The sequence below is a fragment of the Meleagris gallopavo genome, chromosome 4 (assembly GCF_000146605.3).
Source record: "Meleagris gallopavo isolate NT-WF06-2002-E0010 breed Aviagen turkey brand Nicholas breeding stock chromosome 4, Turkey_5.1, whole genome shotgun sequence".
NCBI classification, from domain to species: Eukaryota; Metazoa; Chordata; class Aves; order Galliformes; family Phasianidae; genus Meleagris; species Meleagris gallopavo.
The window spans coordinates 20,960,349-21,024,305 of record NC_015014.2 but is presented as its reverse complement, the minus strand read 5'-3'; the positions used below and the strand labels follow the sequence as shown (position 1 = coordinate 21,024,305).

Below are 63,957 nucleotides of genomic sequence, written 5' to 3'. Positions count from 1 at the left end.
AAAAAAAAAAGAAAAGAAGAAAACCCCCACAATGTTTCGCAAAAATTGAAAGGAAAAAAAAAGGGGGGAGGGGAATTCTACACTGAGAAGTTCTTTTCAGTGTAAGAATACAGTGTTTTGCACAGCTAACTATCCTCTCCCTTTTACTTGAATTAAAGAAGAGCTATACAGAAACGTTTCTATTTTACATGTGTAAGGAAAGATACTTCTATGACTTCCTCTTTACATTCAGTGCTACTTCAGTCTTGACATCAGTCAATACCCAACAATGTATAGTGAATGCTTTCTGTCAGTGAGTACCCAGTTCTTGATTTAGTCAGTAATCAAAACATGCTGCTATAATTAATCTTCTGCTGATACTCCAGTTTAATAAGAAGTGTTCATAGAATCATAGAATGATCAAGGTTGGAAAAGACAGCTAAGATCATCTAGTCCAGTTGTCATAGCCACAAACAGTACTTAATGTAATATTACTGTTTTTGTTAAAAAATATCTGATGAAATCAACAGTATTTTGGATGAATTCTTATAACTGGTGTTGGGAATATCCAAATAATTTTGTCAGGACGGTATCTCTGATAAAGCAAATATTATTTGTGATTGCAATGGCGACATCTCACAAGCAGAAACGCACCTATGGACGTAGTAGTACAGCTTTTGTGCCTTGCGTCCCCCATGCGTACCCCCTCCCCTGTTTTCCCATTGGCTGGATACTCAAGATTCACAATCTTACCAAAGACTTACATTTGTTAATTGCATTCTAATACTTGTTGATTCATGTGTTATCTTGTGCCAGTCAGTCACCACCCTGTTGTTTCCAAGATGTCTCAGTACTCTCGTTATCACATTGATATGGTGGTCCTCTCCAAGGCCTCTTTCATTCTGTCCAAAGGCCACTTCCTTTGTTAAACAAAGAGCACCAAGGGGGGGTGATGCCAGGTCTTCCCAGTGCCTCTTCAAGTGCTTCCTTGGGCATGTCATGACTTGTTCTCTGGTTTGATCAATCTTGTGCAGGATATTCTTGCAATGTGTATGATGAAATATTACATATATATTCATGCTGACTAGACATGAATTGTTGCTAGCTATACAAGTTTATTGCTAATTATTTATCTTCTCTTTCTTAAATTCTTGATTACTCAGGTCCTGCCTGCCCAGTACCAAGTATTAGTAAGGCTCAGAGGTATTTCAGAAGGCTGGACAGACAGGAGCTGTAGTCTTTGTGTCCATAACCTACTACCTAATGTCTGTGATTATAAATTACTTCACGTATATACTGAACATGCATTCCTGGGGGAGGTTCATCTAGAGGATAGGGGATGCAGACTATCAGAGACCTCGCCCCAAGTAAAGTAAAAAGACTCCCAAAAAGAACTATGGTGGTGGAGACCATGAAATAAGAAATCTTATTCTAATGCAGAAATAACATTTGATTCCCACACTGGGTGAAGCAGGTCCAAGTTAAATACCCATGGCAGTATCCGAAGAGGAGTCATTCAAGAGTGCAAGAGATACTACTCTGTCATTACAGGAAACAGGATTTTGTCCTTCCAGCACTTGCTGCACAAATCGCTCTTCATGATCCTCTTATCTTCAGATGTATACCCTGAGGATTAAAGCTAGTTTAGGCTGCTTCTTAATTTATTTTCTCAAAAAAGATAGGCCCTGATCCAAATAACACTCAACCACATACTCAGCTTTAAGTACAAGAGCAGTCCCTCAGAATTACATGTTTTATTGCATTAAAATCTCAGCTCTTGTGGATGCTGTTCATGTATACTGCAGAGGGCAGGATGTGGGGTATAGGTGCAACTTGGTAACATCTGGTTAATCATTTGGTATAATTTTAGAGAGCATTCAACAGTCTTCACATAGTAATAATATTTATTCCATATTTATTCACAGTGCTAATGGAGAAGTCAAATACTCTGATTTACTGTGGTCCAAATATAAAGAAGTTTCTTTGTACTTTTTGGAAAACTGTGTTGAATCTTAGGGCTCACCAGCAGCGAGATGTGGGCACTGACACTCAGTTCTTGTGGTGAGTGGGTGCCAGCCAGCACCCAGATTAGAGATCCCAAAAATGCTGTATTTGGTGAACTTAATTCAACTCACTAATTTTTTTTTTAACTGGTTTAACAGATGCCAAAATTTCTTCTGCAGTGTAACTATCCAGCAGGTACCAGCACAAATCAGTATTATACAGTTGGATGCTGACCTGCTGATCTGTCAAGATGAGAGCTTCTGGTGATCATATGCTGCAACATAAGATTTTTTCCACTGGAAAAATCTGATTATCACAGGTCTATGTCTAATATGTTGACCATGTGGAAGATGCATGAGTAGTCCTGCTTCTGTTGGAATGCGTGCATCACTGTGGACTTCCCACCAAATATTGAATTGTTCTTTTAGAAGTCACATATTGAAAAATACCCCAGTGATTGTTACCACTGAAGGCATATACTTCTTATACTTACTGTTGTGTGGGGACTTCTCTCTCATCTCCTAAAGAGCACAGCTTTATGTGCTGTGGCAGGAAAAGACATCCACCTATAGGCTGCTTCTTTTAGCATAGAGCATATGGCATTGGGTCTGCTGGTTTTATATGACACAGCGCTAGCTCAGCATGGTGAGAATATGAAGAATTTCCAACTTAAGAAAAGAGAAAAGCCCTTTTTGAGAAACAAAGCATGATTGGGGAAATAAGACTTCTGCTCATTTGTAATATAAAAATTAAGTCTATCATTAACTGCAATTTGGTAGGCTGATGTTTTTCTGGAAGAGCTGAGAAAAATGACACCTGCTTTTAAATAACAGAAAGATGGGACAAAGGTACTTAGACTTACATAACTTTATGGGTCGTTAGTAAGGCTGCTCTTGCCAACAGGCCACATCTTTAGGGTTCTGGACATTCTTACTGAAGCATAACATGACACGGACCCCTGGATTTTGAGTAGAATAAGATGTTCAAGTGCTGAATAATAACTAACAATGGTTGCTGCTAACCAACATGAAGGATTGTGCAGCCTGGCAAAATTTTCACATTTCCTAAACGTTAGCTGTATAGGATGCATTTATTTACACTTCATTTGCACACCCCCATACACATTTTTTGCAGGACTCAAGAGCAGTTCTGCAATCTGTGACTGTGCCTCTGGGTGGTCTCTGCCAGGGTTTGGGTAATTGCAGCATAACAAAATTCCATGATTTTTGACTTGAAGTAGTAGTCATAAATTATCTTGTCTTTGAAAAACACCTTTTTATTATTCAGTTTTGTGCCTCACAGCACTTCCATAATGCTGCAGTAATATATTTAATTTTCTTCCAAAAAGCAGGCAGTGGCATTTTGAGATAAGATATCTGGGACCCAGCCATGCATACTAAGAAAACACTTAATATGAATCACCACTGCAACGTAGCATGCTAATTCTTTGGTGTGGCACCATCATTAGTCCTTATTGGACAGTTTAAACAATTTGATGCCCCAGATGGAATATGTCAGTGTTTCTGCATAATGAAATCAGAATTGGTGCTTTACTGATGCCACTTAAAGAAACCTTCAGAGTGCATTTTCACTTCGCATGTTAGAGAGTATTTTGCAAACTTCTGCTCAGATTGAGCTTTAAATAAGTCCCAAATAAAAAGATACAAAAAAAATATATATTTTTTTTCTTTAGATGTTTTTTTCACCTATATTTTGACAACTTGATTTATTTTCCACCTGTCTTAAACAAAACACTTCCTCTGTGAAATACTCGCATCAATGAATGCTTAAAAATCAGATTATTTTAGAAAACTTTTCTTTTTTTACCAACAGAAAAGACCAACGTTATTCATTCACCAGGTTTGTTTCTGAATTATTTCCTAAATTTGATAAGCCACTTTAGTTAAAATTAATGCCTTAATCACATTGGGCAGAGTTACTGCTTTAACCATTAAATAAGCTGTGTTGATCAGGAAAAGTCCTATAATTATGGCTTCTACCCAATGGGAGATTGATTGATGTTCATAAACCATTCTGTCAGCAGTGTCCTTTACTGTAGATTTCTGGGACTGAAATGTTATTGTTTAAGATCAAGAACTAGCTATTTCTAGCAAGAGATGCAATTGAATTATTCAGCTCCTTTCAGCCTCTTTAAAAAAAAAAAAGGAAAGTCTTTTCATTAGCCACTTTCACAATGAATACTGTAATTATACAATTTTACCCAGAAATTTAGTTTTTGAAATAGTTATGCCTGTGCTGCTATGTGTTGCCTTTTCACCCTTCTTTTTAAATGATGCCATGATGTGCGCTGGGACATAGCATCTCACAGCTTCTTCCTTACTGCCTTACATTCTTAGCAGAAGAAAGCTTCTCAGCCAACACCTGATATCTCACTGTGGTCTCGGTTTAGTGAGAAACTCAATCTATTTGTAAAATATTGTACTATCAGTATGAGAACTTAATTCCATCTTAGTTCTCCTGTGCTCAAAGCACGCTGGACTTCAAGGCTCCTCTACTGCTTTGAAAAATCAGCCATCCTTTTCATTTCCCAGTGGTGCAATGCTTTGGCCAACTTTCAGTGGCCATTTCTCTCTCTTAATCTTAACTTTATCTTATTTCCTTCCATATTGTCTCTTCTTTTTCAAACCAAGTGACTCAGAATGAGCTAATGAGTACAAAGAGCAGTTTCCTCTCCTCCTTGCTCTTGCAGTTTGGTTGTGGCTGATGCTGTTGCTGCCCTCTGTTTCAGAGGCAGCTCCAACCCATGCCTTTCCCAACATCCCATCCCAGTCACTAAATATGTAAGAGTTCCCAAACATGGTTACCTCCACTTCCACATGCTCTCTTACGTCTCTTTCCTGTATTTTCCCTACATTATACTCAAGTCCCTGTCCGTAAAGAAGCTTCATTCCTAGGAATTGTTATTCTTGGCATTTCTGGATAAATCTTCTTCTCCTTACCCTCCTTGATGTGATGGCTGGGGCAAGAGTTTACCTATCTGTGTCTGTGTTGGATTCTTCAGACAATATGTGAATGAGGAATCATTCTGAAATTGTTCTTCTGCTGAGGAAATGCTCGCATACTGCTGATCTCTTACGAGTGTGCACCAGAATGAAGCAGATGCCTTTGGGCTATGATAACTGCTAAGCAACATGTGAGACCATAGTTAGAAATGAGTCACAACCATGTTGAGCTTGTACAAAAGGAGCAATTGAAAGCAGTGAAATTTCAATGAACACCACATGGGAGACAAGTGAAGAATATCCAAATGGAATTTTGCTTTGTAGAAACAAATGAACAAGAATGAGAAGGAGCCCTTCCTCAGTGCTCAGAACCAAGAAAAGCCAGTTCTGAAGTCATTGGAGTTTTGTCATCTCAGTTAGAAGAGGTTAAACAAAAAGAGTTTATTTTAAAAAAACAACAACAACAACAAAACAGACTTCAAAAGATAAGAATATTATACTTCTTACAATAATTTCTGTTTTAAAACAGAATATGCAAAGCAAATGCGATGAGACAATCAAAGAATGGTCTGTGAGAGCTGAGCAGTTTGCAGAACAAGTCACCTGGCTACTGAGATGCTGAGTTCTTAGGAGTGCAGCCTGTGTCTGGGATCTAGGAGAAAACTAGTGAAGAAGCACTAATAAAAGACAGAGAATTAACCCGTGACAGTAGAAAGCACTGTAACAAGGAATACTGTGTGATGAATGCAGTCCTTATAGGTTATGAATGAGATACGATATTGGGGGAGATGTGGTGCAGTGGGGCTGATAAAATAAGAATTAAGAATTTACAGTATTGTGTGTAAGTGCACACAGTTGGTATTCTGTGTGGGAGATTTAAACTCTACCCGTGCTATAGATCTTTCTATGCAAAGATACTGTCTATTTCTTAAATGTAGGCTTCTGTGACTCTCCAAATGGACACAGCAAAACCTGTGGCTATTAAATCCAAAGCAGAGGTTTGGTAAATGCCACAACTGTGGCACTTGGATCTTCTGAGTGAATTGCAGCCACTCAGTCGGGAGGATAGGAACTAAATTGGTCTGCCAGCTGTACAGACACACACTTTCAGAGCTGACAAGAACACCCTCAGGATTTTACAGTCTTTCAGAACTTGCATTTGTATAATCTCATCATCTGATCTTTTGGTCAAATGGTAGCTTGAAGATATTTGTATTTTGGACCCTGACAGAACACTGGCTGTCTGCTACCCACAATATGCTCTCCTCCTTTCCAGCCTCTTTGTCTGGGATGTGTTGGAGACAGTGGAGCCCTGGGGAGCCATTGTCACTGCTAGCACAGAACGATGGTTCTGTTGCATTCTGCACATCCTTGGGCATGATGCCAACTGCAAATGAGGAAACAGTTTTTCAGACTTTCATCTAATTCTCTTCCTCACTTGTTTCACGCATGCAGAGTCATTTTGCTTTTTTTCAATAGCCTTGAATCATGGCACACTTAAATGTTTATCTTTTCCTGTAGGCATTTCTGTGCACATGGATGCTGATATTTACGGAAAGCTCCTCCTCAGTTGATACTTGTTAACATGCTCTGAGACAGCTCTGATTGTCCTGGAGATGTAGATGAGAGCAATTGAGCTTAAACTGCCATTAGTGGATTTAATAGAAGCTAAAAGATGGATGTGAAGTGCTGAGCTGTAAGAAGTCCTTCTATTGTGAGTTTATCAATATCAGGGGGAATGGTGTTCAGAAACAGATGTCCACTAGTGAAAAGTAGTCAATTTTCTCCTTTCATGGGATAGAAGCAGGTAAATGAACAGGGATAATATCAGGAAACAATTCACCTCAAACTACAGAAAATAGTGTTGTTATTCTGTCGGCTTTCTTATCTCTCTTTATTGCTGTTTATGCTGTAAAACAGGAAAAAAGAAAAAAGAAAAAAAAGAAAAAGAATGCAGCTTGTGACTATGAGCAAGGCAATAAATGGAGTTTTGCTGAGGTTTTCAATAGCTGTTCTTTGAAAACAAATAACATGTTCCCAAGGCATATAGTAATGTTAGGACTAGCATTTCCCTTTATCTCCATCCCCTGAGGCTTGGCAGTTAATTTCCTTTCTTCCCAAGCCATTGGGATATTGGGCAAATAACTGTGCAGCTATGGCTGCCAACCCAGCTTGGATAGATGTATGTTCAGTTCCGAAAGCTTAACTTCTTCTTTTAATCTGAACTTTCCCAGTACAGAAGAAGGAGAATGACATTTGCTATGTGTTGTAAGTTTTGAATGTGTTATGGCCAATAAAAATTCCTGTACATGGAAGATTAAGTTCTAGTTAGTGTTGAAACTTTGATTCTGTTGTCCAAATATTTATAGAAGCCATCAAATAATAACACTCAAATGCATTGTTTGTGTTCCAGCAGTTATCTTTCACCTAGCACAAACATTTAGTGTGTAACTACATATTTTTGTTCTTGCAATGTTTACTGCTGTGTTGGAGTCCCAATAGCATAACTTGCCAGGTTCATTTGGAGCTCACTTGAAAATTTATGAACTGTAGTGAAATTCTAGAAGATCTTAGCAAGACCTATAGACCTTCAGTGCAACTTCCCAAGTCAACATAAGTGTGAGCACCATTCTTTTCTCCAGTTAATAGTGAATGAAGAGCTTCTAGTTTCTTCTTGATGAAGATTTCTGTGTTCTTGAGGTGGTGGTATCTACCAAATATGAAAGAAAGTTATCTTCTGGGTGTGTACATGCTCCATTGAGAGCATGTATTTCCTTGTTTAGGGTAAAGCCATTTTAGCTGAATTTTAAGAGATCGTTTCTTTGTCCTTGTTTCAGAAGTGACTGTTGAGTTGATTTGGAAATTGTTTGTGATTTGCTTATTTGTCACTTTGATATGGAGATCTGATCAAATGTGATTAATAACACTGTTAATTCATTGCTTTAGAGATTTGATTTAAATATTGATCAGGACAAGGAAAATTACATCATTTGTTCCATAGTTCTTATGAGAGTATTACTTTGGGCTTAAGCAGTAGGCCCATTGTGCTTTAATTTTGCTGATTTTCTGATGAAAACCAGCAGAGTATTTTTCTGCATTTTATTACCAGTGTAGCTTTAAAGAGAGGAGGCAGATAGGTAGCTGATCGGAAGCCTGGTTGGCTTGTCCCCAGCAGCCAAAGTACACGTCACTTGCAGGAGGCATTTTGCTTATAATCAACTTCTAGCTACATCAGCGTGCCTTATATTTGAGAGTAATTCTGTGTGTCTTTTCTATCAAAGCAGCTCAATGCTCACATGTTAAGTAGACTTCAAAAGAGTGTTACTTTTCATAAGCTTCCATAAATAATGAAGCTGTCTTTACCTTTTCTGGTAGCATGTGAACAATAGAAGGGTTGTTGTAGGAAAGTGAATATTGTGCTGATGGGTTGATGGTTAATCTAGGTAATCTTAGAGGTCTTTTCCAACCTTAATTGTTCTATGAATCTGTGAATTAGTAAACATTTCTTCTCAGAGTGGTGATGCAGTGGCAAAGGCTGCCCAGGGAGGTGGTGGAATCACCATCCCTGGAGGTGTTCAAGATGTGGAACTGTGGGACATGGGTTAGTGAACATGGGTTAGTAGTGGTGATGAGTTAATGCTCATACTAGATGGTCTTAGAGGTCTTTTCCAACTTCAATGGTTCTTTGATTCTATCATTCTAAAAGTCTTTGTTACTCAGGGGAAAGCTGCTTGTTGAGACCATTGTTTTCTGATCAGACCCTACAGGCTCCTGTTGGTTGACGTTTCTTCAGTTACTTTTGGAATGACTGAAGAACTGCAAACAATAATTGTTCAATTAATTAAGACTTTCTTGGATTACAAATACCTGCCTGCTGGAGCTGCAGCACTTCAGAAAACAATCTGTACCATTGTGAGGTTCCTAAGTCCAGTCATTCACAGGCTCTGCCTGATTTGAAAAGAAGTGATGTTGATGTATTTAGGATTCTGAACTCAAAGTGACAAAAATAACTTATCCCATTTACATCTGCACCACATACATTATGGGTGGGGAGGTCAGTACCAGTGATGCCGACAGGCAATGGTTCCTCAGGCCTGAGCAAGGTACTTTCCCTGACTCTTCCAGAGGAGCTGGCTGTGATTTGGGCTCTCTAAGCAGTGCAGTGATTATGCTGACACTTCCCTAACATTGGTTTTACAGTAACGGATGTTAATGCTGAATATAGTCTGTATTGTTCTGATAATGACATCAGGATAAAACATGATGCAAATGTGTTAGTGTAGCCAGAGGGAACTGGAATTATTTCCTGTCTATCAGGAGCACATTATTCAAATAAAGCTGCTTAGTTCCAGGTCTGGTAGGAGTAGCTGAGCAAGCTGGATTTATTCATCTGTCTGCTCATAGCAGTAGGAGCTTTGAGAATAAGGCTGCACAGTGCAAATCAGATGCTAATTTTCTTTCTTTAGATGGGAAAAATCCATACCTTTTTCAGAGTTATTCCACTATTTAACCTTGGATTTAGCACTTGTGTCAGTATGGGTATGTTTCTTTCTTTCATCATTTGGGGAGAGGGGGGATTCCCTGCCCTTTGTCTGATTCATGAATAAGTGCAGTGTTCCTAATTGTTCTTCTGAAATGAGATTTTCTGTTTGAATGCATGGCTGCAACTAGGACACTTCAAAGCCTCCGAATGAGGCAGCTGGGATTAACCACCCTGTCAGTGACCACGGGCACTCTGGCAGGATAACCGACAGAAAAAGGGCATTCATTCATCCCAAGGCAAACCAGAGAACCCCAGTTATTGGCAGGATCAGTTCTCTATTTTTAATGCCAGTTTTATGGAACATTGCAGTTGCGTATTTTTTAAATGAAAAAATCGTATCCTTCAAGGAAACTTTGTTTTCCCTTTCCCCATCAAAATTCGTCTTAGTATTATTGTTCAGTCACATAGCATTGTTGATTATTCGGATTTACTGAAAAAACAGTTTATATCAGAGAAATTAGGAAAATTCAAACGTTGCGTTTGTGAGCACTGGAAATGAATGCAGGGGAAGAGAGATGCAAGTGCGGCAGCAGATGTACATTTGGGCTCTATTTCTCCTCTTCAGAGTGCATCTGGGGAACGTTGATTCCCTGGGTGAATCATCCACTGCTCCAGGACAGCTCTGTGGCATGCTGAACTTCTGTGTCCCGTGCTCAGCGTGGCATAGGATGGAATCCTCAGTTACAGACATGAAGTCACAAGTTTTATCTCGTAGTCAGTATGTATTTTACTCTGTATTCTTTCGTGAACAAAGGATACCAGCAGACCTCAAATGGCCATAATGGAACTTTATGTCTGGTAATGCCTAGGTATATGGGCAAGGTTACAGCTCTGTAGTGCTATCTTCTATGCAAGCACAACAGGTTTGTAGTAACTTGTATTATTTTTTTTCATGAAAATAATTTGTTTTCTGGGGACTAACACTAGAATGCTAGAATCACAGAAACAGCACTTTTGGTTCCCAAAAATACAGAACTGGTAAACTCTCCTCAGCTATTGAACACTGTAGTCTAAAATGACAAGAATTCATATTTTGAAATGAAACTGACTGTGTTTCTTCAATATTCTGATGTTTTACAGCTTGGGTTTCTGTCTTCCTTCCCAACCCCCTTCCCTTCTGCACAACAGGGATTTGGGAAACAAGTGGATGTGTCATACATTGCCAAGCATTACAACATGAGCAAAAGCAAAGTTGACAACCAGTTCTACAGCGTGGAAGTGGGTGACTCGACCTTCACTGTTCTCAAGCGCTACCAGAACTTGAAACCAATTGGCTCTGGGGCTCAGGGAATAGTTTGGTGAGTATCAGCACTTTCTCATTGCTTTTCAGTAGGATTTGCCTTTTGCATTTCTTCACAGTTTGCTGGTCACAGACATTGTCTAGAATTGCAAAAATGAGCATTGGGCAACAAACATCCTGAGGCAAAAGAAGCCTGATAAATTCTGCTGCTGGTGAGGATGTTAGCATGGGGTTTGTTTCTCCACATAACAAAACGCAACTAGCAAGGGAGAAAGAGAAAGAACCTGACTGCACTTGACAACTGTGACGCTATTTCCAGAGGCAGTGCAAATTACATCCTGGCTAAACCCTGTAATTTCAGTATTCATGCAGTAAAAATCAGAGAACACTGTGTAAGAACTGGTCATGTCCAGAGCATTCTGTAGCATTTGCATTGGAAAACTTTTGCAGCAAGGTAGCTGCTAATAAGTTCTCAAACAGAAAAGGGCTAAATATAGCTTAAAATGAGTCAACTAAAAGCAGCAAAAATAAATAAAAATGAAGTCTTTTTACTTAAAAAAAAAAAAAGGCAGTTAAGCTAAGTAAGATCTGTAACATAATGTGAATTTGTCTTTTATACTGATAGTTGACAGGAGATGTTAGGAATGCCTAAGGACACAAAGTCAAATGAGAAAACAAGAAAGCTGATGTGGAAAGTACTGCCAATTTCCCTAAATGGGTGAGCAATACTTTGAGGCCACAAAAGTCCGTACAGTTTCATGGGACAGATGAAGAAGTGTTATGTGACTGATAGGGCAGATGATCATTGCTGTTTAGCATGTGCCATGTTGCAGTCTACCTGTTGTGAGTCATAATTTACCAGAAAGAGACGAACAAGCTGAGAGCTGCATATTAAGAACCAATGGTAAAGCAAGAATTTGGTGGGAACTGCCGGCTTGCTGGGGGCAATGAGAACTTATCCAGCTGTTAGAGACTGCTTTAGTGTATGTCAGGAGGTGTTTTTTATCAAGTGAAAAAGGTAGGTTATTACTGCTAAGTGCCAGCTCCACATTCAGGACAAAGCTGCTGCCGGCAGTGGCAGCAGGTGTCCAGCTTCTGGACTTGTCCAAATCTTCAAAGCTCATAAGAAGTTTTGCTAGCGCTGGGAGAGTTGATTGCTGAGAATGGTTTTCTGCCTTGTCTGGCACTTGATCACAGAATGGCAGAGCCCACATCCTCAGAAACAGGAACCTTTCTTGTAGTAGTTTGTCAATAATTTGGTATCAGACCCTTCAGTACCGATTAGGTACACAATACACATTCATCTTCTGTGTCAGGGACTGCCTCAGCACTCACTTCAGGACCAGATTCCGTCTGCTAGCAGCAGCATTGCTTTCACTAACCTGGAGGTGAGATCCCCAGTGCCTCCAGCTTGTCTTACATGATTCTATAGGTAGATTGCAGCAGGGGAGTTTGCAGGAACAGTAATGCCTCTCATGGAACAGAAGTAGGCATAGGAAGCAGGGAATGTGACTATAAAAGAAGCAGGGACTTGGTCTTAATTCATTATCCTGAAATTTACATCAAGGACAAAATCATTTTCCTGTAGTGGAAACATTACAGTAAAGGTATAGAGTTCTTCAGGAGCTGATAATTTACTAAAGATCGGTGAAAAAGAGCAAGCTGTGTGATGTGTTTGTTAAAAATGTCATTGTGCCCATGTGAAATAACTAAAAGCTTGGTGAGCAAGTGTGGCTTTGGACATACTGTGCTTGGTATCTTGTGAAATTGGTGTGGGAACTTTCACTGGGATTTGTGTTAGCCGTGTTCACAAAATGGTTTTTGCTAGAAGGAGAAAAGAAAACAGCCTAGATTCTGAGCAGAGATATTCCTAGTATTGATGAGAGTACAGACTGCTTACCGTAAATCTCCCAGATGTCTGTGAGGAAGAGTGGTGTGCTTTTGGAAAACTGTTGTGGTATTGTAGATGTGATGACAATCAGATCTTGAATGAAGCAAAGTTTATAGTTTATTGCACTAAGCACTGTCAACGTACTTTGACTTTTGGCCATGAGTTTTAGGTCTGCAGTAGAAACAAAAAACAAAAAAAAGATAAAATGAGTTGAGTATGTTTTCCTGGTTTTAATTATGTCTTGTCTTAGTGACTGAGAGAACAGGGAACTGATACCTCTCTGCAGTCTTGTAAGGAAGGAGAGGTGGCAACTGCCTTATTTTAAGGGAGAGCAAGAGACAGATCACTTTGTGCCTGTGGATATGGACATTTAGACAAAGGAGAAGTATTCTCATGTTGCATAAAATCATCAGAAATAGACTGACGTTGGAGTCAGTGTATTTTCATGTATATTTCATGTATTTTCATTTGAATGAATGCTGTTTGTCTGAATGCAAGTTACATGTAGAATATATGCAGTGGCTTTCAGTTAACCATTTTGATACTGTCTGTGATATTTTTCATACTGCCTCTGATTTGTAGAAAAGTTATGCTGTACTGGAATATTTCAAAAACAATTTGAAGGAACTACGAGGGTTCTTGAATTTATGGTGGAATCAAGGAGAATGCTCGGTTTTCCAACAGACACCACTTACACACTTGAGGATGCAAGCAATTAAGAACATAGTGGTTGCTTGTGAAGAAACTTGGTCTGGCTAGGACCACATGGGTGCTTATAGGTGTTTCTATTATCACAAGACAGTGTTATCTGGGCAAGGTGAACCAGATCATGTCTTTCAGTTGAGATTCAGAATGTTTTATTTTTGCATTTTAGTGAAGAGTGAAAATAGGCTTTTGTACTGTAGATTGTTGGAATACAGTGTAGTGCAGTATCATCTGGAACATGGTTTATGCTTCCTTGGTTGTGTGAAAAGTTTGTGTGTCTTGGAAAAATGCTTTTGAGCAGAAAGGATGTTTTGAGAATGTTTAAGAGATCTGGTAGCTCTTCAAATCACAAGCAGCCTAATAATATCCTAGAAGCAGTAAACCGAATCTCAGTATTATAGAATTGTTTGAGTTGGAGGGGACCCTTAGAGGCCATCTAGTCCAACTCCCCTGCAATAAACAGGGATGCCTATGGCTTGATCAGGTTGCTCAGAGCCCAGTTCACCCTGACCTTGAATGTTGTCAGGTATGAGGCTTCCACCACCGCTCTGGACAACTGTGCCAGTACTTCACCACACTTAACGTAAAAAACTTCTTCCTTACATCCAATGTAAAATTCTCCCTTTTAGTTTGAAACCACTATCCCTTATTCTTTCACAACAGACTCTGTTTTCTTATAGTCCCCATTTAGATATTGAAAGGCAACTATCAGGTCTACCCAGAGCTTTCTCCAGGCTGAACAGCCTCAGCTCTCTCAGACTGTCCTTGTAGGAGAGGTGTTCCATCCCTTGGATCATTTTTGTTGCCCTCCTCTAGACACTCTCTAACAGGCCCATGTCTCTCCCGTACTGAGGACACCAGATATGGACACAGTACTCCAGATGAGGCCTCACTACAACACAGATATGCGATTTTCCTAGAAGAAAGAATATGTGCTAGAGGAGAAATTAAGTGAACAATGTATCTAGATATGCCTAGAATCAACCTGGCCCTGAAGGGAGTGATGATGTAATATTGCCAGTTTGCAGTGTTTTGTGAGTCAGAACGCTCTTTTCATAGTAGGAAGAGATTTTCAGAAAAGTTTCAACAGCATGTCTCAGTACACGCTGGTAGTTCTCTCTTAACTGGCAGTTCATTCTGGGGGAGACTAAAATAGGAGTCATAAATATTAGTGATTAAAAGTGTTACTACTTCAGGGGAAGAACAATTTTGAAGTGTTGATAAGTATCTGTTCAAAAAGCATCTTGGACATTAACCTAGAGTATTATTTTCTTTTTAATGTATGTAGACAAGTGATTGCTTGCTCCTTCAAATGCCTGAACTCTCACACAAAATCACTGGTAAACAGTGATCCAAATTATTGTTATCTGTACAAATTCATGAGCCTAAAATGAGTTTGATTTGCTTTTTTTCTTTTTTTTATTTTCAATGGAACCAGCAAAGACTCATTAAGTAGCTGATATTAGTCTTGATAAATTTATTTCACATCTGGCTAAAATTTTTCTCTGCTAAATTGTTTTGTTTCACATTATTTAAAAGACAGTTTTAACACTCTCTTTTACTTTAAAAAAATTGTCATAAACAATTGTTGGGGAAGAGTTTATTTATTGTGTTTTCTTTCTGCATAGCTGCCAGAGATATGATGGTAAACTTGGAAAAAATTTTTTAGGCTTATTATGAAATAACATTTTATAGCAAGACCCAGGGTTGAATTATGGTCCAGCTCTATAAATTCACAAATAATTCTGTAGGTGAGCAGAGTGTTTTAATACAGTTCATAGAGATTTTGTGATGTGTGTCCTGCCCCTTATTGGAGATCTTGGCCTTGCTTTTCACAGTCATCTTTCTCAGAGTAGTTCTCAGGTACTCATTACTCTCTCTCTTACTCCTGCTCCCCTAAGCCACCTGTTCAGATAACCACACTTATGCCCATGATGGAAGATTTTCTTAGGAAGGCTGGTAGGTGATTGGTGCTAACCTTCGTATTTCAAAGGAAGGAGTTCCTCTACAAGCACCAGAGAGAAGACCCACATGTGGGACCTGTGATTTCATTGTGCTAAGATGCAGTACTAGCTGTTGGTGAACAAAAGCTTCTCTCCGGTGCACAGGAAAAGGCATCAGTGCTATTAATTGACTCAGTGCAACGAATTCCCGTATTTATGTCTTGAGGTAGTTGGACACTTTCCATTTGATGGAAGGCAAGGGGAGAACTGCAGTTGAGATCCCAGTATCTCAAAGTAAATACCACTGTACAAAGGATTATTGGGGTTGTTTTTTCTTCTTCCGTAGTTGAGGAAGAAGCTGTTGCATTACATGGTGGACTGGGAATTATTCCCGAGAGCTTACAAAGGTGTTGCAGATTTTAAATCAATGCTTTTGTATCTCCTGCCTTGACCGAGAGAGAGAAAAACTCAGAAAAAGTGAACAAACAGAACAGAAACTGCAGATTGGATGCAAGGAAGATGTTTTTTACACAAAGGATGGTGAAGCACTGGCACAGTTGATCAGAGAAATGACGGATGCCCTGTCCTTGGAGACACTCAAGGTCAGGCTGGATGGGGCTCTGAGCAACCCGATCTAACTGCAGATGTTCGTGTTTACTGCAGAGGAGTTGTGTTAGATGACCTTTAAGTGTCCCTTCCAACTCGAGTGATTCTCTGGTTCTGCGATCGTCTTTTTTAAAGATGCTGGGTGATTAAGCAGTGTGAATTAGCTCAGACATTTGTCCGCTGAGATATATTTTCAATAAATGTCCTTAAATGATGGATGTGGAACAGTTAGTTGTTGAAAGATATTGTTTTTAAACTCCTCTGACTTCTTGCTTCCATAAAATGTAATACTTTATGAATAGAATAAAGATATTTTTATGATATGCTTTTATGATGTCCCATTGTGATGAACCTAGAAGAGAATGAAAGCCACAAATCCACCATAATGTCTCACATTTCTCACTATCTCTGTTAATCAATTGTTCCTTTTTGGGTATATATTTGGTGTGTTCTGATGTAGGAGTACCACTGGGAATCACAGAGTGGAGAAGACATTTCAAGGTAGACATTGCCAACTCTTTGGTGCACTTGTAAATTTTTGTTGGCTTTGTAACTCAGCTTCTGATACTTCTGTGCTTTCTGCTTTGTACACAGTCAGTAGGATAATGTGAGTAAATACCTACAATACACAAGGATTAAGAGGAAAAAACGTGATTTTGAAGAGTTGCTCTGGTGCTTCAGGTTGTTGTTGTTTGAACAACAAGAAGTGATTTGTTGGAGTTACCTTGTGGTGAATACACTGCTGCTTTTCTTGCTGCAGCAAAAACATTTAGTAAACTTTTCCACATTCTTGGGAAAAGGAATAATCAGGAATGGGATCTGAGGACTGTTTTAGTCTGAGAATATTTCTAACTTGCATTTATAAAATGCAGAAGCTGGAATTTGTGATATTATATTTGGGCAACCAAAATAAGTAGTTCAAACTTACAAGAGGTAAAAATAATCAAAATACGTGAAAGTTGTGCAAAATATTTTAAAACTTAAAAGGAGAACTTGAAAAGCCCATTTTTAAGAGGCCACTTTGCAAACCCAAGCTGAATTTCTTCATGTACTCAATTTTTTTAATTAAGCATACATAACAATTTATTTTCTTTATGAAAGGGAAACGAGAAAGAAATTTTGAGAAATAGTTCTGTTTCCAGGCATGTAATTGGAACTGGATGATATGGTCTAAGGGAATGATTAAATAATATGATTCCATTAGAAAATGTGATAAGGAAAAGACTAAATGAATTCTAAATAAAAGTGGAGGATGGTTCATTGAGACACTTGGTGAAAATGTCCTTAATCACGATAGGAGTTGCAGAAGCCTTTCTGCTGTACCCACTATACTGAGCTGCTTTGCTGTCTCCTCCAGTTCTCGCTGTACTTTTACTTAGATTTAATTAATCTTTTATTTCTACCCCTTAAAAATAAAGGTTAGACTCCTAAGAAACTGGATGTCAGAAGTAGGGGTACATGATCTTCCCTGCTGATGTGGTTCCTTTCATTGGCTTCTTTCCTCTCACTAGACAATCTCTCCTTGTCCCGGCATTTTCTTCAAGTAAAGGAAAAATAGAAGACTTCAGGTTCAGGAATTTTCCATAGGAAATGAAAGATCTCCTTTAAGATGTATAACCCCTGTATTTGTCATGATTGCAGTGCTGCATATGATGCCATCCTTGATAGAAACGTGGCCATTAAGAAGCTCAGCAGACCATTCCAGAACCAAACCCACGCCAAGCGTGCTTACAGAGAGCTGGTCCTCATGAAGTGTGTGAATCACAAAAATGTAAGTTTTATGCAGGGACTCAGACTGGTGTTTTGGTTTGTTCAGAAGAAAACTCTTCTTTTGGGGGTGTTTTTTAATTTAAAATTAATTTTAATTTAAAATTTAAAAAGAGAGGAAGAGAGAAATGAAAAGTGAACTGATCAAGGGCTGCTTTTTCTCTGATGATGCGTGGCCACATAGGTAAGTGATTTTCTTTCGTGTACATCTGTGAAGACTGTACCAAATGGGAGCCCTGACAGGAGAGTAGGGATGATGGAAAGAGAGAGAACGCAGCACGTTTTTCTCTACTGTTTTTCTCTACTTTTCTTCTTCCTGTTTCTCTGGAAATGGGGAAATGTTGGTTGGCATTCTGGCTCGAACCACTTGTCACTGAGTATGAAACTCAAAGAGGTGTCTCTTGAGTTGGGGTACTCATGCTCAGGTATCAAACCTTGATCAGGACTTCACTTGTCACTTTAGCACTCGCTTCCCCATCTCTAGGCATTGACTTATCCCTCTGCTCTCAGTGTGTCCATATAGGGTGTCCTGCCTCTTCCTTGGCAACATGGGTTGAAGTTGCCCTCACTCAAACCAACCTAGAGGCCTTTGGAAAGACTTTGGTCCTTCCTGTAAGCAGGGTGATATTGCATTCTCACTTTGTGATTTCAATATCCTGGAGGAGAAAGAAGAGTTGCAAGGAAACAGTGTTCATGTGAAAGATATAATTGAAAAGAAATGCTGCATAAAGGCTGCTGACAACACAGCATTGGCTAGGTCAGAGTTCTAGCCCATCTGTTTTAAGAAGTGTGCATAAGGGGAAGATTGGAAAGACAGGGAAAGACAAACCCAGAGAGTAGAGCAGACAGGAAGTGAGAGGTAAAATACGGTCCTCTTGGTGGCTGTGTTTCTGTCTTCTGCCTTTGTTGCCCACACAAAAGGAAAAACACAGGGAATTTGGATTCCTCAGGTCACATTTTTTCAATTCCTCACATTTAAGAAATTTCAGGCTGCAGCATGAGGACAGTTATTGTGGATAGATCCTCAGTCAGTTTTTGAATTGAGCTCTCAACATTCAGAGGACTCCTTCACCCTGAGCATGTGGCTAGTCATCCGTCGTCACTAGTCCTTCTCTTAGAAACAAATGCAATTGCACCTTGAAGACAGCTTGGAGATCTGAGGCATTTTATTTTGAATACTACTGACTTCTTACTGATCCATAAAGTGAGAAGTGTTGGTATTAATCGAGCAGTGAAAAATAGAGTTTATCTTTTAATACGTGCTTCAAAATGAGTTTGACTGCTTTACCTTTATCACTTCTATTCCTCCTTTTGCTTTGCTCTGTCTTTCAGATTATCAGTTTATTAAATGTCTTCACGCCACAGAAATCTCTGGAGGAGTTCCAGGATGTGTAAGTAACATGGGAAATAATTAAACCAAAGCTTTTGAAATGCAGTGTTTTAGTGTACCATGAATGTAATAACTCAGCAGGTTATGAGCCTCTCTGAAAAATGTCCATGAGTAGTCTGCACTGTGATCAGACAGCTATCTGCATTCCTGTGTTCAAAGCATCTATGAGGTGCCAATACTGGGCTTCTGAAGTTCTCTAAGTGTGCAGCAATTTATTCCGAAATAATTGACTTTGAGAGTGATGGATGTTGAACATCCTTCATGTTTGCATTATAATAACCTCTGACTGCCTTTAATTGCTTGCCTGGGTAACTCATACTCAGTGCAGAGGACAACTGCATCTCTGCTGGGCATTGTCCAGTTGCAAAAGCACTGCTGTGCAGAGTATGAAGCTGCACCAAATGGAACTACAAACAGTACTGTGTAGCTCTATTTCTTCTAGCTTTCAGTCTTACCAGTATCTTGTATGCATGGTATGGAAATGTATTCCTATTCTGTACTCGGATATTCAGTAGTGATAAGAGACAAATAGTTGTCAGAGTTGGGCAAGGATGGTTTTAGTATTAGTATATGAATGTTCTACATCGTATTGTTCCTGCAGACATACGCAGAGCACAGGAGGTTACCAGTGCTGAGAGAAGATGAGGCGTGCATTTCACATAGAAACAGAAAGCTGATATTCTCCCCAAAGTTTGCTGTCATGTTGCAATGAGGATGTAATTAAGTGGTGCACAGAAGTTGAGCAATTTGTGATCACATAAGCTGTATTTCTGAGATGCCTGCTAAGAAATGTGCCAATGTGTTGAATCTATTAATTTCCTTCTGAAGGGGATTGGGTTCAGGTTTTGCTGAGGTTGTCAATAAAGTTTGTTTACTAGAAGCTCAGGACCAATTACTGAGTTAAGCCATGAAGTCGTAGGAGGAGTCTGGAGCCATTTCATGTGTGGATGCATGTTGGATCTGCTCAGACTGCACTTGGGTTTCTGCATGTGCTGTGGGAGCCATTACTGAAGGCCACGCGGCCATGGCATGGGACCCTTGTGACTTTTCTGACGTTGTTAGTTACTGGAGGCGATGCTGTGGTTCTTCTCAACACAGTTGATAACCTTCCTGGCTTTGCTGTTCCATTCAGTTACCTGGTGATGGAGCTGATGGATGCCAACCTGTGCCAGGTGATTCAGATGGAGCTAGACCATGAGCGAATGTCCTACCTGCTGTACCAAATGCTCTGCGGCATCAAGCACCTGCACTCTGCAGGAATTATTCACAGGGTAAGGAAACTCCAGTTTGGAACTCAGGATGGCAAATGCCATCCCTGTGGAGACTTTGGAAACCTGTTGAGTTTCTTGTGTGCTGTGGGTCTAAGCCCTAACCTCCAGTAAAATCACTGTGCATTTACCGATTACAGCCCATTCCATTCACAGTTGCTTCATGTCTGTTTTAGAACTGTCCTTAGGTAATGTGCTTGTTAAAAATAATGATAATAATCACCAATATGCACTGGAAATCACCGAAGTGGTTATGATCTCTGAAATGTCTACAGAAATGTTATTGCTCTTTAAAATATGGCTGTGAGTGTGGGAGGTAGCACTGTGATCCTTAACAACAGAAGATCAGTTTGTGTGACTGGGAGCATATGAGGCAGTGCTAAATGGATTAAAAACATCCCTATTCTTAATTACAATGGTCTTGTACTAATTTTGTATTTCCAGCTGAAAAAAAATAAGTGTGTCCCTTTCCTTATGAATGGAAGAGCATAGGGCTACTAAAATGGTTCACAAGAGGAATGTTGCCTTACAGTAAGCAAAGGTTTTATTTCTTGCTATGTTGTATGTACGTAGGAAGATGTGGATATGGTTTCAAGATAATTTCTGAGAAAGGATGAGTTGAATTCTTATTAAAACAAATGAAGCAAAACCATTTCCACGTAAGACAGATGGAATATCTCTGTGAGGCTGACAGCATTAAAAAAAACCCCACAAAATAATACTTTAATACTCATCTGAACTTCTCAAGCAGCCCAATGAAGTTATTTCACACCAGTAAGCTCCCACTAAGTGAGTACAGCCTCAGGGTACACCCAATGGACAACACTTTTTGCAAGATATTGCAGAGAAACAGTCACGAAGTTTTTGCCACATGCTTGCGAGTGATTTCTGATAGAAACCACGAATGAGTGCAGGAGTATTTTAAGGGTGGCCTAAAAAATCAGTGTCAATCCCTGCTGTGGCTATGGCTTTATGCACTCTTTTCACTCTTTCACAATCTTCTGCAGGATTTAAAACCAAGCAACATTGTGGTAAAATCTGACTGCACACTGAAGATTTTGGATTTTGGGCTGGCCAGGACCGCGGGCACCAGCTTCATGATGACTCCGTACGTGGTGACACGGTACTACAGAGCACCGGAGGTCATCCTGGGAATGGGCTACAAGGAGAACGGTAGGGCTGCATGTCGGAGCACACAGGTGTGAGGTGGATCTGTGGCTGTAGGGGCACCAGGAGGAGAAACAGAAAATGTATCAGGAAAAGACATCATGAATATAAAAGGCAGGTGATGGGGAGGAGGTTCTCGTTCTTGGGTGCTGCAGGAATCTACTGTTTTTGCGATGTAATAATGGATGGAGTTATCAGTGTGGGATTGCAGAATAATGGGAAACTGTTCCCATAGTTATTGTTGAGCTAATTAAACACAAAGAGGCCTTTCCAAGCACCAGGTGTTTTGCTTCTGTGACTATGAAGGTACAAACTTCTGGTACTAAGCAACAAGGGATTTGGGGCTGGGTCTCTGGATTGTTTGAGGAAGGAAGAAGCTGAAGTAGGCAATCCTGATCCCTCTGATTTCTCCAAACCTGGGAGTAGATCTGAATTTCAAAACCAATTTCTATCTTTATGATAGGTTTAACTGAAGTTGCAGGTTTTGTTGACTGAATTAATGTGGCTGAGATCTAGGTGTAAATTCTGTAGTTTGAGTCTCTTCTTAATGGAAAGTAGAGTTGGAGAGAAGAGAAAAAAAAATTGAAGCTTAAAAGAAAAATAAATCATTCATCTATACTTGCATCCAGATGTAGTTTCTATCCAGATGTGAATTGTGTTTTGCTCTGAAGAGTCCAAGAGGGAATTAGGGAACTCTTGGTCCCTGGAAACGTTGGGAAGAGCAAGGAGGGTGCACATGCTATGGAGGAACAAGCATGGACAATGCACATTTTGCAAGGAATGAATGGGAAACTTTAAACATTATTCTTATTTTACACCTAAACTCAGAGTGCCAGATAGACTGAGCAGGGAAGCAAGGAATAAAGCATGCAATGGAGAAAAGTGCTTGGTCTCAGGTTCTGTCCTCAGAAGCTGCCACTCCTCTGTTTGACAAAGAGACTTATCAGAGACAGAGGTCTTTGCATTAATTATTTGTGATGATTGTGAGTTCACAGTGCAGATTTTGATGTGAAAATCAAGAAAGAAGACAGTTACTGAGTAGATTCTAACAGTACAGAAAAATATTTATACTTTATATAAGAGCAATGTTTCTTGAAGGACTTTGATGAGTGTCACTATTGAACTTGACCTGGGCTCGGCATGCTTTACAGCTCCTTACGCCAAGTACCAACTTGTTTTTTCTTTCAAAATGTAGTAAATAAATCTTTGTTGTTGTAATCATCCCTGAGAGGACAGAGAATGCACTCAGTTCTCAAAATGACAATCAGAAAATCTTAGGGACGCTTTTGAGATGAAGTGTACAGCTGGGAAAGTTCCAAGGGTTGTTGCCATGTCTCCCAGGGAAGGAACAGAAGGGCTGCTCTCTGCTCCCTGCTCCTGTGCTGCCACATTACTGAAGCTCCCCTCCTATTTTCCCCTTTCTATGCCCATTGCCTGTATAAGGACTCTTCACTGCTTTCATTTTCTTTCTGCACTGGGTTGGCTAAAGATGTAGCATTAACACTGGTTTGCTGCGCTTCCCAGGGAAGCTCCCAAAGCCATCACTGTGAAGAAAACCGCTGCAGCCTCAGGCATGCTCCTGCTGTCCTGTGCCCCATACCCTGTACCCTCCTTGTCCCAGATGGAACATTTCACCTTTATTTTGTTTGACCAAGAGATGAGTTGTTTGTTTTCTTGGTTTGTTTTGGACTACTTTTGAAGGTTAAAAAGGGAGAAGAAAAATAAGAAAAAGTGGCTGTGGAGAAAAAAAAAAAGACTACAAAGTGAGAATGCAAAACAGTTTTTAAGGCAGCTTTTCCCCCTAATGCTGAATCTGGATCTTTTCTTTCTGAGCACACTGTGTCATTCTGTAGTTGACTTTTTTTTTCTTACAAGACCTGAAGGGGAGAAAAAAAACCGCTCAATTCAAGCATATAATGTGACTGCGCTCATTACACCTAAAGCCTGAATGTAGGATCAAGAGGATAAGAAACAGTCTTGTGGGTGCTTGTCCCACAGAACAATGATTTATGTTAGCATTTATTTTGAGTACCAATGGAGTAAAGGAAGGTTGCAGACCAGCCTTATGCTCTGTTTCTTTCCAGATGGTATGTAGACACTGACAGGCGCATTCTGATATGGATAGGATGTGGGTTCAGATCCTCGAGCAGCAGTTGTAGATAGCCCCTAAGTGTGGTACTTATCCACATGGCCTTTGCTTACAGGAGTAGTTCCGTTGGGAACCTCCTAACCTCCTGTGCACTGCCACAGGACGGAGTCCACAGACTATGCAGCTGCACATGGGCTTTGTTCGGACAATCACTGCCTGGGCTGTTGGCTTTGCTTTTTCATTTCAAAACAAATTGAGTTTTTTTCACCATAAACTCAGCATACGCCATGATTTGGTGCAGTTGTTACTGGCTAATAGTGAGCCTTTTTCCAACAGTATTGCTTTTGATTTTCTTGCACCATTGTTGCTCACTACCACTGAGCTAACTGACACAGCTTGTACTTACATGTTTATTTGAGCTTCTATGAGATGTGGGGAAAGAAAAAACTGAAGACAAAATGATTGGTATTGCTCTGCTCACCCTGCTCTTTGTCCCCTGCTTTAGGAGTGAAATGTCATAGTTAACTTTGCTTTTTTCCTTCTTCTCCACCTCCTGTCTCTGCTGTCCTAGTGGATATATGGTCTGTGGGATGCATTATGGGAGAAATGGTTCGCCACAAAATCCTCTTTCCAGGAAGGGATTGTATCCTTGTGCTATGTGCTGCAGCTTCACCCATCATTTGTTCCTCTCCTCCACCCACCCCCTTTGCCATGTAACAAATGTACCAGGATTACAAAGATAGCAGCAAGAAATTGAATCCCAGCGGAATGAGTGAATAGAAATAGCGCACTGCTGATATGGACTACATCAAAAATGAAAAACAAATGCACAGAATTATTTCAGCCAAATAAATTATTTTAATGGCTGTAATCATTCCACTTTATGCAATTCTTACGTGATACTTATAAGCAACATAGGAAATAAGCATTATGATTGCAAATTGGATAGCTTGTTATTCTTCAAAAGAAAAATATGGAAAAAAAAATCCTATTTTGTCCCTTCTGGTTCCTATAACTCTGTTTTTCTGCTTCAGTGATTTGGAAACAGTGACGTTGTAGCATTTGTGGTGACATCATGACCTTTTGCTTGCTAATGCATCATGGATTTGGGTTCATATCAATGCTGTATGGGCTCCCAGTTGGGTCAATACAACATTTTTTTACCTTAAAAAAAAGAAGAAAAGATTGAATCACACAGTTTAAAGTGTCTGTATCTCCAGTGTGGTTTCAAATGGAAATGAAATAAGGTGCTCAGTGTGAAAATGAATTTTCCCTTACTTGCATGATGTCTGTCTTGTAGATTAAACTGCATTTCCTTCTCATCTTGTTCTTCTCGTCTTGGGCGATATTATTTTTGCCACTTTCAGGGTGGTGAAAGCAATATTAGAAAAATGAACACAAAGACGAGGTGCGTACTGAGCCTTCAGTTTAGCACAAAGTCAGCCAGGCAACCCACCTGCATGGCTGGAAGGGCAGGGAATGCACAGCTGGCCCATCAGAATAACATCCACCAACATGACATGTTTTTTATACATTCAAAACCAAAGCAATTCCTTTCAGCAAACTGACAGAAAGACTTTCTAAAGATCTGTGCTCACAGAGACTAGCAGTTGGGATGAAGAAAAATCCTGCTTTGTACGCATGTTATCATGGAACTATGTATTTATTTATTTATTTATTGCTGGTTCTCCATTGATTTCTGTAGTGTTGGACAATTAGGTGCTTTTGGCCCTGAAAAAATTCAGATCTCTAAATGCCATGCTCTTTTCCTTTATTTTTTCTTTAACATTCAAAGAAAAACTGCATGTTGTAATAGATGTGAGTTTCAGATTTCAACACTGAGGAAAACACTTCTGTTTGAGCTATTTGGAGGTGTTTCGGTAATTTTTTAGTTTATTAAGTAAGCAACCAAATTACAGGGAAAAAGAAAAGGTATTTCAGTGTAAAAATGTAGCACCATGGTTGGCAGATGGCTCTCCTTTACAACAAGAAAAGATATTGGGTCCTGCCCATTCCTAGAGCTAAAATGTAATAAGTCATATAATTTAAACCACGTAGTTTTGAAAAAGATCATGTGAACATGGGAATTGCTATATTTCTTTCTGACTCTGAGAGAAATCTGTTATGACAATGCCTTATTTGGGGATAGCATCAGAATATTGATGGAGCTTTTGGACAAATCATTGTGAATTTGGTGTCAGATCAACATTGTAAATCACTGAAATTCCATCCCTGGAAATGTTGTGTGTCTGTGCTAGCCCATAGCTGCTACTGTGTGTTATCAGTGGCTTTTTTTTTCCAGATGATTTAGAATAAAAAGAATGGGAGGATAAGAAATAAAAGAGATCTGAGGTCCTTTATCTACAGAACACGGTAGGACACTTGAGCCAGAGCAGGGCAGAGAATTGGCCATTCCAATGCTGTCAGTTTGCAGTGAGCCCACTGCTGTTCAAAATATCGGAATATCTTCCATCCACATGGAATGTAGCAACAGGAAATCACACAGAAAATCCCTGTATTTCTTTTTAGTTGCCCAAGGCAGGGAGGTTTCTTTGTCTGACACTGTCAAAAATGCAGCTTTCAGTTGGTTTCCAGATGGATTTACAGATCAAAGAATTGCTGGCAAATCCTAGTAAGCCTCTGTAGTCAGCTGTTCGCTGGATGCTTCCTCCATTCTTGTCTCAGTTACTTGAGTATTAGTGGGAACAACTGAAAGCTGCCCAGCTCTGAGTGCTGCAGAAGTACAGAGGTTTTGAAACTCCAGAACTTGGCTGAAAGCTGTATCCAGCTCTCATTGATAATAACTTCCAAATCTCAGAGAATTGCATGTTATGGATTGGAAATGTATTTGTGTATCTTTTTTTTAAAGATAAGACAGAACTCAAAACAGTCTGAATACTTACCTCACAGTGTATTAGGATCAAAGCTGCTGAAACCGCAGCAATGTTCCAGTTCCCCATGTAACTCAGTGGGAAAGAAACCAGGGTAATAGTATTTATTTTCAGTAGCAGAGAAGAGGCATGGAAAGGTTCATGCTCCAGTAAGTTTATATGAGAGTGTTTAATGAGATCAAATCTGAAATACTTCTTTGGCCGTAGAAATACATTGCAATAGCAGCTCAGTGTCTTAAGTTTGGCTTGGCCTAGGGTATTTATGATCTGTTTGATGTGGGATCAGAACCAGGGAGAGGTTCCATATAGTGGAAATATTTCCACGTGGTTTGTGGTGTGCACTTCCTTGAGCTGGCTGTGCCAGGGAGGCATGTGGTGTCCTAGGAATACTTGCTCCTATTGTGAAGCATACATGCACACTCAGGTGGACTGATTAAAAAAAGATTGTGTTTGGGCATTAATTTCAGGAGAGCTTTGTGCAGTGAGCTGACTCACAGAGATTTTTTATGAGATTATAGTAATAATTAAAAATCCTTCACTCATGGTAATCCATGTCACAGGTGTTCTGACGCAGAAGGGACCTCTCACCGAGGGCTGCCCAAATCTAAGTCATTTCACTTCAAAAACTTGGGTAACAAGTTGTAGATTTAACTCATTGCCACTCAGTTTTGGATGATCCTAAAGCATCAAGGCGAAGAATTGCTGAGACTGTGCCTAGAGCTGTGCACATATCTATGTGACAGCAAACATCAGTGTGCATTTCTTTGTATTTTAAGGATATTCCACAGTTTTGGTGAACCATCATCAATCTTTGGGAATATCTTGCATTTGGAAAAAAATAATAATTTAAACCAAGGTAAATTCTCGTGGAATTGTGTGAAAATGCTCTTGGGGTGTTTGTTTTTCTGATGTTTGCACTACTGAAATATCTTACGCTCTATCTGAGTTTGTGTTGGACTCAGTGGAACAGAGGACTGAGACTAGTGGAGCACGGTCCAGTGCTCTCAAACCCTTCACAGATTTCTGACCACTGCTGCTGGATATGGACTGTAACAAACCCCTGACTTTCAGAACTCACTGCTTCTCTTGAACATGCAGTGGTACTTCAACTCCGATCTGGTTTATTGGCTCAGAAGAGCAGTGGGGGGAAAGCAAGGAAGAAGGCAACAATTATTCTCTTCAGTCATCAGATATATTCAGATGTTTGTCTTCACTGCTTCTTATTTTGCAGTTTTAGAAAGTTTCCTTGCCAAAACCTGAGGAGCAGAGTCGAAAGAATAATCTCTGCCTCACAGCATTTTCAGTTCAGTAGGCGGCCAGTGGAACTTCTTGGCTGCTGCATAGAGCAGTGATGTTCCAAGGCAACCTCTGGCAATAGAAAGGGGGTTAACAGCTGAACAAACAACTGCTTGCTCAATCTTCCCCTAATACTTTGCATGCTATCCAGCTTGTGATGAAAGCAACAACAATTTGCATCTCTGGGTTTGCTTACTGCTTCCCAACAAGTAGCCTTCTGTTCATTTCTCTATTTAACTATTTATTTGTTTTGGAGAGATTCAGCTTCTCATATGCTAAACAAAGCAGCAGATAACCTTTAGACCCGGCATGGAACGTTTTCCTCAGATTTGAACATTAGCATTCAGAACCCAATCCCTTTTTAGCTGTTGCTTGGTGTAACATTGCAGGAATACATGTAACCCAGCAGCATGATGCTTTCCTTTTTCTCCCCCAGCTTCTGGTCCTGAGAGAGCAGGCTGTCTCTTTTCATGCTTCCATGCCCTATGGCTCAATCATAGAGCAAGGATAGCAGAGGTAATGTGGTTTTATGGCAGTATGTCAGTACTGGGAAAAGCACCACCTTAGTTCCATGCTGGATGTGAAGAGTGTTATTTCCATACTGTGTTCCAATTTAGATAGTGGCAAGCTGTGTTTAATCCAGCTGAACTGCTCTTCTTTGTAACAGGTGAACAGTTCCCTGATTTGCTCTGGAATTCGGTGCAGAAGGTACAGCTCAGTGCTGTTGTGTCTCCACTGCCCCATTGAGAAATGGGTGTTCCCTGTCACATAGAACAAAAATCAGAAGATTCCTGAACCTCCTGTGCACTGCTGGCATCACGGAGTGCTGATGGGAGGGGGCCAGCAGGCTGCAAGGGAGCACTGTGCAAGTCCAGTGCTCTCCACAACTTCTTTTCACACCCCTGAGTAAGAGGTGAATGTGTCTTCATGGGATCCAGGCTGCTTCTGTGGTTTCTGTCTATTCAGCTTCAGGAAACATGAACATATCTCTGTAGCTGAAATGAGAAAGGAAAAGCAGTTTGCATCTCCTCACTGAATGCAAAGAGCAGCATTCACCTGCAGTGAGAAGCAGAATGAACCTGGATAACGAATGCAAATGGAAGTGTTAGAGGAGAAAAATATACCAATTGGTGAATTTGAATTATAAAGGGTTCCTATGACACAGTAAGCAGCTGTGGATCTCATTCAGGTTGTTGGGTTTTTTTTGTTGGTTTGGTTTGATTTGGTTTTTGTATTTAATATTATTGTATTTCTACCATATTGGGGTAAGGAAAAGTGTTTGAGTGGATCTCTCCTGGACCTGCTGTGCTGCTACAGCTCACACGTGCATGAATGGAACATCTCCGTAGGGCAGCTCCTATGCCACATGCAGTCAGATACGTCTCTCATTGATTTGTTGTTGTGTTCCTGTTTGCTTGTTTACCTCCATTTCATTTCTGTTTTCAGTCGACATGTGGTCAGTAGGGTGCATCATGGGCGAAATGGTTAAAGGTGCAGTGTTGTTTCCTGGCACCGATCGTATCCTTCCTTGCGGCCACTTGGTTTAGTGGGCACCCAACGCTTCCCTCCAGTCCCATATGCAGGGCTGCTGCTAACACACACCATGCTGCTTCCAAGCAGTGAGGCCCAATCTCACCTCCAAATCTTTGAAATCCAAATGTCTGTAAGCCATCACCTTACAGCCTTACACACAGCAAGCTTGTTTCTGGCTGTGCTGCGTTACCAGTGGCTGGACATCGTGAGTTTTTCCTGCCCCGTAACTGAGAGTCCTTAAGTTCAGGCTGTGATGCAGTGGGCACAAGTTGCTGCTTATCCCAGGACGATGGGAGAGAAGCTCTGCAGTCAGTAGGCAGACAGGAGTAACTCAGACCTGATTTTTGGTTGTTATGCAAATGGTGCTAGGGTAGCAGAGAAGGAAATGGCCACAGGGTAGGGATTTTCACTGACAGAGTACATGTGCTAGTGTTACATACATACTAATTCAATGTAGCACTCCATTTGTTGCCTCACTCATGCTTTAAAGGGTACAATATTGTCATTAAAATGTGAAAAAGGAATATCTGAAGAGCAGAAAATCAATGATAATAGGAAATGGCAGTAATATTTTCACAACCTCATCTAATAGTGTTCTACTTTGAGTTTTGCACTAACTGGTGTTGGACCGAAAGGAATGCCAGAACTCCTGTGAGTTTCGTGTGTTGTCAGAACTGCATCTCGTTCACAGGTGTAGCAGTACACCTCTCACTTCCCAGTGCCCCTGGGACTCATTAGCACTATTAGTGTTCTGGGAGGGTCTGGCCCAGGTTGTGCCACTGTGATTTCTGTGACTGGAGGGGTAATAATTGCAGTATGGGTTGAGTGCAGCTCAGTGCTGTAGTCTGAACTGCTTTAGGGCTTTGGACTGAAGTGCTATAGGATTCCATTTGAGAAATCCACAAATAAGCACAACAGAAATTCACTGAATCATAGAATGGTTTGGGTTGGAAGGGACCTTTAAGATCATCTCGTTCCAACCCCCTGCTATAGGCAGGGATACCTCCCTCTAGACCAGGTTGCTCAGAGCCCCATCCAGCCTGGCCTTGAGTGCTTCCAGGGAGTGGGCATTCACAGCCATACTAGGCAACCTGTTCCAGTGCCTCAACACCTTTACAGTAAAGAATTTCTTCTAACATCTAGTCTAAATCCACCCTCTTCCAGTTTAAAATCATTTCCCCTTGTTCATTCACTATCTGTCCTTATAAAAAGTTTCTCCCCAGCTTTGCTGTAGGCCTCCTTCAGGTAGTGGAAGTCTGCTTTAAGGTCCCCCCAGAGCCTTCTGTTCTCTAGGCTGAAGAACTCCAGCTCTCTCAGTCTGTCCTCACAGGGGAGCTGGTCCAGTCCTCTGATCACCTTCGTGGCCCTCATCTGGACCTGCTCCAACAGCTCATGTCCTCCTTGTATTGGAGACCCTGGAACTGGGCACAGTGTACTCCAGGTGGGGTCTCATGAGAGCGGAGTAGAGGGGCTCCCTTGATCTGTTGGTCATGTTTCGGGTCACTGCTATCAATGAGGATATGGCTGACATTCAGGGCTACAAACATACACTGCTGGCTCATGTTAAGTCTTTTATCAACTGACACTCCCAAATCCTTCTCTTGAGGGCTGCTGTTGAGCCATTCTCCACCTGACCTGTACCTGTGCTTGGGATTGCCCCAACCCAGGTGTAGGACCTTGCACTTGTGGCCTTGTTGAACTTCACAATGTTGGCAAATTGAATGTGTCCTACACAGTGTTTTAAAATTGCTTGCTTTCATGCAGCTGCAGAATTATTTAAAAGAAATCACAAAAAAAACCTCCATAATTAAACCATTACGGGGTGTTTCTTATTGCAGCAACCCCTCTGAAATCAGCACAAGCAGCTGCTGATGCATTTGGGATTGTTCTGTAAATGGGCTGATGCTCTTCATTTGTACTTAAAACATGCTGCTGAATTTGCACTGTACTTTATGCTTTGCTCTGCTTTTCTCTGTGTTCCACCAGCATCTATTCAGCAACATAGGAAGAGGGCTGCTGCCACCACCAGTCAGCCAGCAGGGTGCCAGGGCCATGGTGCCTCATGGCTGCATGGAACATCACTGGCATCTCTGCAGTAGTGTGGTTACAAATGCTGACAGCAGAATGAGCTGTTTGCCTTTTCCCAGTGGTTAAGTGTTATAGAGCATTCCGCATCATTTCTGTTTCCTGATCAAAATGGTCCATGCAGCTGAACGACGTGCAGTGATCTCAGGTGGCCGTGGAAGAAAATGTTATGCTGTTAATGCAGAGTGGAGTGCTTGGTTCAGGTACAGCTCTGCTCCACTTGTGGAGTATCTTTGAATTCCCTGAAATCAATTTAGATGGTGGAGTTGAGAGCAGAACTCAGTAGTTGTTCTTCTTTAAAACTGCAGTTCAGAGAAAATGCTTTGCAATGCCAGAAGTCCCTTAGGCCTTTCCTGAACCCTGGAAATGTAAGATTTCTCTACTGCGTCTGCTCCATGGACTCGATGGAGTTTAACATGACTTAAAGCTCCTTTCTCCCTTCTTTCATGATATTTCAAGATTGAGTGCAATGGTTACAGACAAACTGTTCTCAGGAAGCTAGATCATGCTTTTGCCTCAAGCAAGGAGAGAAGGACAGCGTGATTGATTGTATCGCCTTGGGAGCAGCATGGGAAGCTGCTGGGCCTGAAAGCGGACACCTATTCCATACCTTGTGCTCAAAGCTGTGTGTTTTTCTTCCCTCAGCACTATGTAAATTACCTGAAGAGGGAGTTAAGGAGGTGTCTTGGGTCCTTTGTATCTGGTGAGCTGTGTATCTGGTGAGGCATAGTGAGGTGCAAATGTGTGTTGTTTTTTTTTTTACCTGCTGAATGCATATGGGGCATGTAAGGAAAAATGTGCTTTAAATTGAATAGTTGGGAATGTTTACAGGGAAATACAAACTATTCAGTAAAGAGATGTAAAATTCTTGTGATGTGATGAACAAATGCCAGAGGTAGCCACACAAGATGTCACTTACAGAGTCTCATGCTACAGCTGCAGTCTGTTTGTGCACATCATATTGATTTTCACAGCGTTCATACTGCTCCTTCTCGGTGAGGGACACCATCAGCATGCATCCATCACAAGAATAAAAGCGTGTCACATCCATGATAGGAACTTGGGCACAGCCTGGATCAGTATGAGTAGATGCTGCAGTGATGAGGAGAAGTCCATGAGGGAAGTAGTAAGATTTATCCAAGAGAAAGATTCAGTCCTATGCTATAACATCTGGACTGTCCACTCAGCATTGGTTTGCTTTCCGCAAAATATGCATCTGCATAAGCAAAGATGCTTTGCAACTGGATGAAGTTGCCAGCTAAAAAATAGAAGTACAGTAGAAAATTTTAATTAAGACATCGTCGTACATCTCCATCTCAAGGATTAGTGGCAGCTGCACAGCCATCACCACTGTCTTCTAACAGATGATAAGTGGTCATTTTTTGAAATCGTTTTCTGTATGTGCGAAGCGTAGTTTTTATTTTCACACATTCTACAACATCATATATATTGTCACTGCTTATGTGGCAAAATATTTTTGTGGTTTAATTTTTCCAAATGCCCCCTTCTTCTCAAAGCAGTCCCCTTGTCACAGAACATATTCCGCATTTTTGTCTTGTCAAATGTTACCATTTTATATTTCTTCTGTGTTTATTGTAAACTGTACTGATAACAGTATGTAAACTATGGTACCATGAGGAAAAAAAACTTGTCTTGCACAGATGACTCCTGCAGCAATGTGGCTTGGGTGTTTTTCTGAGTGGGGGGAAGAGAAAGAGAGATCTAACATCAAAGTTGGACGTGAGTTGAGCCAACCATGTAGCAGCCGGTACAGTTTGGTATTGGAGTGAGGAATGCAGAGCTGCTCACAGTAATGATTCTAATTTGACAAGTTGGGTACATCAAAAATTGGAATTAAACAATGTAGTCAGTTTTCATTGATGGAAGATACACTTTTAAGGAGAAAACTCCCAGAAGGGTGGTCCTTTAAGGTCCTGAGATGATGATGAGATAAATTCACCCTCTCTGTCTGTTATGAGGGAAGAACGCCATGACCAGGTCATGTTCGTGGTGCTTACATTTAAATATAAAAGCGAGATTTGACATTCTCCTGTTGTACCCAACTCCGGAAGATATGTGCTAAGACAGAAGGTGCAAATCCTGCTCTGATGCAGTGAGACCAGTGCGGATGTGTGCTTAATAGGTGAAGATTCCAGTCTGTTCGTCGGGAAAACATGATGTTCTGCCATCACAGTGACATCCAGCATGGTTTCAAAGCCCTGATAAATGCAGGCATTTTGGTGAAATAACACAAGATTCATACACACAGTCTGCAGGTGCTATTTCAGGAGGATTTGGGAAAGAGACACTCTTATCAGAGTTACACTTAGAAATAATGTGAAATAGCAGTGCTTGATCTCTGGTCATGGCTTGGCCATTGGATTTGCAGCAAGATACCTTTATTCCTCCCTCTTCTCACCTTTTTCAGGAGAATAAACAAATGCTAATTAACGGCTGAAGGTTAAACAGCTGAGCACTCTCAGGGAAGAATGAGGGGCTAAATGTTATGTGTATTATAGAGCACCATCATCCTACTGCTAACAGTATCTCCTGCACAGTCTCACTGAACTTAAGAAAATATAATTATTGACTCAAAAACTGTCATTCATGTAGTCAAAATATTAGAAGAGAAAAAAATATTTCTATTTTGATCCTAGCTAGCTTAAGCACAAGAGCAATAATTTCTACATTTCTTTTTTTAATCACAAGTTGTTTTTTTTTTGTTTTGTTTTTTTGTTTTGTTTTGTTTTGTGCAACTGCAGAAGTACTTTCTGTAGAAATTCTCTTTTTTTTTCTTATGGTGAAGTACTGTAAATTTTCCCTCATAGCCAAGTTCTATTTCCTTATTTTTTGCATAATTGCAGGAATATAATGGACCTCAAGGCTGCAGTGCAGCTGAAGGAACAAAATGTGGTTCTTGTAAATTGCAATTTACAATTGCATCAGTGGGAACAGGAGCAAAAGTGATGAACTTTCAGCCTGTACATCTCAATAGTTGGCTTCATTGTAAAAACAGAGTGTTGTGGGTTTTTTTTAGGACAAATTCTTTATTGTGTATTCAGAATACTATTTTTTTCCATTAGTAACTTTGTTGGTTGGTGTTGCCATCAGCCAATAAACCTGGGCCTGGACCACCTTCTCTCCTTAGTACAGTTGCTGTGTGCGTAGCTGGTGTATTTTCCTCAGTCCTGTGTTTGGGTAGGGGACACCTGAGGTGACTGATATATAGACCATGATGAAGAGGCCCAATGGTCCCCATAGATTGCTCGGTTACACAGAACCAGTTCCTATGACCAAAACTTGTTTTTTTCAGTCTGCCAAAGCTGAGTGTTCCTCAGAAAGGCCTCTATCCACAAACCACACTGTCACTCTTGATCTTCTATTCACATTCTTTATGAAAAACTCAGGGTACTCCTTGAGCAGCTACAGCCTCAAATTCTTCAGTTTTCAGTTTAGGAAAAGGTGTTTAAAATATGTTTTATTCTTTTAAATACTTTTTATTAGGCTGTAATTTTAAAATGTGTTATTTTATTGATTTATCTATTTATTTATTTAGTATTCAAAGAAAACATTTCAGGAGAGGCCAACTAAGTCTCTGCTGAGTTTTCAAATTTGTGAGAATCCCTGGTTTCCATTTCCCTAAATTTCTCTGAAGATCTGAACAGCTGCTGCACCAGCAGTCTGCATTTTGCCCACTGATATGTGTTTTCTGTCACCCTCATTCTGTGGGCCCACTTTTTCTCCTGGATTGTGAAGAAGTGTGTTTTGTATTTGTCTGACTCCTTCACTGTTATGACAACAGAATGTACATGAGCAATACAAACACCATTCCTGTGCTGAAAAGCTGTGGATGTTATCTCATAAAAGCTTATTCTCCAAAGGTGCTTCCAAAGCACCGATCACCACATTACAGTGTAAATGTTCCCACGTCTGCATGTGCTTCTCCCCCCACACTTTGTTTTTTATCTTGTCATCAAATTCTTAGCACTATGAATTAGTGTGATGTAGAAATGGTGCTGTATTTCTGGTCGTGTGTGCCTTTTTTTAGGCACAGTAAATTCTGTTCTGAGTGTGGCTGCAAGAACCACAGGTCATCTATCTCGTGTGTAATGATTGGCTGAAGGAAACAAAACCTGAAGGAGAAAACCAAAGAGTTCAATACAAATTGCCTGTAATAAGATTTCTTTTTAAGCATGAAAAACTTGTTTCCTATCTGAACTCCCACACCTGTGGTTGGGTTTGGATGTGTGCAATGCTCATAGATATTATAGACATGTGAGAGATCAGTGTTCTTGGTGGGCAGGAGGACCCAGGGGCATAATAATGGAAAAGAGTGCATCTGCAGAGGCTGCATGGAGGGAGTGGGAACCTCTGGGGATTCCCAGGTAATGGTCATACAGAAAGATTGGGATCTGGGGCTTGTGTTGGGTTTTCCTTAACTCCCAATGTCCAGATATTGACCAGTGGAATAAAGTCATAGAGCAGTTGGGAACGCCCTGCCCAGAGTTCATGAAGAAGCTGCAGCCAACTGTACGGAACTACGTGGAGAACCGGCCCAAGTATGCTGGCCTCACCTTCCCCAAACTGTTTCCTGATTCTCTCTTCCCAGCTGACTCAGAACACAACAAACTCAAAGGTATGTACCATAGTTTGCATGTCAGCAGCCACCATGCAAGGGAGGTTTCTTCCACTTTTCTTCTCTGTTGTTGCATGCCTGTTTAATACGTTCAGTCAGAAAGATTTGATGATGATGTTACTGGACATACTGCTCCATGGTATAAACAGTGACATGTTTTGCAATGACTTCAATCATGTATTGAAGCCATGGTTTACCTCAGCAGGACTTAGATCTTCAATTAGAAAGAGTGATTAATGTACTTTTGGTATCAGAAGAACTTCTCATTGCAAATCTGGAACAAACATGTGCCCAGCATCTGTCTTGCATCTCCTCAGTTCTGCTGGGTGCTTACAGGGGTGACCCCTAATGGCTCTCTGTTGCTTGCAAGGTGCATGCCAGCACATTACTCAGAATTATTACTCTTCCAGTTAACAGCTGCTTCATAGCACTGCTACTGTGAGGGCAAAGGAAAAAGTCTGAGCAAACACCTTGGGGCACACAGAATTCCGTACTCCTCCTCCAATGAATTTGGATAATGAATTGGATTTGGAACTAATGAAAGAAATGACTGTCAAACCATGTTGTGATATTTTGGATGCAGGAAGTGCATTCATTTGAGCCAGTGAGTGCCACTTTCAGGATGCAGTGTCAGAACAAGAAACAGTGCCTTAAAAGAATTCTGCTTCTGCATCACTATATCAACCCATGTCTTGCTTCAGTAATTCTCTGAATAATATTGGCAGTTCCCTTTTATACTGCTTTTACTATCAGATGAGAGAACTGATATGTTACACTTTATACGATGTTCTTCTTTATGTTTGTTTTTTCTTTCACGTTTTCTGTAGAGTGCTACAGAGTAAATTATTCTGAGTGTGGGATTCCTTGAAACATGGTGCTAGAAGTAAGAATTGCTGGTGTTTTTCACATGGGTTTAGGCAGTCTTTATTAAAAACTCCAGAAAACAATAATGATTTTTAAAAAGAAGAAAAAAAAAGGTAGAAAGAAAAGATTGTGGAAAGCTGAGTCTGTTCTGATAGGCACAGAGTTTTGTGTTATCTTCAGGAAAAATCCATCATGGCACATCACAGAGCTCACCTATACAGAGCTCTGGTTTTCCTATAACCCAGGTGATCTTTCCCTGAGGGCAATAAGTGTGGTTGCCAATCACGGTGTTTTCATGCTGTCCATGCTGCAGCCAGCCAAGCTCGGGACCTGCTGTCCAAAATGCTGGTCATCGATCCGGCCAAGCGCATATCAGTGGACGAGGCCCTGCAGCACCCATACATCAACGTCTGGTACGACCCCGCCGAGGTGGAGGCGGTGAGTGGGGTGCAGCTCTGTGCTGCAGGCTGGAAAAATGCAGGGATGGTGCATGGGTTCCTGCTGCTTTATGGCAGCTCAATAACAACCGTGCTGTAAAGAAAACTGCTCGTGTCTGTGCTCCAGGTTGTATGGAGGGAAGAGGAGAATCTATACAAATGCTGAAGCCCAGAATCAGGCCAATTGTAGAGGAACATAAATTCCTAAAATGATGGATGGGCTCAAGTGTGTTCCTGGGCTATGGGACATGGTATAACATGCATAGGTATAAACTCAGAGGTGTTTGAAAGTGGTGGATGGAAAGAGCACTCCATCTGCAGTGGTAGAAATCCAACTGACAGCAATAGGAATATAAGGCTCCAATCCCTGCAGAACGAAAAAAAAAAAAAATCAAATTCTGACTGCATGAGTTTTTTTGCACAATACATGACTCACAGGTGCTCTGCAGGGAATGGGTTTGCCATCTACACAGCCTTTCCGTGTACTTCTTTTCATAGAATCACATAGAATCACTCAGGTTGGAAAAGACCTTGAAGATCATCAAGTCCAACCACAACCTAATCATAGTACCCTGACTCTAACAACCCTATGTTAAATCATGCCTCTGAGCACCACATCCAAACGGTTTTTAAACACATCCAGCGATGGTGACTCATTTTTCTTTAAAAAACATAAAGTTTCATCAGTCTGAAATGCAAACGAAGAACTGCAGCCACTTCCATACAACTATACAGATGTGTTAGTTTCACAAAAGCAAGGTAAAATATCCCACCAGTTCCATGTTTTGTTTCTTATATACATTAACTAAAGTCTGTGTTCTATATGTGGCCCAAAACAATTCCTCTTCACTCAGTGCAATCCAGGCAAACCAAAAGATTGCTTTCTTGTCAGCTATGGTATTTAATACACAGCCTTAAAAACGTCAGTGCAAATTATTTCTGTCTGCTGTCTGTTTGGTGCTCTGATTGCCCTTTGCCTGTGCAAAAGTTCTGTGTATGGGATTTCTGGGCTCAGCACAAGCAGAATAATGGCAGCGCTGACCAGATTCCATTGCAGCACAGCTGTGCCTCACGTTCCAAAGAGGATGAGGGAGAAGCACTGTCCACATTAAGAGCTGATTTCCAGAGATTTTAATATTCATATGTCTGGGTGTTCTGCACACATGGGATGATGAACAAAATGGGAGAGGAGAATTTATGTTTACCTAAGTAGTGCTAATTATTTATGATATAGTAAAAAAATGTACTGAGTAGTTTTGTTTCTCTTCTGCAGCCACCTCCCCAGATCTATGACAAGCAGCTGGACGAGCGGGAGCACACCATTGAGGAGTGGAAAGGTGAGCACAGCTCAGAGTTAGGTGGAGAGGTCCCACCCCACGTGCATCTGTGTAACTCCTCTGGCAGCAAGAACCAAACCCAGCCCTATGAACTGCTGCTTGATAATGAAAATATTGCATATGCACCCTATGAAAGTAATGCCTCCTTGCCTTTCCTTTGGAAATGACAACAGATACAAAGACCACAGTAACACTATTTTCTAGAGCAAATTCTCAGCCAAAAAATGCTGTTTTTCAGCATAATCACTACCATTACTTATGCATTTTCACAAGCAATGAAGCCAGCTTGCATGCTGCTTTTGTGAATCTGCATGGCCTTACTTTTGGAGCAGCCCTCACAGATACAAATACCCTAAGTACTGTCATTATCAGTGTGGATTACATTGTTTCATTGAAATCTTAGGTTATCTCCTAGAAAACAGGAAAGTTTGCCATCATTTTTCTTACAGCAGACAAAGTTGTACTGCTCTGTTTCTAGGTAAAGCAGCATGAAACAATGAATGTGTTGTAGTGTAGACCTGTTTGTCTTAATTCAGCTCCAAGAAGAGCTGGCAGTAGAGGAGGGGATGGAAGAGAGAGAGGTTTTACATGAGCAGAGCTGTCAAGACTTACGAGGACAACGTAGTGTTGGCCTGTGGGGGGCACTGTTTCATCAGAGGATTTTATTGTTGCTGATCACAGGCACAGTTCTTGTTTGTAACTGTTGCAATTCTCTGTTCCAGAACTCATCTACAAAGAAGTAATGAATTCTGAAGAAAAAACGAAAAATGGCGTAGTAAAAGGACAGCCATCTCCTTCAGGTACTCAGCCCCAGTGAATAGCACGGATGTGTTTTCTGTGCTGACAGAAAGAAAACAGAAATAGCTGAAGCATTCGAGTGCACCAGAAGTTATATAGACTAATTTCAGAGGTTTTAGGGCAACTCAGTGTTCTAGTGGGTTAAGCTTTATTAATGGAACTGCAGTGCCATGTTAATGCCTGAAATGAGGTCTGCTTAGAATTTGGGACTGAGCTGCCCTGGTAATAATGGTAAATAATATTTATGGATGCGATTGATGTTTGTTGATGTTGTGTTACTGATAACTTCATAGAGGTTCCTCACTTTGCAGAGTCAAAATGATTGCGAAGGTTAATGCTGTCATTTTACAGAGGACAAGTAAGCTGTGATGCACAAAAATGATGTTACAACCAAAATCCTGGGCTTGGGCACCCAGTCCTTAACTAAGAGAGAAAATGGCTTTGCCTCTCCACAGCCGTGTCTGCACTGCCATCAGATGATCTCATACCAGCCCGTGTATTGGAGAGCTGTTGTGTTTGGTTGGTTGGGTTTTGTTGTTTGTTTGCTCACTGAGTCCTCATGCTGGTGCCCACATGATCGCAGCTGTCATTTGATCGTTGGATGTTGGTAATGCTAAGGAGACTGATAAGGAGTGATAAGAATGGTATGTAAAGCAAAATAAGATGGCTTGGTAGGAAACCAAGGGATAGGACATGGCATGAACTGTACCTCTTACAAAAAGACTGCTGAGGGGGAGAGTTTCTGGGTAAAATATCTGATATTACCCAATGTCTGAAGCCTGTAAGGCCCACTTTCTGCTCATGTTGTTCAGAACGCTCTGAGCATCGCCGCAGGGTTGCGTTCTCTGCTCTTTGACCTATGAGAGGTTCTGGGGTTTCGGGTTGAATCACGGTGGTGTTCATTTTCGTAGCACAGGTGCAGCAGTGAACAGCAGCGAGAGCCTCCCCCCATCCTCATCGGCCAACGACATCTCCTCCATGTCCACGGATCAGACGCTGGCGTCCGACACGGACAGCAGCCTGGAAGCGTCGGCGGGGCCACTGGGGTGCTGCAGGTGACTAGCCGCCTGCCTGCGGAACCCCGCCTTCTTCAGGGGGTGACGGCGTCCAGAGGGAAAGCAACAGAGCTAAGGGACGGAGGGAAATAAAATGCACAGATTTAAACGAAACAAACAAATCTTTTCCGCCTGCTTCTCCTACAGAGCTATGTAATGCAGCTCAGCTCAAGTGTGTATGTAACTCATAGTTGCTCTGCTTTGGTCTTCTGATGATGCTTTCTGGGGTGGGGGAGGAAAAGGATTCTTCAGATCCTTTTTTTTTCCACCCTTACAAGACGCAAAATTAATGGCTGCAAAACCAGCAACCCACAGCTGTCCTCTCACGCTGGCATGACAAGGTGTGCAGTGCCACTCCACAACACACCAGTGCGGATCTGCCCTCACTCTGCTCTGTTGTCTCCTGCTCCCTGGGGCAGGTATGGATATACGGTTCGGGATATGCAGATAGAGATACACACACATTTTTTCCCCATGCATGAAGAGCACACACGCACGCCAGTAGAGTTCTGGCTGTGTGTGTAGCTGTATGCCTGTAGGCACACATCAATCTGCACTCACACTCAGTGCACCACACAACTACATGGCCCATTTCATGTGAGCAGCATACATACAGGGGTACTGTTACCCATGTATATGTTGTGTCCTTGGTCATGGATGAGGCTGCACAGCTTGTGCAATGATTTGTGGAAGTGAAAATAACCACACAGAGCTGTTGCTCCCTCAGACCCTTGAAGATGTAGCACCAGTGTTTTTGCTGATAGCTGTATATATACTTAACGTTTGTATTGGAGGATGGTGCTGCAGATCTTCACACAATCTCTATGAATATTGGGAAGAGTTCTGATTTTCAGAGCAGATATGCTCAGCTAAGAGCAAGTTGGAAGGAAGCACATCATGTATTTTTGCAAGGCATGGGGAGCAAGAATGGAGATTCTTTGTGCATGCGTATGCCCAGAGAGGTTTATATCATAAAGCAAACTTCTCCTGTCCATATTCAGTGAATTATCTTTATTTATAGAGGGACTCACTGCTGTGAGTTCCAGATATATTTGTGTGTTAGGGGACATTACGGGGTTGGGGAACAGACAGACCACAGTCAAAAGGACATTCAATGTTTATTTTTGTATATCTTTGATTTTACTGAGTTCAGCATTGGGATATCTGCAGCCCTCCTCAGCATGTTTGTGGCCAAGAGATGGTTTCTCCTTTATGTCATTCCCCTGCAGGGATTTCCATCACTGAGCAAAGACCACCCTTCCCTGGGTGGTATCTTTGGCCATTCCTTTGCTTGTGACAAGCCATCCAGCTCTCCAGAAGTGTTACCAGCTGTGTTACATGGAAAAGATGCACAGAGTCGGTCCACAGAAGGGGAATGTTTTTCCAGAAGTCAACAAGAAAAACTGTTTAGAATATTTTATTGGATACTTTAAATCCACCAGTTATAAAGTATTCCAAATTCTCTTCCTTTCTCCTGGAATATAGCTGCTCTGTTGGGTGGCTCACACACCTGCTGTTCTGCTGTAGGATAGGAAAACAATTGGAGTAGCAGGTCAGATTTTCTTCAAAGGGAAGAAAACAAGAAATGAATCTTCTCTCCAGGGTGCTGAGGAAGGAAGATATGAATGCATATGAAGTCATTTCAGACCTGGTAGCAGATCTGTTCTGTAGTAGGACAATGTGGTTTTTTTTTTCCCTCCAGGGATATTTTTGGTTGATTTTTGGGGAAAAAAAAGAAAATACAATTAGGTCTACGATTTTCTAAAAACTCATAACAGTAACTGTGAAAGCAATAATTTACCACTGCTAAAAGAGTTAGCAATATTCTTTCTTAAGCCATGAAACATCAAGTCATTGTTTGGTGATGGGACGCTCACTTCAGTGCCAGTGATCATAAAAGTAATCAAAGCAAACAACAATGCTTTGTAGGCATGAAGGCAATAACACCACAGTGACTTCCTAGCAATAATGAAATGTCTCACCTCCAGATTTTAATCATCATACATATAAATAGTACTTAATAACCAGTACCTTTTCCCCATTCTTTGGTTTGCACCATTCTAGTGTGTTATTTGACCCCTCATCCCAAAGAAAACTCTAAGAGGCAGAGCTGCATGTAAAAGAAAGGGCAAAAATTGAACAGATGCTGAATGCTAGCATGAGGAAATGCTGTTCATCACCAGCCATGTTATGGAGATGTGACAGATGCAGTAACAGAAGGGCCACTTACGGTGGATGGGTGCTTGCAGATCTCCCATGTTTTACACTGAGTCCCATAGCATAATTTGGTCTGGTTTGGGTTCAGGAGTGCTGGGCAGCAATCTGGGAAGCACAGGATATGTTCTGCAGATGGGCAATGAATGAGTCTATAGCACAGAATGTATACTGTTGTGTTCCCAGCAGCCAATTCTTCTAACAGCAGTGCTGCACAAATGTTTTGTGGCTACCATAGGGATGCCTATCAAGTTTCACAACTAGCACGTGCTTCTGTCTTGTGTTCAGTATTGCTCAACACAAGCGCATGTTGAAGTGCCTTGCTGAAATGGGCCCATAACAATGGCTGCCTTTGGTTTTGGCAGTAAATGAGTTCATCTCCTCTTTAAGAAGCATTGTTTGCAGGAGGAGACTTAGGGCTGTCCACATTGGACACCAGAAAAAAAGCCATTGATAACACAAAGCAATAGTCTCTTTTGGGCTTGGTCCTCATGTGACCTGGCCATGCTGCGTGGTGGCTGCCACATAGGGCGTTTCCTCTGTGTCTGTAGGTTGTTGCTGCCAACTTTATCCTACAGGAGAGTGTGTACCCTCCAATATGGATGACACTGGTGACAATCTGTAGCTATCCTAAGGTGCAGACAGGATATTCCTTTCAGATTCTGGAATTTGGTGACCTTTCTCTTCAGGTCCTTTTCCTTACTATCCCAAAGCTCTGTGCAACGTGACCATAGATGTATCTTTTTTCTTCCTTCACAGTGACCTTCCAAATCTACCTCTTCCATTACATGGTCAGTACATACGACTTGAGAAACAATTTTCACCTCATTCTCAAGTTTGCAGCTGTAGGTGTAATTACAGTGATGTAAAATATTGGTAACACAGAGAGGTGTAATGGCAGTTTTTTCAAAGCATTGAGGCACTGAAACATCAGCCTCTTGGCAGAAGTGCAGCAATGGCAGCACTTGTTTTTCAGTAAGAGTTGCTCCTGAAAGACATCCTTCCTTCCCTTTTCTTTTTACTGGTGAGTTTAACTGAGCACTGATTTGCTTTGAGTTGATGGAAGGTTGCGTGTGTTTTCAGTCCAGCAGTAAATTTTGACATCACTCTTCAGATGCTCACTCGTCAACCAGAATAGTGTATATATATTCCATCAGCATACAGTGCATCTTCAGTGATTTCAGGTGTTTATTTGGATTGGTCGCAGACTGAAGTATTTGAATGATGCTGTTGCTGGGAACCCACCCACACTATTCAGATTTCCATGGCATGGATACATACAGTCAATTGTAGCATATAAAGGAGAGCTCAGATTGGAGTGCAAGTATGGTAACTTGTAAAAAAAAACAAAAAAAAAGAAACATAAAGCCCGGTGAGTGCTTCTCTACAGCTCTGCTGTTTATCCTCCGGCAATGATCAGTTCCTGACTGATGCTGGCTGATCTCAGGAGATCATGCAAGCCAAGTGGTAATGTCACTGCACCATTCTTGTACTTTTATAACAGAATCTGATCATAGGTATTTACATTCATTTACATAGCTTTACTTTTAAGATTTGGGCTAATAATCCTGAAGAGATGAAATCTGTAAGTGTGCCTTTAGGAATTTTTTCAAAACGCTGCCACGACACTGATATGGACTGTGTTCTTCTTTCCCCCCAACTTATTGGCTCATGGAAATATGCCAGTAGTCAACGTTAGAACTGCCAAAGGGAATCAGGCTGAGTACATTTCGTCACTACAGAATAGAAATATTTTAATTTGAAATAACCTTTAGAAGCCACTTGTATGATAAATGTTGCAGGATTTTAGGTGATCAAAATCAACAATTCTAATTTCAGATGTGTTTCTTTTTATGCTTACCGTTCTTTCAAATTTTTGTTTGAATTCAATCATACAGAATAATGAAAATCTCTTTCCCCTAAAGTTTGTGAGATGAAAACAATGAATTTCCTAGCAAACTCTGTGTGCTTCCAGGGAGAGCACTATGGAAGGAAACCTGCAGGGGAGAATCAGCATTTCCTTTAGTAATCTAAAAAGAAAAAAAAAAAAAAGGCAGGTAGACGGGTTTTATTTGACCTGTAAGTTGTGTATGTGTGTGAAAGAAAGAGAAGTGCATGCAAGTGTGATTTTTAGAACACCAGTATTGTACTCATATTTGACCCAAATTCTCATTGTGGATTAAGAGTGTAGTTGTGACATAGCAGCACATCTTCAAGGACCTGAGGCCTGTGCTTATTGAACTTCCACCACCTCACAAGGGCATGAAGGTTTGTTGACTGCAAGCTCACAGTGACCTTGTTCACATACACATGCATGCAGAAAGAAAATCGTTGCACACAAGGTCTGAATATTCCACAAGTCAGTAACGTCATAATTAGATGTTTGGGGGCGCAGGGCAATTAGTGAGTGTGTCACCTTCACTGATGAGCTGGAAAATAGAGCTGTCCATGGAACTGAGTGCTGAACGTATTCACAACTTTGACAGTGCAGCCTATTTTTTTTTCTTCCTTGTAATCTTTTTTTTATTTTATTTTTTAAATTAACTATTGATTGCAGGAAATGAATGCTTTAACTTCATTTTTGTTCAGGCTCTTTGACCCATAGCAAGTTTGAGTTCTAAAGAGGGTTTGATTCGACAAAAGAATGTTGAAAAACTCCACCTGAGGCTATTGGTGCCTTCTTACCTGAGAGTCAAAAGCTGAAAAGCACATACTGAAGGAGGACAGTCATTTTGGGAAATAAGTGTATCCCTCCCATGCTTGTCATTTTGGACAGGTACGCCTGTCTCTTTACTAATTTTCACTGAATTGGGCCATTCCTGTCTTCTGGAAAGCAAGGTATTTATGATGTATATAGTTGTATGGACATTTTTTTCTTCTGTAACTAATATGTAATCAACACATGACTTCTGTTTGACCTTTTACAATAAGGCCACTGTATGCCTCAACACGATTGACCTCTGAGCTTTTCCTGAGTCAGCCACATGCTGCAAAGGAGAGTGCTGGAGGGTTCATTGTACATATAGAAACATGTATAGTTAGTAAATGGAGTAAGTGGGACTTCTGGCCAGTATGCGTTAAAGCCACAACAGTAACAGAGCTCCAGATCTTAATGAGCAAACCAACTGTTCACCTTGCCATGTCCGTCCTGTAGCAAGACCTAAGCTGCACCTGCCTGTAGTTCTGCATGATCAGACTTCAGAGTATAACCAACACAGTCTGTAATGTATTGGTGTTGATAAACATAGTTTTAAAAAGAAAAAAGAAAAAAAAGAAGAAGAAGAAAAAAACTAACTAACTAAAAAAACTCATCCAACAAAAGAAAATCAACAGTTGAGAACGCAGACTGGAAATGGAGATGTGTCACATTGTGTTAAACGGTGATGGCTGAAAGCAGTGTTAGCACCAATGGACTGCAGTAGTGACGCCTGTAAGGATCCAACTTTATTTCTGTACTGTTCTGTTCTTACCATGTTGCTTTTGACTGTCTGTTGTTCCCTGTGCAAAGTACAGGGGAGAACTTTGCCTCTGTCATCCCTGTTTTATGGGTCAATGTTACATCAATTATTTCTGATTTCTATTCATTTGGCAATTACCAAACCACAATGGGAACTTCATTTTCCTTGTGTGTTGGAAGGAATCCCGTCAGAGCTACTCTTGAGGACACTTCTTACTGCTGCCCTGGCTCCTGTCGGCTGAATGACTTTGCAGCATTCCCAGTAAACAGCACAATGCAGCAAACCATATTTTGAGGGCTTCATTAAATGTGCTGTGCATCTGTACTCACTGGGGCTCAAAGTCACACAGGGACAGGACTCGGTTAAACATGGTATGTACTCTATGCATGACGCCTATATTACACCTTTATGACCTTATAGGGGGAAAACTGCTGGTCTTTTCAGATGTGGGTTTGGACTGTTTTTTTCTGGAGCAAAGGTGTATGAATCCCTATGCTACACACCGCATGCTCCTGCCCAGAGCAGCTCGTGGGAGCTGAGGCGGTGCATGGGCTGCCCAGGGGCCATGCACAGAGGTGAACCTCATGCTGTCTGAATGTTTCCTTGCCAAAAAGCCTGTATGTATGTCAAGCAGGGGAGACCGTGGCTGTTCTATAAGGAGTGTTTGTGTTGTTTACTTTACAACAAGCTTTGCTAATTAAAATAGTGTATTCTGGAGTCCTATGTGAATGGCATGAGGGGTGTCAATGACAAAGAGGCAAAGTCTGCTCACCTGCTGTCCTGTTGCTGTACTTCTCACTAGGGGACTCAGCTGTAAACACGTGGAAACTGCCAAGTTTGCAAAATCCAGTTAGTTCTCTGGCTGATGCATTCCATAGGCTTAACTCTGCCAGCGACCATTCATTTTAAAAGGCATTTAGAAGGCTGAGAGTGTGTAAGGGCACCTCAGCACCAATCAGACTCTCTAGTTTTACATAGCTTAAGTTTATTCCTCTGGTTCACAGACTAAAAATACTGAAAAATTTGCAAGGTGACAGGACGGAAGGAAGGAAAGCTGCCATCTAACAGCTATTCCTTCTTCCATCTCTATCCCCCATTATAAATATATGTATAAAACTAAAACAAGCAAATGAAACAGAGTGAAAAGAAACACGCACCATTTGCAGTCACTGTTTGTGGCTGAATTTTCACACAGGTGTAGGCATTTCACTCTGTTTCAAGTAAAAAAACAAACAAACAAACAGAAAGATGAGAGAAGTGCTGCCTTTTAGAAAAAAATGGCTTTTCCTCCCTTCTTGCACAAGATCTCTGCTTCATCCAACTGAGTCAAACCATCATACACAATGCACATTTTTATGTTTGGATTTATTGTGAGATTTAAAAAACAACCACAACAAAGGGGTTTGGGAAGGGCTATGGAAAAAAAATGGGTTTAAGTACCTTGTAAGCAATATCAAGGGGGAAATTCTTAAAAGTCCATAGTTAAGTGATCTTCCAAATTAACATAGAGAAATGGTGCTCTTGCTCTAACTTGCTAAAACAGGAAAACTTTCAAGGTTTATTGTTCTCCCACTTTGTGTATGCAGAGATCGTCTATGCTAAAATGCAGTACAAACCTCTGACTTCATTTGGCAAGGGAAATTTGGATTTGTGATTCTTGCTGCCAAATGGGAGAGATGGGGAGCCACTTGTTTTTATTGGCCAACATTTGAGAATCTTGAAGATCTATCTTTTCTTGAGAAGTTTGCCCTTTTTAGGACTTTTAGAACTCTTACACATCATTGAATCCCTATCTGAAGCTGTGAGTGTGATTTCTCTTCAAATAAACCCCGAGCCCAAAATTCTACAAAATCTGAAGTTGTATTTGAATATGACAATCTGATAGAATACTCCTTGCTATTACACAGCAGTACATTTATAGAGGCAGACCAGCTTTGGAATTGTTCTCCTTTTGTCAGCTGGTGAGCTGGCCCAAACACCCTCTGATGATGAGGGTTAGGGTATGTTATATGTCGGTGAGCTGCAGTGGATCAATGAATCAGAGCTGAAGGATGGAGATGGAACAATCTCTGCAAGCCTGCCACTCTCTGCATGGGACAGATGAACGGGATGAAGGTCAGTGAACGAACTTTACACTTAAACTGGTGAACATTCACTGCGGTGTTGTGATGTTCATTTAAACACATGGACCTATTCTCAGTCCGCTCACAGTATGGCTGTTGGGAGCTGTGCACTGGAGTCACTTTCTAATTCAGTGGTAGAGCTGAAGTTTTACTTCTCCTATGATACCCTTCTCTGGGGGCAGCTTGGTGTTGGCTCTTTTTCTATCTATGTGCTAATGTTTAGCAAGTAGCATTATCACTGGTTCTACTCGCTGCCCTATGGCTGAGGCTCTCCCTGAGCACACACAAATGAAGCCCAAGCTTATCTCACTTTCCAGTATGCTCTCCCAAGCGCCCGCCATTGCACAGTGTGGAGCCTAAATTGTCAATCCACTGTGCCTCTAAGAAAACATCACCATGCATATCACACGGCAAGGAAGTACAACTGTTTAAATTAATACTGATTTAGGGAAGTATCTATCTCAGTTTAAAATGAACTACTGGGTAGGTTGTTTCTCTCCTGATGCTTCTCTGTGATGTCTTTTCCACCTTCCAAGAGCACTTACATGGAATAGTAATTAGGTGCTGCAGAAAACAGCTGGCTTTCTTAATGTATCTGCTTAATGGACAGGCTGAGGCTTTTGTTAAGAAAGACTCATTACAGGAAGTGTAATTTTGGCCTTTTTAATGTAGATTTTAGCCTTTCTAGTATCATTAGCTCGGAGTTGATGATGGGTCTTTAACGTTTCTGGTGGCTAAGTCTGAAGTATTAAATCCCTCACGCCTCTAATTCCAATCTAACATTGGAGAAGAAGGGGAATTGTCTTTGATTCCTGCGAACTCATTTAATATTTATTAATATTTGAGGTAATGATCTTAAATATTTCCACTACTAAAGTAAAAACTCCGGTGTGGTAGTACCTGCCTCCGGGGTTCTGCTAAATATACGGCTCACACCTGGCCTTCAGAATGGAGCCTGCCTTTCAGAGGCAGATTTTGGGATATGGGTGTTCCAGAGAAACTGGAGATTCTGCATTGCTTAATGTCAGCCTCAATCCAGAACAGGGTTTGAATATAGAAAATTCACCATATGCACAGAAGCTCTCATCAGTAAAATTAGAAGTGCTGTAGGGCTCAACAAGTAACTGGGTGGGCAGAAGGACAACACTGCTTTTAACTACAGAGACCAGTAGGATAAAGAGTCCAGTAAGGAAACTTCATGGCTGAATTTAACTGAATGTCTGTGTTTCAAGCAGGCAGAGCACTGTCCAAATTCTCTTTCAGAAGCCTAATGCCATGTATCAGATGAAATGTATGGTACAAAGCCATGCCTGCTGAGCATGAGTCCTCTATGATTTTCAATGTATGCATTTCTGCATTGTTAGTACACAGTGGCTAAAGGATTACTGTGGTTCTCTACAAAAAGAAAAATATTCATTTTTGGTGATGTGAGATGTCTCATCAGCTTTTTTTTTTCTTTTGCCAGAAAGAAGGGAAGCAACATCTATCTTTGAAACAGCCTTGCAGCATAGCGCCATACTGCTGACTGTAGGTAGGCGAGTGGGAGCATGTTGGCCAGGCTTCAGCAGAGTTGGAATCATTCATTTTATTTTTCTGACCTCCTTTTTTCACAAGATTAAGACATTATTAGTGGAAAGAGTGATAAAATTACAGTATTGTCAAATAGTTCATTTGTCAACAGTCGCGGGCCATTTCTGAAATATATGAAATAAGCTTCAGTCATTCTTTTTGGACATAATTACTGGCATTAACATAATGTTAGAATAGCTTGTCCATCAATATTAGCACTGGGTTTTTGAGTAGTTAGGACAGGGATTAATTTAAGCGCTCACTTTACTGCAAAAATTCCCTGTCATCATTGTGTGACACTGAACTGGGAGGGACTGTAATTCCACTTCAGATTTGCACTCTGCTGCAATCAGTTCACTGGAACATCCTGCAGCTGGGAAAAAAAAAAAAAAAAAGAAATAAAATTTGTTTCCGTGCAATGCGAACAGGTTTTTCTAAGCTGACAAAGGATGGCAATCATAGTTATTCCACCTTCTGCATCATTGGAGGAGATCCTTTATACCAACTTAATGCTGCACTCATTTTACTCTTCTGAATGTGGTATTTGCAGGGCTGTATGGACACAGCTGTTCCATTGGTGGAGGAAGATGCTTGATATGGGCAGAGAGTGCCACCTAAAGGCAAAAAATGTGCTGACGGTTCCACCTAGAGCCAATATCGGAGAGCCCTTCAGCACATCAGCCACCTGCTTGTTGCAGTTCTTCTCCAGCCAGACTGATGCTGGGGACTTCATCGTGTTCTCGATGGTCTGGAACATTTCTTGGGCAATTCGACATTTTCAGTAAGTTTTCATTACACTGTTTTTTATTCCAGTAAAATGTGTGTATGAATACATTCATATCCCTCCTCATGGTGCAGGAGATGACAACAAAGCCCTCGTATGAGCAAGTGGCCAATGGTTGTAGCATTGAGGCAAGTGAGGGTGTGCGCAGATTTTGCCATCATTGGTCAATTGGTAGTCCTGCAAATGAAGGAATAATAAAAAAAAAGTAATAATAATAATTGGAAATTACTTTCTATGAATTTTCAACTCCCTACTCTCTATTCAAATTACAGATTACAGATGAAAACTTCTTCTAGGACAACATACAGAGATGCATCTCCATAGACATGCTAAGCAAGCAAGCACCTCTTCCCTTCAGTTAGCTCAGCCATCAGGCAGCAGAGTTTTCAGGCAAACACCGTCACAGAGAAATGGCTTTGGGTTAAGATAATTCCAACGCAAGTACCTGCTCCATTTTTTTGTTGGTTGTTGGCTTAGTGCTGTTGTTTGCTTTTTTTTCTTTTTCCAACCAGTTTAACAGAAAGGGATTCTCTGAGGTTACCTTAAATGCACCTTCCTCCAATTTCTTCTTTTATGGATAAATTATACTGTGTTTAGCACAGTGCAATTCCCAAACAGGAAATGTTGCTAAATTCAGTTTGCTGTTCTTCGAGGAGTCATCTTTGAGAGCTTTGCCCTGGTGGCATATGGACCATCTCCAGCCATTCCAGTTATACTTAAGAGGTAGCATCATTGCTTGATTATTATTATTATTATTTAAAAAAAAAAAAAAGAGCTATGGTAGAGGAATCTGCCTTTGAGTCCATGTTCCCTGTGTTAGTGGCTTTGGAGACCAACTAGTATTAGTTCCAATGTGATGTGTCATATAGTCTTGTCTCATTCAGGAGCAGTGTATGCCGACTGCTCCTACTGCCATCAAAGTACACAGGGATCACTGCTGTCATACTGTTCATCATTCCTTGTCTTTGTAAACATTTCTTCTAGCAGTGGAAACAGTCACAGTGGCAGACTGAAATTCAAAGAACTCAGACTTGTCTCCCATGAGTAATGCTGATTTCAGCAAAGATTTCCTTCAGATCAACATAGTTGAATCTTGATCCCATACAAAGCAAACTTAACATTCCAGAAAGCATTAATCTTGCCCAGTGATAGAGTTAGCATCTTCAGGTTTTAAGTTCTATGCATTTATTTATTAGGGACTAACTCTGTCAGATCAGGAAATGAGCTCTCCTGAAGATAATGGCATTCAGCAATTAACACATCTCTCATTTCACTATGTCAGAGAAGCTGCTTAAAACTATGTTTACATCCAAATTCCAGTTACTTTGCCTGTAGTGGTGCATTACAAGTCAAGAAAAAAAAATGGTACTGCATTTGCATTGTGTTCTCACTACAAGGAGGTAATGGCTTCATAATTCATAGTGAAGGGCATATGGGAATGAGTATTTTAACTGATTTTATGGTGCAGAAGATACAGTATTGATATGCAAACAACAGCTACATAGCACAGTAAATGCACCCGAGCTTTTATTTTATTTTTTTCCCCACAAAATAAAATAAAGTGGAAGAGCAGTCAGAGGAGTATCAGCGTAACTAAGCAAAAAATTGCAATTAATTTGCAGTTACAATTCATTTATCAAGTTAAATAGATTTCCTAACCTATTTATTTATTTAATAAAGCAGAATCTAGTATTTCTCACCTCAGGGCAATGAATTTGTACCAAGCGATTCTGTAAGTGTGAGTTACTGCTGTGCGTTACTGAGAAGCTCACATGGCAGCAGAGTGGGTTCAAAGGCTGGGTAAAAGAGGAAATGATAAGGTATGTATGTTGTAGCTGTTTTAAATGAGTGAAGAGTTTTGGGGAAATATCCCTGGAAATATTTTGGCAGGATGGCTGGCCTTTTTCACAACACAGCACTGAAATATGGCCTCAGCGTTGCCCCCAGGTCACTGTGCTGCCGAGGATATTTTGCATTCTTTTCCTTTCATGCTTTTAGCTGCAAAGGAGCTCGATTTTCTCACTGGAACTAATAAACTAACTAACAGTAGTGACTTTTTCCAATTCCTTGAGTCTTCATGTGAAATAGTTTGTTGTTTGTTTGTTTTTTTTTCTTTTGGGGCTTTTATGTTGAAAGAAAACAAAGCAGGTTGTTAAGGAATGCAGGACAATAGCTGTAGCCAAGCTGTGCAATTAATCGGGACTAATGAACTGATACACTACTGGATGCTGAGCAGTGGGCTGGAACAGCTCTGACACTGCATAACTCAGCTCTGGTGCTGTGTTCAGTGCTCTGAGCTGCCGAATGAATGCTCAACAGCCATGTGGCTGCAGCCATCACCACTGTAGGAAATACCACAACTGAATAAGAGCAATGGAACAACCAATACCTGCTAACTGGGAACAGCAGTCTTACTGTAGCAAAGGGTGATAAATAATATCAAATCAGAGGCAAGGTCCGGTATTACATGTGCTGTTGCAGTGTCAACCTTCTGTGACCTTGTGTGAGATTACCCCTAGAACACACATGTGCTCACCAGGGAGCAGCAAGTGTAGAGTTAGGGATGGTCAGCACAGCACGCATTTGTCCCCAGTGTGAATTACAGGCATGCTGGTTCTGCAGTGCAGAGGAGTAGCTTTCTTTCCTCATGAGAGGAGAACTCAATTTCTGTGTGGTGCTCTGAGAGCGATTAGTGTCTGGGGAGTAATGGCTTTTGATGTCAAATAATTTGACTTGCAGGTTTTGCTTCGGTTGGCACATTCTGTTTTCCCTAAGGTTCAGTAATATGAACTGGAATGTTTTTTGTCACGCAGGCTGAGAACCAGTCTGTGGTTTGCCTGCAGGACGCCACCTCGATCAGACTCCTGTGGCTTTGACCTACGCGTACAGAGAGTTTCCAACTTAAAAGACTGAGGCGGGCGGCTCCTGAGGCTGGGAAAGAAAATTACTGTTCTTCAGCTAAGCAGGACTTAAAATAGCAATTAAAAGGACTAGCATGAGGGTGATAAAAGTACAAGGTGTGTATCTGTACCTTTTAAAGTACCTTTTAAAGTTTAAGCCTTAGTCAGGATAAACCTCCTCCTTCACTATCTCAGAGGAGATTTGGCAGAACAAGGAGCTCGGAATCAAAGATCAAACTTCATATACAGATGGAGGCAGAGAAATAAACAGTTCAGATGGCTAAATGTATTTTTTTTTTCCCCTGCACATTAACTCAATAGCAAATGAAGCAGTTTTGGACTGTTTTTCTTTAGTTCTGTACCTGATTCTGTTTTTAAGAGAGAAAGAGGTAATTGCAAGTGTGATACAGGGACATGAAAGCCCTGTCCTCTGCTCTGTACTCCTGGAACTTCCATTTCATTCACCACCAGACCTTTATGAAAAGTGCTTTCATTTCAGGAAATGACTTATCTCTGTCTCCTATCCTAAACTAATTACATTTTTAGTAGGGGAAAAAAAACCAAAAAGACTCTGACTAGACTTTGAAGCTCCTCTCTGAATAAATACTCCATGTATATTATTGAAAGTCAAAGCAAGCCTTTGAAATTAGAACCATGGTGTTGACTGCATCCTAAAATTTCACCTCCTGAACACTGCCTTTTCAAGAGTATTATTATCATCAAATGCAGTGCAGACATATCTAGGGATCGCCCACAGGTTAATAGCATAGCGAATTTCTAAAAAGTTGCCTTGCAGATCAGAGATATTGGATGTAATGTAGTTTCTGTATTGTGCAAGTACTCCGGGTGGTGGTGGTAGTGGTAAACATTTGACATGATACAATGTTTATAGCTACTTCCTCTACAAGAGAATAAAAGATTGAATTATATACCAAATTAGAATGCAATTTACTGCCAGGATTAATTCTGCTGATTTTTTTTCTAATACTTTGGTATTTGAGAATGGCATGAAAATGTTAGTTACTCTTTAGTATTCAGATTATGACTGTCTCTAATAACCCAAATCCACTTACAGCCGCAGCCCTGAGGAAAAGTCTTGTTTTTTTCTCTAGGCGTTGTTCACAAATAGTCTTTAAACATAGACGTAACTTTTATTTTCTGAGAGATCAGATCAGAATGCAAATAGGAAGGTATTCTGGTAAAAAGCAAAAAGTGCTTCTTGTGCTGTATCCTGGCTACTTGTCCTTCTACAGTTTTGTTTAGGATACTAAATAGGAGTGAAATATTTCCAGCGGTGCCTGAAGTTTCAATACTATTGAAAGATATTCCTCCAACCAATAAAAATAAATCAGGTATTATGAAGTCCAAAATGGGATATTGGATACTAAAACCAGAGTCTTATGAAGTAAATCCTTACATTTCATTTATATATATGTTATGCTGTTATATATATATTTATGCTGTCGAGATGCCTATTTTGTTATCTGCAGCATGTTTCTGTTTCCCCTACAGATGTCTTCTGAGTGCTGTTATGCACAGAGGTTGCTGCTGCTCTTTTCCTGTCTGTAGAACCCTGTGATTCTCCACATCAAAGTGCTACAACTCAGGACTGGCTGTCTGTAAGCATACCTTAAACACTCTGCAAATGCAGTTCCCTGTGTTCAGAGCTAAACTTCCTTGGATGGCAAGACCTCCATTCAATATCATGTGCAGAAAAACAAGCATTTCCTCTTCTCCACTTGTTTTTAGAAAGAATAAGAGAATGTAAAAAATATTGCAAACAATGACTGTAAAATGTCTGCTAAGGAATTTTTGTTATAGCCATGATTTTTTGTTGTTGTTGTTCTGCACCCAATGTGAAATAATATTTTTATTAAGTATAAAGAGAGATCCTACATTCCTCCAGAATGGAGTACATAGGGAGTTGTTAGTGTTTAACTCAATTATGAATGCTGAGGTGCGTAGAAGATATAAAGAGACTGAAGGCAAATCTAATTACAAAAGAAGGTCAAAGATGATACAAAGAAAATAGTGTCTAATTATTTTGCAGTGATGTGGGCTCTCCCATGTTTTACTCCAGACATATAATTCCATGGGGAGCAAACAGAAGAGGATGCTTCCAAAAATGAGGTATCTGCTGAAGGTTTTGCTGAGAACCATTGGTGGTTGGTGGACGGTTGGACTGGATGACCTCGCAGGTCTTTTCCAATTCTGGCAATCCTATGATTCTATGATGCAAACACTGTGCGTGTCACGTTGTTAACTAGTGCTTTACTCAACAAGCCTTTCTGCCAGGTAGTAAATCCCAGCTCTTCAGCCACGCTCACCTATTCAGCTAAATAGCACGATGGAAACTTAATTTTGTGAGATGCACTGTACTCCCAAAAGATGCTTTTCCTGATGGTTTGAAGGAACCGGAAGGTTTTGTCAACATGTGTGTGCTAATGGTATGACAGCTCTGCCAATAAGGTTTTGTTCCACTGCAAATACTCAGAGCATATTATATGAAATATAAAGCAGTCCAATGCCCAGGCATAAATGTGGCAAAACAAACCTAAAGATTCAGAAGCATGCTGGCTTTATGTGCGTTTCTTAAAATGTCTGATTTTGTTCATTATTTGTTTAAAAAGTCCAAGAAAAACTGCTCAAGATGAGAAGGGAGCTGCTCTAATTTTGCCGGAGAAGAACAGATGGGCATCAGGCCTCAGTCTCACATGCAAGGAATGCATTTGGGTTCTGCAGCACAGTCAAGACAACACAAAAAGTTCAGCTGAGTTTTGGATTTGTTTTCTTGAGCATTTAAGTCACTTGACTTAAATTACCTTTGGAACACAGAGTAGTTTTGCAGAAAAATGTGCACCTGGGATACAGAAGATTATTGAGAGTGTTCAGTCAGTTCTAAGTGGGCAATACACTGAGATAGCTGTTGTGGGATTGTTGCTATGATAGAAAACACTCCAGCAGAGCAGTAAAAAGTATCCTCAGGATCCCCTCTTGGGTAATAATTACACAGCCAATGGTCTAAAGGACTTTATTTGAGCTCCAGCAAGCACGATTAATCTGTGCAGCTCCACTGACTTCAGAGTGTGTATGGCAGTATCAGTAACTGATCTCACTTGCAACATCTCTCCCTTCACTGCACTCAGTTTTGTAAAGTAGAATGATTCTTGCTATTCTTTATGTTCCATACCATACACAAACCCTGGAAGTATTGTTTAGGCACCTGGAATAATGACACTTGCAGTGGCATCGACTAATGCACTTAATCAAGAAAAACTGTTTTGGAATTAGATTTTCCAGGTGAAAAATAACATGGCTGCCACACCATTGGTTTGCTTTACTGTGTTGACTAGGAACTAGATTGTAGTAGGTCGAGAAGAAGTAAATGCACACAACCTCACTGGTGCTGATTTGTTGATGGCTCTCCCATAAGTTCTGTTTTCAAATGATGAAGAGCTCTTTTTAGGTGGTTGTTTCGGTGTTATTTCTGCCTATTAATTTGTTCGTCTTTTCCAAATGACATAACAAGAGCACTTTTATCCTCCCTTGTTTCTTCTGCATCAGTATTTTTCTTCTGAGTGCTGTTCTATGCACAGTGATTCCCATGGAACTCAGATTTAGGTCCCAACAAGAAAAAGTATCTTGTTTTTAATCAGTTGCAAAGTACCTATGATTTTAGCCTCCAGATTTGGGTTGTCTGCCCACGGAGGAGCATTTGACTTGGGAGTGAGGTCACTTGAATAACTCCAAAGCATGAATAAACAAATTCTACTTGCTCTGAACAAACGTAACCCATTCTCAGGCTCATGTTTATTTACACACACGATGGATCAGACAACTTAAAAAATAACTTAACAACTTGCAGTGAAATCACAAATCAGAGGGCAGATTGCTCCAGCTATACTTTGACACATTTTGAGCTTATGTAGCTTCACTTCTCAGCCTTCTTCCCTCCCCAGGTAAATTTTCTGAGCAGAAAGTAGCCCACCCTCCAAAAAAGGATACTTAATTCACACTGAAATCAAGTAATGTCATAGTTATTATAAAGTAGTAGAATAATTGTCAGTGATGGGTAATAGCACCACTGGATCAAAAAAAAAAAAAAAAGTGTATCTCTCACATAGAAGAATTTGTCAAGCTTACTTATATAAAATACATTGTTCATATTGATATAAAGCAGCTGGCAGCAGGGATAAAAAGATTATTTAAAAATATATTAATATATTTCCACAGGAAGTGTGAAAAAATAAATTCTTCTCATTTCCAATTAGCTCCAAAAAATCTAGTTTTCTACAATTCACGTTTTTACTCCCTTTCTTATTCAGCCTATAAATAGTGATTCCTCTTCTCTGGTTCTTTCATCCCTAATGTGAATCCCTACTGCTGTTTAGCAAGTTCATTCAGATGAAAATAAAAAGTAAAAAGTGTCGTCTTACATGTTCTGTAGCCTGCATGTGCATAACGTTTGGTTCAGTTTGCTTAAGTCTCTGCCTGATAAGCCTCAGAGACAGTGCCTCTGTTTGAAAGTTGTAAAGGAAATAATTGACACCAAATAGTTTCCTGTCATGGAAAAGATACTTCTACACAGATGCAGCCAGCTAATGGCTGAGGCCAGAGTTGGAGCCAGCGATGCATGCCAGACCCCTTATCTGAAGCTTCATTTTAAACTGTCAAATAAACTAGATAAGTTAACAGCAGACTTTGTCACAGTGTTTTTAGGTCCATGCCCTTTAATTTATTATTTTTTTTTTTTAAGAGGAAATTAATAGAGGATGCTAGACAATTTCTTTCACATTGTTTTTTTTCTATTTTTTTACTGTTCCTACTTTTTTCATTCTAATAGTTGGATGAAAGTTGTCCTGCTTCTATCTCCCGTCTATGATAATTACAAGTCAAGAAACCCCATTGGTCTTTACATTATGACAACTCTCTCAAACTCTTTACTTACTTGCATCTTCCAGAACCCCAGGCAAATGCTGTCTGATGGGGAAGCCTCATAGAGCTAAAGGTATGTATAAATATATGTAGGATGTCCACTTAAGTGGAAAGTTCAGAGCTGGATTGAGATGAAGGAATAAGGACTGCATGTTCTGGCAGAAAATAAAAAGAAGTAGTCAGGAAAATGTGGGTCAGTACAGAAATGGACAATCTCCATGCCAGGCTAAAGGTTGAGAATGGTCAGCCTTCCCTTAACAGGACACAAAAAATGCAATAACCTGAAAATGTACTACTGCTCTGTTTCTAAGCTTGAAAAGAGTCTGATGTTCTTGAAGTTGTCCAGGTATTTCTTAGCTCTGTTATACAAGGATCAGAAATTATGTTGTGGGAAAATATTTGCCAATATTTTTCTCCATGAGAAATGGCAGTTTCCCTATACTGGCCACAAGTAGATTCACTACGATAAGTATCACAGGATACTAAGTGTTATTTGTAGTCCTGCAATAACGTGGTCAAAGTAATGAGAGCACTCCATTAGTGACAAACTTTGTGTGTTCTTCCTCCAGCTTCGACCGGTAATGTGGTTCAGTGACTTACTGTCATGGCATGCCATGATTTGAATATACTCCTTTGACATACTTTGCATTCATGGTAAGTATGTATTCCCTGAGGCTCAATTATTTGCTGTCTCCCTGCACAGTGATAAATTCCACTGAGATGTAGACAGCACCATCAAATCCTAGCACAAGAAACAGAAGAAGATAATGTGTCCTGCTTAAAGAGGTACTAGACACTTTAAAAAGCTTCTTTGAGAACTATCATTTTAGAATGAGATTATTCTAAATAGAATGAGTGGTAACAAAAGACAGATAACGTCTCACTGGTGTCTCTGTTATTTCATTCCTCAGATACCATGGCACACAAGATGCTGTCCAAGCTCATGGTAGATATCTAGATTAGAAGACTCATTCCCAGCTCTACAGCTGCCATGTATATGCCTGCCTCTGGAACTTAACCAGCGTGGCAGACCAGCAATGTGACTGGAACCTCGTTACAAAAGGAGGAATCCTGGCAGTGTCCTGGCACGCTCCTCAGATTGTTGCACCAACACATGCCAGTCTTTATCTGAAAAGCAGACAGAAGGAACAGTTAGGGTTTCAGTCTGACCTCAGTAGGGTCTGCATTCTGTCCCAGGCAGTGCACAGCCTCTGTCTCTGCTCACTGTCAATGCTGTGCTGTGGACTGCTGTTGTTGCCTGGGGAAAAAGAATGGGTAAGGAGCTTGGGAACTGATGATGCTGTGAAAAGGAAGGTAGCACCATATGATGTAAGATAGGTGCACTGTGTATTGCTATTTTTTGCATTCACGGATGCAGCCATCACTGTGCAGTTAATAACAAAGGCTGGTTGTAAGTGACATAACATGATGTATTCTACGAATGCAAAGTGGTTGGATTGTAATTAGTCATGTGATAACTATACATGGGATGTTTTATGCTCAGATATGTTTACATACAAGCTGACAAACAAAGAGATTGAGATACAGTTCCTGTGATTTTTTAGGTATCTGTGATAAATTAATGACTGTGGAAGCAAGCCAAAGAGTTTCAGAGTCAGAACAAAAGAAGTTGCTCAAACAACCAGCACATTTTTCATTCTAATAGTTGGACAAAAGCTGGCCAGCTTCTGCTTGCCATCTCTGTGGCTTCCAAGTCAAGGATCTCCATGGGTCTCTATATTATGACAACTCATTACTCCAAACTCTTTAGGTATTTGCATTCTCCAGAGCATTAGGCAAATGGTGTTTCATGGGGAAGCCTCACAGAGTTCAAGGTATGTAGAAATGTATATATGTCCATTTAAATGCAAAGTTTAGAACGGGGATGAGGTGAAGGAATGAAGACTGCATGTACTGGCAGAAAATGAAAATGTGTGTAGTTGCTCAAACAGTCAGAAGGTTTTGGCATACTGACTTCACCTGTATGGACTAAATACTATTGCAAATGTAGTCTAAAATGCTCCTTGCATGCAATGCCCTGTAATTTTTAATGTGCTTAGTAAAGATTTCATTAAAAGAATAAACTCGTGGTTCCACCATAAGGAAGTAGTTTACAAAGAAGCCCTTTGAAATTTAAATCAGATAGTTTTCTGCCTAATGATCTCCACAGTTACAGGGAGAGAAGGGTATGTTTTATATTCAAAATAGTACAGGATGTATTATGAAAGGTAGGGAAGTGAAAACAGATGAATAACTCTTGCTATGTGTAGCCAGCAGAAAACATACAGAGATGAAGCAAGAGTCAGATTCCTTCTGGACTACCTGCAGGTCTTCAGGAGAAAGAGCATGAGAGTGGAAGTCAAAAATTACCATCTTCAGTGCCAGTGCTTTGCACTGAGTTTCCTGTGTAATGCTGAATACGTCAGATCATGACTCAGTTTTTCTCCTTCGAAATGTGAATAATATTCCCTTACCTTGTACACTGTGAGATGTAGCTTATTAGTACAGTAACTGCTTTGCAAGTTGCAGGAGGTAGAAGCTACAGTTGGCAGAGTAATGGCATACAGTGACACATGAAATGACATAATCAGAACTGTAAAGTCAGAATTGAATATAAAGTACTTCATTAAAACTTGACCCACATTGTCAAGTGTTCCCTTTACAGATTACTAACAGTAAACTGGCTTCTAAAAGCAAGGAACTCTTCCAAGGCTGTTCTTCTATTGCAAGATGTTTTCGGATTCTGCTTGTTCTAAAAGTCATTTATCACCATTTACAATACTGAAGAAATTTCTCTGTAAGATCAATGATTATTACACATTCTGTTAAGATTTCCAGTTGTAGAAACACAGTATGACAGTAGCATAAAAAGCACAAACTGTCTTCATACTGCTTCATACTACAAAAATAATTCCCACTTTAATGAAGCAGCAAAACATTATTAGGAGAAGCAATGTGATAAAGCTAAATAAAATTAGGAAAGAAGTATCCAAAAATTATCCAAAATTAGGAAAGAAGATTCCAAAAATTAGTTTAATTACTTCTACAGACGCTTATGTGCAGTTCACACCGAAGTCAGCTAGAGTGGTTGGCATGTGTATAACCAAAGATAACATTCACAATACAAGAGGGATGCCTCTTACACAGTGTGCAGAGCTGGCTTCTTTAAAAGGATCTTTGATTTAAAAATCATGAGACCAAAACTAATTGGTAATGATCTGCAAGAAAAGTAATACTGCCAGGAAAGCTTGGTGATGGTAAACAATTAAGAAATAAATGTGAAGTCCTGAGAAAATGCCTGAACCAATGCACAGGCATGTACAATTGTTGCAGTAAAATTAAAGCAATCCAATTCACTGGGCATAACTGTGGAAAAGCTGTTGCCCCTGGGGTTGAACTCAGTCCTTTTAGTTTAACATGAGTTTTGCTTGATTAGGTAAAAAAAATACATAATCAGATATTCTGTTGGGGACTTTTTAAAAGCTTGTGTTTATATTGTAAGTGGGAAAAAAAAAAAAGCAAACTAAAATGGCCTTATTGCTATACAGGAACATAGAGGCATTTCTTAGGAAGAGAGCTTTTTGGTGAAACATCTTCCAGCTGGTTATGGCAAACAGAAGTAGAAATGCAAATGGCAGCAGTTTGTAGCCTGAGTAGAGTTAACAAGAATTGTCCCCTCTAGAGTCAGATTATGGTCACTGTAACACCAATGTAAATCTGAAGTAATCCCTCTGATTTCTATGTGAATACTCTGGTGGAACTGTGAATAGCAGCATATGTGATGAGAATTATACCCTTTGGATTTTTACAGATAAACAGAAGAGATTTTTCTTAGTATGGAAATGCATTCTGGCACCATTAAGGATAGTACAGTATTAGATGTATTTTCTTAATTTTTTTCTTTTGAATTTCCAGTTTTTACAGACAGTCCACTTCTTTCACTCTCTGAATTCTCTCACTGTGTTTCCTTGCGATCGATACTCAACCTTTCGTTGCTGGTTGTTTTTAAGCACTCAGTGATCCAACAGGCATGTCTGTGTTTTCTATCATGCTCTCTTCATCCATGAACTTCTTCATGTTTACCAAGTTATCCTTTTACCACCTGAAATCTCAGCTGTTTATGTATGCCCTGCTGCTACCAAAAACTGATGTGATCCAGTTTTGCCCCTGAAAAGATGGCACTGAGAATATAAAAAGCATACAGAATAGACAGGAACTGCAAAAACAATCTTAGATAACAATGAAGAGAATCTGTGGTTAAAAAAAAAAAAAGAAAAGCTCTAGGGAAAAAAAAAACTTTGAGTTGTATTTACTTCATTTGCTGTTGTTTCTTTTTACGTTTTTGCTAATTTTTCGTGAAAATGTATTCAATTGCCACCTCTGACAACTGGATGTAAGATCAGGCATATGACGTGCACATGTAAAAATAGCAAAAATGGGTGATCCCTAAGGAATAGTGTAAGAAATGTGGTTTCTAATCTTTTTTTAGGAGCTTAGAAAAGCAAGATTGTAGATTGGATTCAGCAGCATCAGTTTGTTTGCTGCAGACAGCCACTTAATGAAACTATCACTGTGCAATTTCTATTGCATGACATCAAAAGCAGAAGTAAGGATAGCCACCAAGTTATAGGAATTGCCAACAGGTAAGTGGCTTTCTTGATGACATGGGAGTGCTGCAAATATGAAGCTGCCATTGGCACAAGTCAAGTCATTCTCAGTTTAAGATAGTAGGAAACTCTCAACATGTTCCACAAGAGTTGCACAATCCGTCCCTTGTACATAAGATGATGCTAAGTTGAGATGCAGCAGTAGAAGAAAGAATTCATTAAAGATAAATGCAATACTTTCATATTTCTGACAGCTGCAGCAAAAGAATATTCAACTTCCAAATTGTCTGTCTGGCCTTTAAAACTTGGCCAGCTGAAAGACATCAATTATGGAATTATATTTTCAAAATGTGGACATTTTGGAAAAAAGGTCTCTTTTCTCCCCACACCACTCATTTGTCTAGACTTTGCTCTGTCCTTCCACACAATCTATCTACTGTTGGTGTGGTGTGAAAGCCCTTTTTTTCAGAAGAGGCTGGATCCTGGAACAGCCTTTGTGTATTTCCCAGCCTTGGTGACCCTTCATCTAATTTCAAATCTGAAATAAAAACAACCCCTTTTCTCTGACTCTCCTTATACATTTTAATGTCTCTCTTCCGCTCCTCTGATTTAACTCTTGACTGTAATACTCCCAAACAAAACCTTCATTAAGATTGACTCCAAAGCTGAATACAGAAAAGACCTGTTGGAACAAGCAGTTTCTGTCTGGGCAGGATTATTCTCCACTGTCTATTTACTACTGCTTCAACCAGTCTGGTTTTAAGTATCTAAAGCTAATTAGCTTCTGTAAATTAGATTTTCTTGCAGATTACCCTTGAGAGCCAGAAGTCTTACTGTAGGAGGGATCTTTCTAGTGAACTCTCTCTCTTTTTTTTTTTTT

General features: G+C 40.4%; 1 protein-coding gene and 2 long non-coding RNA genes across 4 annotated transcripts; all 3 read left to right on the top strand.

The window, feature by feature from the left end:
* Positions 1-10,572: 10,572 nt before the first annotated feature.
* MAPK10 (mitogen-activated protein kinase 10) lies at positions 10,573-44,732 on the top strand. 2 transcript variants are annotated; one of them, XM_010709719.2, is made up of 11 exons: positions 10,573-10,787; positions 17,516-17,645; positions 18,974-19,032; positions 20,164-20,302; positions 21,307-21,472; positions 24,127-24,198; positions 35,814-35,996; positions 37,174-37,298; positions 38,571-38,634; positions 39,357-39,434; positions 40,349-44,732. In XM_010709719.2, exons 1-11 carry the CDS (start codon positions 10,666-10,668, stop codon positions 40,489-40,491), a joined length of 1,281 nt encoding a protein of 426 aa, XP_010708021.1. In that variant the 5' UTR covers positions 10,573-10,665; the 3' UTR covers positions 40,492-44,732. The 2 variants fall into 2 exon arrangements, with proteins under 2 accessions (XP_010708021.1, XP_010708020.1); XM_010709718.2 differs by having other exon boundaries at positions 10,584-10,787; positions 40,344-40,459.
* A 7-nt stretch (positions 44,733-44,739) lies between these two features.
* LOC104910616 lies at positions 44,740-51,357 on the top strand. The gene is made up of 4 exons (XR_004159515.1): positions 44,740-48,274; positions 49,748-49,813; positions 50,402-50,632; positions 50,908-51,357. It is a non-coding gene; the product is annotated as an uncharacterized LOC104910616 (long non-coding RNA).
* Positions 51,358-57,632: 6,275 nt separating this feature from the next.
* Positions 57,633-62,732, top strand: LOC116216547. Its single transcript, XR_004159514.1, has 3 exons — positions 57,633-58,543; positions 59,174-59,256; positions 59,382-62,732. It is a non-coding gene; the product is annotated as an uncharacterized LOC116216547 (long non-coding RNA).
* Positions 62,733-63,957: the final 1,225 nt, after the last annotated feature.

Coding starts and splice junctions, on each gene's coding strand:
- MAPK10 (XM_010709719.2), top strand. CDS start 10,666: ATGAGCAAAAGCAAAGTTGACAACCAGTTCTACAGCGTGGAAGTGGGT. Junction 21,473..24,126: donor AATGGGCTACAAGGAGAACG/GTAGGGCTGCAT, acceptor CTGCTGTCCTAG/TGGATATATGGTCTGTGGGA. Junction 39,435..40,348: donor AGGACAGCCATCTCCTTCAG/GTACTCAGCCCC, acceptor TTCGTAGCACAG/GTGCAGCAGTGAACAGCAGC.